Source organism: Lethenteron reissneri, chromosome 65 (assembly GCF_015708825.2).
Source record: "Lethenteron reissneri isolate LAM-NWPU_2019-01 chromosome 65, ASM1570882v1, whole genome shotgun sequence".
Classification (NCBI taxonomy): Eukaryota; Metazoa; Chordata; class Hyperoartia; order Petromyzontiformes; family Petromyzontidae; genus Lethenteron; species Lethenteron reissneri.
In genome coordinates this window covers 5,428,109-5,500,197 of record NC_083843.1, presented here as the reverse complement: position 1 = coordinate 5,500,197, position 72,089 = coordinate 5,428,109, and the positions used below count along the sequence as shown (strand labels likewise).

Below are 72,089 nucleotides of genomic sequence, written 5' to 3'. Positions count from 1 at the left end.
AGATTTCCTGCTGGATCTCCTCTCTGTTTAAAAGAACAAATTTTACCTAAGGTCTTCGCTCATTTACCAGCTTCACATTCCCTATTGCCGTACAAATACTGGAGGAAGGGCCTTTGCTATTGATGCCCGCAGGGTCTGGAATGATATTGCCAATAAATTGTAACTTGAATCACTACCTAAGAGATCTTCACTCAAAACTGCTCTAGAGGAGTTGTACACCCCTAGCTGCCACTGCTATTCAGTGGCCTAAAATAAAATAAATATTTCGCTCCGGATGACCGCTGCAAAGTATGATCTGTTTTGATTTAGACTGCTGATCTTAAAGGTGTATTGGAATTTTTTGATATTCCTACTGATGCTCCTGCGGTTGTGGAGTGACTCATGCAGCCAGCTATGGCTAAAGGGTTTTGATGGTACATGTTGTTTGTCGTTTATTGTGGTGGTTGTTGTTGTTTGACTTGCATCCCACTGGGATTTTTGCACACAGCGTTGGTGTACCGTGCTTTTTCTGGAAGATTTTGCTGTTTTTTCTGGATTTTTCTGTTTGCACATTTTAAGATGTTTTCTTGTACATATTTTTGTTTGTTGCAGTTGTACCCAATTCAAGAGCCGAATGGCTCACAGGGCTATACCAAATAAATGGAACTGAAAAACTGAAACTCGTTTCCATCCTACCTGCCGTTTCCTAGTAGATTTTATTCCCCCCCCCCTCCCCCCCGTGTTCCACACTCAGTTTCTCACTTCTAGCCCCGCCAACTCCCCCCCCCAGCCTCAAGTCCTCTTCCCCTAGCGCTCACGCAGCCCCCCTTCCCCTACCCCCACCCCCGTCTCTCTCTCTCTCCCCCTTACCTCCCCCTTTCTTACCTATATAACCTCTTGCCACGGCAGCTCTCTCGCCTACTTCAACATTTTCTTGCTGTGGTTGTTCCACCTGATGAAGATTGCTTGTGTTGCGATTGAGTCGTCGTGATTTTTTTTATTGCTACCTACGTGACTTTACAGAAAGAACCAAAGAGTACAAAATCTCTTATGTCTGAAACAAACACAGAATCCCTAATGGATCGAGGAAAGTTATTCCGCAATCGTAGAGCTTGGCTGCAGAATATCTGTGGAATGATATAAAGACCAGAATCAGCAGATCTAAGTTTTCACAGTGGTGTATGAAATGTAAGAAGATCGGTGATATATTTAGTAGCCAGCCCATTCAAAGCCTTAAACGTGAGAATAAGAAACTTAAAGTTGATTCTGTAATTTACAGGGAGCCAGGGCAGAGACGAAAGAATAGGAGAAATGTGGCCATTCCATGTATATCTGGTTTAAACCCGGGCAGTTGAGTTTTCAATATATTTTAATCGATTTAAACACTTTTTAAAACCCCAGTAAGGAAGGCAATACATTACTCAAACCTTCATGAAATGAAAGATATGCACCAGCCTCTCAGCATTAGGAAGGGATATCATAGATCTTGATTGAGCTATGTTGTGTAAATGAAAAAAAAAATTCAGTATATTTTGGTAATAGTATGTACGTGTGCTTCTAATGTCAAACTGGGGTCTCGGATAACACCCAAGTTTCTGACCTCGGAGGAGGACCGAATTGCAGTCCTGTCTACAATTCACTTGATGTGAAGAGCTCAACAACATAGTGTACAAGCAGATGCATCTGTCATACATGAAAATGAAAATTTAAGCCGTGACAAAAGATTTGGCCAAGTAATAGGACATGTTTTGGCCGAACAACAAAGGCCCTATAATTAAGCCCTGAGGAACCCTTGAGGTGCTGGTGGAGACGGTCGCATTGCACGGTGATGGCAACGGCGACAGGGTAGCAATGTCCATGATGAGGGTAGTGATGACGATGGCGTTCACGGCGAAGGTGACGCCTGAGGGCCCGACAGAGCAGCGGGGTGCACTACGCGATATGAAGAAGGCACCACGAGTATGGGCGACGAAGCACAGCGGTAGCGGAACCCTGCCCCTGCACCTCGGATTAGCATGGTTAGCCATGTACGGTGTGAAAGAAGTTCAACATGTGAACATATTGAAATTTAATACGCGACTATATACTACACTATACACAACACTCCTATGCACTTCACTATGCACTACGCCACTAGACTAGATTCAAAATCAATTGCTTTAGAACTTTTTTCGTGTGTTTTGCATGTTGTACTCCCCCCGTGCTCACGAGTGGCAAGGGTGGCTATGTACGGTGAGAAAGTAGTCAAACATACATACAGACTCACGTAGTCACTCAGTCAATCACACAGTCACTCACCTACACACTCATTCACCAACCTTCTGAGTAGCATGGTTGGCTACATACGGTGAGGGACAAGTTCAACATATGTACATAGACCAACAGGCCTGGCAGTGCCTTTGGCATTAAGACACCGCATGCCTCAGGTGTGCTCCACAAAGGACGCTGCTGGTCAACCGCATATGGAAGGCTGCGGTCCTTCCACATGCAGCAATGGCATCAACACCTTCTTGGCATCTGATGGTTCGTCTTTGTCAGAAACGTAACTGTCGCATCTGCGTCTGGCCTCCTAGCCATCGAGAGCCTAGTTCGAGAGAGACGGCTGTGGTGTCACTTTGTGGACACTTCGCCCTGTCTTGATGGCTCCAAATTCCAGCAGCAAACTGCGCACTTTGGTTGGCAGTCGACGTTTAAAGCAATGGCGCCGCCCTCCCCATGGTGGTCCGCCCCCCACCTCCTACCGTGATCCATGGCTCAAACAAATCACTTGAGACGCTGGTGCATGGCAGCAAGAGCAGGTTTATGCGAATGCTGTTGCAAAAGGTCACGCGTTTGACGCAACTGTCCTTGGCTGAATATGCGTGACGAATGAATGGCAACCGGAGGCAACCATCCCCCGGTGCAGGGGACAGGTGAGCATCACGAAGGACGCTGCTGGCATCCGGAGGCGACCGGCGCTCAGCAGAGATGCTGGGGTTTATACTCTTAGGTTTTTTTCGGTAAAGTCACGTAGGTAAACATAAAAAATTATAATAAATGAAAATAAATCAATTAAATCACGATGTTTCGGAGGCAACACAAGCGTCCTTCATCATGTGTAAAAGGCACAGCAAAATAACTGTAAAATAACTGCTGGGGTTTGTCGCGTGAGGGAGGCTGTTTTACAGGAGTCTCGCTGCTTTTGCGCAAAATGTGTCGTTTTGACCGGAGGAAGGGGATCGATCCAGGTTTGAGGGGGCTCGTTTCAAGGGGACTTGAGGGCGAAGGGGCGGAACCAGGGCAATTGAGGTTGGAAGAAAGTGCATTAGAGAGGAATGATGGGAGCTTTAAATTAAAGTTTGGCGGGTAGTAGAGGAGAATTGCTTACAGACTAGATAACTTGTTCAAAGGGTAGTGGAGATTAATGAAGAGGTTTGGATGGGCAGGGATAGGAGGGAGGGAATGGGGGGGGAGATGATGATAAAAAGGAAGAATTGATCAGAGGGGGATCGAGGGGCTGTGGTGTAACTAAATTTGAATGACTGTAAGCTGTAAAGTCGGCGTGTGCACTGGAGTTGTATATGTGTAATGGGTTCAATTTAGGCGCACACACTTCTTGGGAGGCAACACTCATTTATTAATGAACACAACGATTACTCAACAGTTACTCTTACTCTACACATAGGGTGGTGACCACCGACCTATCCTAGCTAACACACACTGGTCTCTTAGCTACTCCAGCGTGACCCAGCCAGGTGGCTGCTGGCGGTCCGCTCACTGTAGGCCTTCTCTTCTTGGCATCTTCACGAGGCGTCTTCATTCTCCGCAGGAACAGCCTCGAACCTCCTGAGGAGGCCGCTTATATGGGGCTCGGCGTGCCCGGGCCCCACCCCAGCCACGCCTCCCTTCGAGTACCCTCTCGAAGCCCCCCCTGCTGTCCACGTGCCCCCCGAGGTCCCCCTGGACTCCCGGCCCCCACTGGGATCCGGTCACATGTCCAGCACCGGCCCTGACGTCATTCCCGCCTCCAGTCGGGATGACGTCATGTGTGTGTGTAGACCCACATGGTAGTAACGCTCCCGGCACAGTGACGTCATACGTGTGCACACAGTAATGAAACCACAATCATTATATATGTATCAATGTGCGTTTACCTGACTGTCTGTATAGGTAAGTTTAGCCGTAAATGTGAAGTGTATTTGTGTGTATACAAGTGGAAGTATGTGCCAGTAAGTAACTTTGTGTGTAAATATGTTTTTCAAGTCAGTTTAGCTTCACGTATGCAATATATTTGCGTGTGAGGTGTGAGAATGTGGGGAGTGGTAGCACAGAGGTTAGAGCGCTGTACTACGAACTTGGCGACCCGAGTTCTATTCCCGCTCATGGCCACCAACACGAGTGACGATTATCTGGACCGGTCCAGGGCCTCACCTAGGTCGACTCAACCTCAAATGAGTGCCCGGTGCGGTGTGTAAACATCGCCACAGGGGAGACAAAAGCGGCCGGGCGTGGTTCTGGCCTCCCACCCCCTTTTCTGTGCCGTTCCGCCCTTCATAAGTGCAATCACTAACAGCACTTGCCCCAAAAGTCTAGTAAAGGATATACCGGGGATGTTTTTGTCTTTGGTATGAGCATTTGTAATTCATAGGCTCGTGTAGTGTTTAAGCTGTGTGTATGTAAACGTGTACTGTATACTATGTATAGTGTACAAATGTGTATTTAAGTGCATAAATGCGTAAGCATTGTGTAGCATGTAAACTGAATGCTATACAGCGTATCAAATATATAATTTAAATAAATGGTGTGCATAAAGGAATACTGCAATGTATAGTACAGGACTGTGAAACTATGAAAACTGTGCAAGTGCTCGTGTTTGAGGCTAAATGTGGAGTGCACGTGTACTGTGTTACATGCACGTCAGGAGAAGCCGATATCAGCAGGCTGAAAGACCAGGCAAGGCTGCATCATGAAAGGTAACAGCAAAAAGCAATGAAAATGAAACAGAATCACGATATGAAAAAATAAATATAGGTGTTTACCCTTTCTGCCAATAAAACAGGTGTTAAGATGTTCAAACACCAACAAGACACCTTTTGCTAGGAATCATGTCTGCATTAACACACGTACTTGTGGTGAACATGCTAAACAAACATGATCTGATGATTATAATCTATATATATAAAATCGTGAATCTGTCTGTCTGTCTGTGTGTGTGTCTGTGTGTCGCCGGACCATACGCAGTTTCATTGGACAGCTGTTGCCCCTGGCAACGGGTAGACGCATTCGCCGCTTTCATTGGACGGCGGTTGCCCCTGGCAACGGGTAGCGACGCCTTCGCCGCGGGGTGGACGCCATTTTTAATTCCCGTTAAAAATAGGCGCACGCATTAACACGCGACTCTGAGGTAAATTCATCAAAGTTTCACGTCCTCTTCACTCCCCCCCACCACAATGCATGCAATTACTATTATAGGTTCGGTAGATTATAAAATTATAGCGATTAGACAGTATTATTGTAGCGCGGGGGGGGGGGGGGGCGAACGGCACCCGTACCCAGCGTCAGCCGGGTGGGAAAATCAGGCGAGGCCGGAGGCTCTGCACGGTGCTAGGCCTCGACACCCACCACGCGACTCTGAGGTAAATTCATCAAAGTTTCACGTCCTCTACAGAGTGGTGAGGGAGGGAGAGTGGTGAGGGAGGGAGAGTGGTGAGGGAGGGAGAGTGGTGAGGGAGAGTGGTGAGGGAGGGAGAGTGGTGAGGGAGGGACTCAGCCTCAAAACGAGTAACTGGTGTGGCGTATTAACATCGCCACTGGGGAGACAAAGGCGGCCGGGCGTGGTGGATACAAGTCCCGGGCGAAGCCGGGTAGTACAGCTAGTACATGTGTAAACAGGTCCCTGCAGGGTGGGCTGGTAGGAACGACCCTGCCCCTTACCGCCGTAACCCCGCCCCAACCTCGCGTAGCCCCGCCCTCCACCTCGTGGCCACGCCCCCTACCGCTGTAGCCCCGCCCAATACACCCCTAGCGGGGGAGAGATTCCCAGGCCTGGCTCAGGGCTGGAGACCCGCCGACGACGGGGGGGTTGGGAGTTAATTTTAATGTAAAAGCTTAAAATGTAAATGTTTCTATTTAAAAACATCAGGGAATGAAACATTGTTAAACATTAACTCCCTTTCACACACGCGGGGGTACGATACGAAGGGAGAGTTTCAGGCCTAGTTTTAGGCTTTAGGCCTAGCTGTAGGCTTTAGGCCGCTGTGAGTAAATTTTTAATTGAAATGTTTTAATTATTAATGTTAAAGCTTTAAATTTAAATGTTTCTATATAAAAACATGAGGGAATGTAACATTGTTAAACATTAACTCTCTTTCACACACGCGGGGGTACGATACGAAGGGAGAGTTTCAGGCCTAGTTCTAGGCATTAGGCCTAGCTGTAGGCTTTAGGCCGCTGTGAGTAAATTTTTAATTGAAATGTTTTAATTATTAATGTAAAAGCTTTAAATTTAAATGTTTCTATTTAAAATTAAAAGCTATCTCAGGGAATTATAAGGGAATGTTACACTTGTAAGGGAATGTTACACTTGTTTAGTCAGGAAAGCCTCACTGAGTCTAAAGGTTTTTGCAGTAGGGGGCGATGTTGCTACACGGACAGACGGACGGACAGACAAACGGACGGACGATATAATCTATTGTAGGCTGGTCCACTTCGTTCCTACCAGTCTAAAGGTCGCGGAGGCAACTTCTGGAATCAGTGTTCTTAATTAACTTTCTTCCACAGCTCTCATCGTACTGGCTCCTCTGCTCTATGGCTCCTACACGCTGTTGGCAGACAGCTTGAGAGGGAGGGATAGAGAGTGAGAGAGATGACTGTCGCTGCCACGTGGCAGGCTATGGACCCCACGATCCAGCGTTGCTTCCCCCTTCGTTCGTTCCAGCTCTGACCACGTGTTGCCCGTCTGCCCCCCTTTTAATCCCTGGGTCACGTGGTGCCTCTCCACCAATCCTGGGTAACCTCCCTGGAATTTTCCAGATCCCATCCTACAGTCCCAGGACCACGCCCGTAATTCGTCTCCCCATTGGCTGTGGCTGAAGCCAGCAGAGCCAATCATCTTCTTCCAGGTGTAACCTTCGCATTACGTCAGGGCCACGCCCTTACTCCTCTCCCCATTGGTTATGGGACGGGACCGGTAGAGTCAATCATTATCAATCAGGTGTGACCACTTAATCACTCAGGTGTACCCTCACATTACACATGCATCGTCTTTGAAATAGCCTACTTTTCTCTATGGTGTAGACCAATCACAATGTACCTCCTCCCCTTTAAGCATGACGACCAAACATAAATTGTCTGCGCCATGTAATGAAAATAACAAAGTCAACGAAATCAGACGACAAAAGCATGAAGAGATTTAATAGCATTTAAAAGATGTAAACGATCGTAAGATGTACTGTGAGAGCAACCAGTTCTCCCTTCTCGTGATTACAGATACAATAAGTAGGAAAACATTCAAAGCAATATTCTGATACATTCTATGGTTATGATTATAATAAGTAGTAGAAAACTCGAAGCGATATTCCAGTGCATCCTAATGAATACAGTTACAATCAGTAGTGGACACATTCATTGCAATATTACAGTACAATCTATTGATTACAGTTATTATGAGGAGTGGAAAATTCAAATCCATATCCTAATACATTCTAAGGTTATAATTATGATCAGTATTGGAAAATTCCAAGGCATATTCTTATACATTCTCTGACTATAGTTATAATAAGTAAAAGAAAACTCGAAGCGATATTCTATTCCATGCTATTGAATAGTTACAATCAGTTATGGAAAATTCAAAGCGGTATTCTTGTACATTCTATGGTTAGATTCCAAGAACACAGGATGAGATGTTATCATCCTTTGTGCAAGCACTTCCAAGAGTTCATGAACAGTGAGCCTGGTGAAATTTGGGGAGCGCATCGTCAGTAGTGAACCTTTGGTTCCTAGGGTGTTTCGGCCTTTCACACTATACACCCTCCCCAAAGGCGGCCAGCGACAGGGTGATCAATCCTACGCTTGCATCCCATTCCCAATTAGTCATAGGAGTTGCCTTGTTGTTGATAGCCAACATCCCATGGGACTATGCATGGCAGGGGCGTCCTCCTCCCTGAGTCAAGCATTGTTGACTGCATACCTCCTGGCCCTCTCACTTTGGGGCCCAGTTGGGGTCTTTCCTCTTCATCCAGAGCCACTGACTGCTGCCTTCTGCCGCCTCTGATACAGCTCTGATTGCCGAACGCTGGCTCTGGCCCTTAATTCCCAGGTCTCTAAGCAGTCTGGTTGTAGATGTTGCCACAAAACCTCTGCAGCCCACCTCCACTGGTCGGACTTCTGTGTTCCAGCCATGATGCTGTGCTTCGGCAGCTAGATCGGCATAGCGCAGATGTTTTCGCTCATAAGCCTCATCTACTGAGTCCTCCCATGGTACTGTGAGCTCAATGATGAAGACCTTCTTGAGCGAACGGGACCAGAGCACCATGTCAGGTCTTAGGGTGGTGGTTGCGATCTCCGGAGGAAACACAAGTTGCCGGCCAATGTCAGCTAGCATTTTCCAGTCTCGGGCCAAGCGCAGCTGGTCTCGCTCTAATGGTGTAGCGCCGCTCTTCGGTGGTTTAGCCCCTTCGCGGACAAAGGTCGTCCGTAAGGGGTGTGATGCTGCTGGGGGTGGTAGGGAGTTGGTGGCAGCTCGCTTGTCCTCCAGGGCGGACGCAAGATTTTTAAGGACTTGGTTGTGACGCCAAGTGTAGCGTCCTTGGGTGAGGCTTGTTTTACACCCTGTGAGAATGTGCCTGAGGTTGGCTGGCATGGAACAGAGGGCACAGTCCGGATCTTCACCATACCATTGGTGAAGATTAACTGGTGTTGGAAGGACGTCATATGTTGCTCTGATGGAAAAGCTCAACCGCCTTGCTTCCATGGCCCACAGATCCTTCCAGCTGATCTTCCTCTTCTCCACACTGTCCCATCGAGTCCACTGTCCCTGTTTGGCAAGAGAGACTGCCTTGGCCCACCTTGCAGCCTCCTCCTGATGGCGTACTTCCTGCACTACCATCTTCTGCCGCTCTGGTGCAGTGGTCTTACACCAAGCAGCACGGCTAGTTAGCCCAAGGCCTCCTCTCCCTTGCTGAACATGACCCACAATGTCAGCATGTCTGAGGGCTGCTGTTGCCTCCTGGACTGCTTTTCCTGGCCTCCATTTGCGCCCAGTTGCCAAGGTCGGCGCGTTGTTGCTCACCACTGGGTCTCGAGATTCATTCAGTGTCATCTGGAGCCTGGTTTTTGCACACTTGAATTCCTCGGTTAGACTGGTGAGGGGCAGCTTGAGGACACCATCTCCATAGAGGCCTATGGTGGTAAGGCATCGTGGAACTCCGAGCCACTTCTTTAAGTAGCTCATGACTCCTCTTTCCATCTTCTCCACTTTTGAGATTGGAACCTCATACACTGCTAGGGGCCACAACACCCGGGGTAGGAGACCAAACTGCAGACACCAGGCCTTTAACTTTCCAGGTAGCTGGGTGTTGTCGATGGACTGTAGGCTACTACTGATGTCTTTGCGCAGCTGTTGCACCTGGTCTTTGTCCTTCAGGCTTGCATCATACCACCTTCCAAGGCTTTTTACCGGCTGCTCAGACACTGTTGGGATTTGGTCATCTCCGATGAAGAATTTCAGGTCACAGAGTACTCCCTTCACAATCGAGATGCTGCGTGACTTGGATGGTTTAATTTTCATACGGGCCCAGCTGATGTTCTCCTCGAGTTTTCTGAGCAGTCTCCTGGTGCATGGGACATTGGTGGTCAATGTTGTAATGTCGTCCATGTAGGCTCTGAGTGGAGGGAGGCGAAAACCAGAGTCGACTCGCTGTCCACCAGCAACCCATTTTGAGGATCTGATGATAACCTCCATTGCCATTATGAATGCCAATGGAGAAATAGTACATCCCGCCATTATACCTACATGGAGGTCCCTTTTCTCCACCTTGGCCATTTGGATCTAGTGCCAGATCATGCTGGAATTTTCCAAGCAGCCAGAGAACCCTGATAGTCCTGCCTTCTGTACAGATGTATTGACGTACGCATTCCTTTGCAGGTACTCGGCCATCCTCTGGGCAATGACCCTAAAGAAGATTTTACCCTCGACATTCAGTAAGGAGATTGGGCGGAATTGGCTGATGTTCACTGCATCCTTCTCCTTAGGGATCAGGACCCCGCCTGCCCTACGCCACACTTTGGGTATTATCTTCTTTTGCCAAGCTGTTCTCATAAGCCTCCAGAGGAACCTCATGATGTCTGGTGCGTTCTTATACACTTTGTACGGGACTCCATTTGGCCCCGGGGCTGATGCTGTTCTTGCCCTTCGAACTGTGTTTTCCACCTCTTTACATGTCGGAGGGCTGGTCTCAATATGATGTTCCGGGGGTTCAATGGGTGGGATATCTGATGGGATGGCCAGATGTTCATGTCGCTTTGAGTCAAAGTTTGTTGTTCTCAGGTGCTCTTCTAGGTTTTTCTTTGTTGTAGTTATAATCGTAGAACATTCGAAGCAATATTTTAGTACAATATATTGCTTATAGTTATAATCAGTCGTGGAAAATTCAAAGCCATAGTCTCGGAAATTTTATGGCTATGGTCAAAATCAGTAGGGAAAATTCAGAGCAATAATGAAAGTATGTTTGTTGAATTTTCTTTGCACCGTAATTAGCCAACCATTCAAATCGGAGGTTTTGGTGGAAGGATAACAAACCAAACACAAAAAGAAGTTCTAAAGAAATGAGTTTTCAATCTGGGTGATGATTTCAAAGCGCATGGCTCCAGTGGCTTCTTATCATCGAAACAAAGAGCGTTCCAGACGGCTGCAGAAATGCATATGAAAGCGTGCGATGCGGTGACCGTCTTTGCTCGATGGCCAGCCAATAGACGCTGCGAGGATGACCGGAGTTCACGTGATGGTTTATGTTTCTTGACGAGATCAGCAATGTATTGTGGTGAATTTATGGCAAGCAATCTGTGTGTCATGAGTGCGACCTTAAAATGTATTCATTCGGCAATCACAAGCTAATGCAGCTCTATAGAGAACGAACACTCATACGATAGTGACATTCTAGTACAGGGGTCGGCATCCAATGTAACAAGAATATATATTTTTTTCCAATTCGGTAAAACAAACTCAATACTTCAAGAGCCTCAATTCACGTCCATAATGTCCCGAAGCAGCCACTTAAAGAGCCGCATGCGGCTCTGGAGCTACAGGTTGCCGGCCCCTGTTCTAGTTCAGTCTTAACCCTTCACCCCTTGCCACCTCCACAAGACTTTGGGCTTAAACCGCCTGGTACCCGTGCTGGTCCTCTTCCTGCATCGGGTCACCGCTGGGCAGAAGCGGTGAACTTTCATCCTCCTCTCGGCCACTCGGTTGTGGCGGTTGCTGTCGCCTTGTTCGATATACCCAGGAGTGGAGGAAACTGCTGCTTTCACCACAGTTCACGTGTTTATATTCGTCTGGGAGGGTATTTTCATGCCCTTGCTCCCTGACGCGATTAAGATGGGCAAACATGAGGTTCACGTTCTCCTCCGCCAAACGCTTCGAGAGCTCCTCCGTCTTCTGTTTGATGAACTGGTTCTCAAACTTTGAATAGTTGTTCTCAGGTGAACGTTCAATGAGTTTAGAATACTTTTTTTGAAATCTTTTCTGTGCATACAATGTTAAAATTGCATCTACAGTTATAGAGACAGATAATTCCCATGCATCGTTCTGAAAAGAAAAGAAAAAAGGAAATTAAAAACAGGGTTATAACCATCATCACCATGGCTACAAATCAAAATTATGCAATGTTATTATTGTTATTCCGCTTGTTTTCCTAGGTAAGATTCAATAAGTCTCTTGACTCTTGTTCAGGAAAGCCCTGCCAAGTTTTCACAGTCGGGGCGATTTTCTGCTGTGTGATCTTATCCTGTGTGTGATATTAGTTAGATAACTTGGCCGCTATACATTTCCACGTGATAACCTGCTTCGTTGAGCTATAGTTTGTGGACAGGTCGCTTGTGAAAAATAAGCTTCTAGTGGGACTGACCTTGTAAAATAGAAACAGTCGTAGTTTATTTGTATTTTTTCTTCGTGTGATTTGCTTACATTTCCTATACTTTACACTGCTACCGTGCTCTTGCATTGTTTATTGTTGTCTGACCTGCCGCTTCTGGACATATGTGACAAACAGCTTTATATCTATTACAGAATAATATAATTTGGCCTTAACTTCGCTCAATTTAATTAACGTCTCGCCAGGGATATAATGTCTCGCCACCGTGACGACACTAGATGAAGGCCACCACGGTGATGAGATATTAACTCCCTTGCGTGTATACAGGGGTTAGTAGGTTCGATCCTAACTCTGACACCTGCATATTTGGAGTCTCTCTTCGCGTGGTCGTGTGAATTTTTCTCCGGACCATCCGGTTTTTCCCTCTATGGGCCTCTAAGCGTTTAGAGAATTTGGCTTCTATAAATTCCCACGTGATAATAAGCCACTTCGTTGAAATATCATTTGTGATAGCCACGTCGCCTCTACTCACCTGAGCAGAAGCGCTGAGAAAGTCGACGATTTCGTTTTTCATCTCCTGCTCGGTGCCGTTGGCGACGAGGCCGGGGAAAGGATTCAGATTGTCGCAGGGAACCTTGGCAAGCACGTCCCGCCTCTCCTTCTCGCTCATTCTCGAGAAACTTGAGTTGAGCATCGGAAAATGGCCCCAGTCCAGGGTTTCAGTCCAAAGGCATATGTAAATGTCACCATTGAAGGAAGCCAATATGATCCAAACAAATGATGCGAATATAACAATCGTATTTTTCATAAATATCACATAAATCCACATTGAACAACGATACAAAAATCGACGGTAACGGTTATTGCATCTGAAAGATGCCATTAAATGTGAAATTATGTTTGCACTTGAGGGTTGTTGAAAGGCACAAGCCACTGTTAACATGAGAAAAAACGGTATATTTAAAGCATGCAATGCATATTGTTGATTCTCAGGCGAGGTACAAGGACAGCGAAAGGCAAAGAGATGGAAGAAGACCCCTGCTACACCAGTCAGAATGGGCATGAGCACGCCCGTAATGATGGTGGCAATGCTGGGCAGGTAGTCCTTTAAGGGAGAAAGGAAAGACCCCAATCCTTGCGTGTGCTCCATTATAGACGGCTGTAACCGATGTCTACTCGACACAGAAAGAGCAGCAGCAGTCGATAGCAGCAGCAGTAGCCCCGCACTGAGGTGTTGTTCAAGCGACTATTTATACTTTAGTCGTCGGTAGTGAAACCTGAATTAATGTTTCGCAAGAATAATCAAGTCACGACATTTGGCTAAATGTGCGGTTTTGCTGCCCTCGTGACCATCACGTAGCGCAGCGTTGTGGCGTGAAGGAACTTGTCTCAAAACACGCACAGAAAAACGGATGAAAAAAACATCACATTCTTAGCAGCTGAGTCTTTATTTTATTTAGCACGCAACACGTACATGGCTCTCATTCGTATGCACAATTAAAGCATCAAAATACACCGTCCGATATCAAAACATATTCCAGTTTCTGTGTTTTTGATGTGGCCATGTTTCATCCTCGGTTATATTACATTGCCTTATTTCACTCCCTGCCCTGAATTCCCCTCAACAGCGCGGGATCACCCACAAGAATGCATGCCATTGCAATAACATCTCCACTTCCAGCCCTTTGCCGTATCTCTATTTTCTCCTGTCACCTTGCACTACAACTCGTGGTAAAACTCTACAAGCAACGTGAATTAAGCCTCCTTTCTCACCTACACCAAGCACCAGGACCGTCACTGCCAGGGGTCACCGTGGCAGCCCCCGCCATCTTAAACGACTCTCACCTCACATTCGCAGCAGCATTCAATCTATCTCTACTTTTAATAAAGTCCTAATTTGACTTCTGGGACGTCATGGTCGAGTGAACAGCGTTAAAGAGACCTCTCTAACCCTTACGATAGAAAACAAGCCTGCACGCGTATTATATTACCTTTTTTTCTTTAGACGATTTATTTATTTTTTATTAGCCATCGGATTTATTGAGGGGTTTTCCCTTGTTTTCTGCCTTTTTGGGCAATTTATAAACCCTCTAGCCCGAGGGCCTTTTGTGCGCAGCTTGGCCCTACCCCTGTGGCTTGGTTTGGGGGATTTTACCCGCAACAACCTCGTGCTCCATGGCGAATAGGGCCCCAGGGAACACAAATCTCCGGCTTCATCCTCGCTGGCTTCCCTGGTCAAAGGGAAACAATATACCACCTAGCAGGTCCGTGGGAGCGTCTACAAATCCTCCTGGAAAATGTAAGAGCTGCGAGCTCAGAAGACAGAGGAAAACAGCGCCCTTCTCCAGGTTCCTCAACGAGAAGCTAAGTGGGGTCAGCGAAGAGGGCAGAGAGACAGGAAGCCATCACGATGATGACGGGTTCACTCGTGGAACAGGGGTGATGTGTCGTCTTGGTTCTTTCGGTAAAGTCACGTAGAAGGGAAATAATAAAATAATAAAAATAAAACATAATAAAATAATTTTTCCCGCCAGATCTGTTCTTCACCTGAGGACGGCTGCTTGCGTTGGACGGCTGCTTGCGTTGTGGCCGAAACGTCGTGAGAATTGTATTTTATAATTTATTATTTTTATTATTTTATTATTTTATTATTTCCCTTCTACGTGACTTTACCGAAAGAACCAAGAAGATGAATCCCTGCAATCACGAAAGCTTTAAATCGAAATTTAGGGGTGATGTGGTTAAGATGCACGAAGCTAGACTGCTAGAGCTCAAGGACGCCTATTGCAAGCCAGACGTTAAGGGGCGGGAGTGGCAACTTAAGGCCTACGGCCTCCCGGAGGGAATTGAGGGCAACGCTCCACATGGAGACCTCATTTACATTCAGAAGCATCTCATCGATGCTCTAAGGAACCCGGAATCTCCTGGTATACTACGGAAAAAATCCACCCCCCCCCTCTGGAGACAGTCACGCTTAGTTCCCACGTGGAAGTAAAACGCAAAACATTGGAAGTCACGCATGCTCGACTTTGCTCCATTCATTGTTGAGTCAGCATTTTGAGCGAGTATGTTTTTAGGTTTGTTAACCGATGGTTTAACCAACAGGCATTACGCTGACAAAAACCTGTGTTATAACGCTGTGGGCTCGCATGATATTGTTTTTTCCGAGACCAAGGTATTCTGAAAACCATCAGGCAACTATCAAAGGTTTGTTCATGAAGCCATCCAGATATATAAACATAGACATAACTTCAACCGAGAAGATGGATACAAATTGAACAATCATTGGAAGGATGTTATTAACCTTAACAGGTACTTACAAAAAATTCCGCAGATTAACTGCTGGATCTCCTCTCTGTTTAAAAGACCAAATTTTACCTAAGGTCTTCGCTCATTTACCAGCTTCACATTCCCTATTGCCGTACAAATACTGGAGGAAGGGCCTTTGCTATTGATGCCCCCAGGGTCTGGAATGATATTGCAAATAAATTGCAACTTGAATTACTACCTAAGAGATCTTCACTCAAAACTGCTCTAGAGGAGTTGTACACCCCTAGCTGCTACTGCTATTCAGTGGCCTAAAAGAAAATAAAATGTTTCGCTCCGGATGACCGCTGCAAAGTATGATCTGTTTTGATTTAGTGTGCTGATCTTAAAAGTGCATTGAAATTTTTTTATATGCCTACTGATGCTCCTGCCGTTGTGGAGTGACTCATGCAGCCAGCTATGGCTAAAGGGTTTTGATGGTACATGTTGTTTGTCGTTTATTGTGGTGGTTGTTGTTGTTTGACTTGCATCCCACTGGGATTTTTGCACACAGCGTTGGTGTACCGTAGGCTTTTTCTGGAAGATTTTGCTGTATTTTTCTGGATTTTTTTGTTTGCACATTTTAAGATGTTTTCTTGTACATATTTTTGTTTATTGCGGTTGTACCCGATTCAAGAGCCGAATGGCTCACAGGCCTATACCAAATAAATGCAACTGAAAAACTGAAACTGGTTGTTTCCATCCTACCTGCCGTTTACTGGTAGATTTTATTCCCCCCCCCCCCCCACCGTGTTCCACACTCAGTTTCCCACTTATAGCCCCGCCAACTTCCCCCCCCCCCCAGCCTCATGTCCTCTTCCCCTAGCGCTCACGCAGCCTTCCTTCCCCTACCCCACACCCCCTCCCCCTCTCTCTCTCTCCCCCCTTACCTCCCTTTTTAAATCCTTTATATTAAGTTCGCGTGCTTGCTTGCTTGCTTAGGACCGTGCAAATCTTTCGGTCGTTTTTTAACCCACTTCCTTTGATCCAATCGAGCTGACATTTTCCACACAGACTCGTTGTGCCAGACAATTATTGTTCGTGAAAAAAAATTCTCAAAATTTTACACTTTTTAGGCAAAACATTTTTCTTTTACATATATTCAAATAGAACACATTCATGGCTTTGGCTGAACGTCAGAGTGTAAGAGCCCAGAGCGTAACTCCTCCACAGGCCGTGGCGGAGTAGCGCAGTTGGTAGCGCCCTCGCTTCCCATGCCAAAGGTCGCGGGATCGATCCCAGCGTCCTCCACAGGCGAATATATTTTTAAATCCTTTATATTAAGTTCGCCGCCACGCATATAAAGGATTAATAGTGAAAAACTTTGTTTTTACGGGTTTACTTGTTCTTACCTATATAACCTCTTGCCACGGCAGCTCTCTCGCCTACTTCAGCATTTTATTGCTGTGGTTGTTCCACCTGATGAAGATTGCTTGTGTTGCGATTGAAAGGTCGTGATTTTTTTATTGCTACCTACGTGACTTTACAGAAAGAACCAAAGAGTACAGAATCTCTTATGTACTCTTTGGATCGAGGAAAGTTATTCCACAATCGTGGAGCTTGGCTGCAGAATATCTGTGGAATGATGAAAGGACCAGAATCAGCAGATCTAAGTTTTCACAGTGGTGTATGAAATGTAAGAAGATCGGTGAGATATTTAGTAGCCAGCCGATTCAAAGCCTTAAACGTGAGAATAAGAAACTTAAAGTCGATTCTGTAATTTACAGGGAGCCAGGGCAGAGACGAAAGAATAGGAGTAATATTGCCATACGATGTATATCTGGTTTAAACCCGGGCAGCTGAGTTTTCAATATATTTTAATGGTCCTAACCATCTCACAACAACTCATCTCCGGCGGCCCACCCTGGCTCTTTCCCCCCTTAACCAGTATATATAAGGTCGGGTCTCTTGGGACTTCTCTCTTTACTTGATACAGCAATTGTGCTGTGAGGGTTCCACCTGAAGACGGAAGCTTGTGTTGCCTCCGAAACGTCGTTATTTATTATTTTATTTCTATTATTACTTCTATTCATTTTATTTAAATTTTTTACCTACGTGACTTTACCGAAAAAGCCGAAGAGTACGATTTAAACACTTTTAAAACCCCAGCAAGGAAGGCAATACATTACTCAAACCTTCATGAAATGAAGGCATGCACCAGCCTCTCAGCATTAGGAAGGGATATCATAGATCTTGGTTGAGCTATTTTGCATAAATGAAAAAAATATACTGTATATTTTGGTAATAGTATGTACGTGTGCTTCTAATGTCAAACTGGGGTCTCGGATAACACCCAAGTTTCTGATCTCGGAGGAGGACCGAATTGCAGTCTTGTCTACAATTCACTTGATGTGAAGAGCTCAACAACATAGTGTACAAGCAGATGCGTCTTTCAGCATGAAAATTTAAATTTAAGCCGTGACAAAAGATTTGGCCAAGTAGTAGGACATGTTTTGGCCGAACAACAGAGGCCCTATAATTAAGCCCTGAGGAACCCTTGAGGTGCTGGTGGAGACGCTCGCATTGCACGGTGATGGCAACGGCGACAGGGTAGCAATGTCCATGATGAGGGCAGTGATGACGATGATGTTCACGGCGAAGGTGACGCCTGAGGGCCCGACAGAGCAGCGGGGTGCACGACGCGATATGAAGAAGGCACCACGAGCAGCGCCGACGAAGCACAGTGGTAGCGGAACCCTGCCCCTGCACCTCGGATTAGCATGGTTGGCTATGTACGGTGTAAAGGAAGTTGAACATGCGAACATATTGCAATTTAATACACGACTATATACTACACTGTACACTACTATACACTTCACTATGCATTACGCCACGAGACTAGATTGAAAATTAATTGCTTTAGAACTTTTCTCGTGTTTTTTGCATGTTGTACTCTCCCCGTACTTCCGATTGGAATGGGTGGCTATGTACGGTGAGAAAGTAGTCAAACATACATACAGACTCACGTAGTCACTCAGTCAATCACACAGTCACTCACCCACACACTCATTCACCAACCCTATGAGTAGCACGGTTGGCTACATACGGTGAGGGAGAAGTTAAACATATGTACATAGACCAACAGGCCTGGCAGTGCCTTTGGCATTAAGACACCGCATGCCTCAGGTGTGCTCCACAAAGGACGCTGCTGTTCAACCGCATTTGGAAGGCTGCGGTCCTTCCACATGCAGCAATGGCATCAACACCTTCTTGGCATCCGATAGTTCGACTTGTCAGAAACGTCACTGTCGCATCTGCGTCTGGTCTCCTCGCCATCGAGAGTCTAGTTCGAGAGAGACGGCTGTGGTGTCACTTTGTGGACACTTCGCCCTGTCTTGATGGCTCCAAATTCCAGCAGCAAACTGCGCACTTTGGTTGGCGGTCGACGTTCATAGTGAGGACTGCGACACTCAAAGCAATGGCGCCGCCCTCCCCGTGGTCGCCCACTTCCAACCGTGATCCATGGCTCAAACAAAGCACTCGATACGCTGGTGCATGGCATCAAGAGCAGGTTTATGCGAATGCTGTTGCCAAAGGTCACGCGTTTGACCCAACTCTCCTTTGCTGACTATGCATGATGAATGAATGGCAACCGGAGGCAACCGCACCCTGGTGCAGGTGACAGGTGAGCGTCACGAAGGACGCTGCTGGCATCTGGAGGCGACCGGCGCTCAGCAGAGATGCTGGGGGTTGTCGCATGAGTGAGGCTGTTTCACAGGAGCCTCGCTGCTTTGCGCAAAATGCGTCATTTTGACAGGAGGAAGGGGATCGATCCAGAGTTGAGGGGGCTCGCTAGGAGACTTGAGGGCGAAGGGGCGGAACCAGGGCAATTGAGGTTGGAAGAAAGTGCATTAGAGAGGAATGATGGGAGCTTTAAATTGAAGTTTGGCGTGTAGGAGAGGAGAATTGCTTACAGACTAGATAACTTGTTCAAAGGGTAGTGGAGATTAACGATGGAGGTGTAATAAAGGTCGCCGAGGCAACTTCTGGAATCAGGTTTGTTTACTAGCTTTCTACCACAGCTCTCATTGTACGGACTCCTCTGCTATCTGACTCCTTCACGCTGTTAACAGACAGCGTGAGAGGGAGGGATAGAGAGAAAGAGATGACTGTCGCTGCCACGTCGCAGGCTCTGGACCCCACGCTCCAGCGTGGCTTCTCCCTTTGTTCGTTCCAGTTCTGACCACGTGTTGCCCGTCTCCACCCCTTTTAATCCCTGGGTCACGTGGTGCCTCTCAGCCAATCCTGGGCAACCTCCCTTGAATCTTCCAGATCCCATCCTACGGTCCCAGGACCACGCCCCTAACTCGTCTCCCCATTGGCTGTGGCTAAAGCCAGCAGGGCCAATCATCTCCTTCTAGATGTCACCTTCACATTACGTCAGGGCCACGCCCCTACTCCTCTCCCCATTGGTTATGGGCCTGGACCAGTAGAGTCAATCATTATCAATGAGGTGTGACCACTCAATCACCCAGGTATACCCTCACATTACAGAGGTTTGGATGGGCAGGGATATGAGGGAGGGAATGGGGGGGGGAGATGATGAGAGAAAGGAAGAAGTGATCAGAGGGGGGTCAAGGGGCTGTGGTGTAACTAAATGTGAATGACTGTAAGCTGGAAAGTCGGCGTGTCCACTGGAGTTGTATATGTATCAATGTGCGTTTACCTGACTATGTCTGTATAGGTAAGTTTAGCCGTAAATGTAAAGTGTATTTGTGCGTATACAAGTGGAAGTATGTGTCAGTAAGTAACTTTGTGTGTAAATATTTTTTTCACGTCTGTTTAGCTTCACGTATGCATTATATTTCTGTGTGAGGTATGAGAATGTGGGGAGTGGTAGCACAGAGGTTATCACGCTGTACTACGAACTTGGCGACCCGAGTTCTATTCCCGCTCATGGCCACCAACACGAGTGACGATTATCTGGACCGGTCCGGGGCCTCACCTAGGTCGACTCAACCTCAAATGAGTGCCCGGTGCGGTGTGTAAACATCGCCACAGGGGAGACAAAAGCGGCCGGGCGTGGTTCTGGCCTCCCACCCCCTTTTCTGTGCCGTTCCGCCCTTCATAAGTGCAATCACTAACAGCACTTGCCCCAAAAGTCTAGTAAAGAATATACCGGGGATGTTTTTGTCTTTGGTATGAGCATTTGTAATTCATAGGCTCGTGTAGTGTTTAAGCTGTGTGTATGTAAACGTGTACTGTATACTATGTATAGTGTACAAATGTGTATTTAAGTGCATAAATGCGTAAGCATTGTGTAGCATGTAAACTGAATGCTATACAGCGTATCAAATATATAATTTAAATAAATGGTGTGCATAAAGGAATACTGCAATGTATAGTACAGGACTGTGAAACTATGAAAACAGTGTAAGTGCGCGTGTTTGAGGCTAAATGTGGAGTGCACGTGTATTGTGTTACATGCACGTCAGGAGTAGCCGATATCAGCAGGCTGCAAGACCAGGCAAGGATGTATCATGAAAGGTAACAGCAAAAAGCAATGAAAATGAAACAGAATCACGATATGAAAAAATAAGTATAGGTGTTTACCCTTTCTGCCAATAAAACAGGTGTTAAGATGTTCAAACACCAACAAAAAACCTTTTGCTAGGAATCATGTCTGCATTAACACACGTACTTGTGGTGAACATGCTAAACAAACATGATCTGATGATTATAATAGAGGCATTGTCTTTGAGACATCCTACTTTAAAACGGCTCTCTATGGTGTAGACCAGGGGTCCTCAAACTTTTTAAACAGGGGGCCAGTTCACTGTCCCTCAGACCGTTGGAGGGCCGGACTATAGTAAAAAAAAAACTATGAACAAATTCCTATGCACACTGCATATATCTTATTTTGAAGTGAAGAAACAAAATGGGAACAAATACAATATTTAAAATGAAGAACAAGTAAAGTTAAATCAACAAACTTGCCAGTATTTCAATGGGAACTATGGGCCTGCTTTTGGCTAATGAGATGGTCAATGTCCGGTTCCATATTTGTCACTGCTAGTCGTAACAAGTGATGCAAGTGTGCATCCATTAGTCTAGATCTGGTTGGAGATTTCAAATGTTTCATTCTGGAAAAAGTCTGTTCACAGACATAAGTGCTGCCAAAGATGGTTGCCATTTTGAGTGCATGGTTCCTGAGATGAGGATATGTCTCAGAGGGGAGAGATGCATAGAAATTTTGAAGGCTGCTTGACTTGAATGCGTCTTTCAGAGAGTCACAATTCTGCAGTTCAGCCAGTTCCATTTGGTAAATTGTATCCACATTTTCAATGTCAATAGAAAATGGGTTACGGAAAAGCTGTATGTCCTGTTCATGGCGATGAAGCTCTTTAAATCTAAATTGGAACTCCTTTTGCAATTTTTCCAGTGAATCCACACATGTTTTATTTGGGAATTGCAACCAATGGTTTTTCCGCTAACAGATTTTGAGTTGTGGGGAGATGGCAGAAGTTTTCCTCCTTAACTTGTTTGATGAGGAAGCCTAATTCTACTTCAAATGCTTTGACATGTGATTGCATATCACAGAGGAGCTTCCCCTTTCCTTGAAGTTGCACATTGAAACTGTTGAGTAGCTCTGTTACATCTGTCAGAAAGGCAAGGTGCCATTTCCATTCTGCATCATTGAGCTCTGGTACTTCTTTGTTTTTTGAAAGCAGAAAAGCTGTAATCTGTGGAAGTAAGTCATAGAAACGTTTCAAAACTCTCCCTCGACTCAGCCAACGGACTTCTGTGTGGTACAGAACATCTTCATAGTCAACATTTAGTTCAGACAGAAATTCCTGAAATTGTCTGTGGTTTAGTGCATGAGCTCTAATGAAGTTAACACAAGATACCACAATTTTCATAACAGAGTCCCACTTCAGTGATTTACTACACAGCGCTTGTTGGTGGATGAGGCAGTGTATGGCTATTGGATGAGAATGGTTATGTTTGTCCATCTCTTGGTTAATGCGAGCAATTACTCCTTTCTTAGACCCCACCATGCTAGGAGCACCATCAGTTGTCACACTGGCTAGTTTAGCCCAATTCAGCTCCAAACCATTCGCAGTTTGGCAAACCTTTTCATAGATATCCTCTCCTGTAGTTGTTCCTTTGATGCTTTGCAGTGCAGCAAGCTCTTCTGTGACTTCGAAATAGTCATTCGTCCCACGAATAAAAATTAGAAGTTGTGCAGAATCACGAACATCATTGCTTGCGTCGAGTGCCAAGGAAAAATAGGAAAGTTTTTTTGTGGAGTTTTGCAAATGCTGATGCAAATTGTCTCCCATTTCTTCAATCCTCCGTGTAATTGTAGGTCCTGAAAGACTCACTGTACTAAATAAATCGGCCTTCTCTGGACACATCTCTTTGGCAACAGAAAGAAGGCATTATTTAACAAATTCTCCCTCCATGAATGGTCTGCCAGTGCACGCTATTAGCTTGGCAACTTGAAAACTTGCTCGCAGTGATTAAATATTTAGCTGCTTCTGCCTCACAAAAGTATTTTGCTGAGTTGTTAATGTATTTTTTAGTTTAATATTTTATCTTTTCTCCGACCAAACAATCATATTTATCTTTATGTTGAGTTTCATAGTGTTGACGTAAATTGTATTCTTTGAACACAGACACTATATTCTGGCATATCAGACACACAGCTCTTTCCTTGTACTGCATGAAAAAGTAATCATAAGTCCACTGTTCTTTGAATATCCTACACTCCGAGTCAATTTTTCTCTTTCTTGACATCATTGTTTCCTAGGGAGTCAAAATTGCTATTAGTAAAATACCAATATATATACAGCGCTACAAAAAATATACCAGCAATAACTTTGCCCACACAGAGACATACAGACTGCACTGCCCATCAATGCAGTCTGATTGGGGGAACTCCGCTTTTACCCCAGGCTCACACTGGTGCGGGTGCCATTAAAAAGTTAATTACACCTGCAGTTTTGTTCACAGATCGCAGTACATCCCCAGCACACAGGAATATCACTGAGAGTGGAGCCGAGGGGCAAGTGAGGGAGCTGAGCGAGGCAGAGCCAGTCAAGCGCAGCCAGGGGAGGGCTGGCAGCCTTAGGCCTGGGGGGCTAGTCCAGTCAATTGGCCCATTGAACCATTCACCAGCGCAGCCCAATGAGTGCCCACCGCCGCAGCTCAATCAGTACTCACCAGCGCAGCCCAATTAGTGCTCACCAGCGCAGCCCAATTAGTGCTCACCAGCGCAGCCCAATTAGTGACCATGGGATCTGGGTGTCATTTGTCTCACCTCTTCGGTTCGGGGGGTAATGATGCTGCCAACTTCCTCCAAGCTGCCTCTGCTCTAAAAGACTGTGCCTGCGCTGTGATGCTCAGTCTGTCACGTCTCCCGCGCTCTCTCTCCCACGAACCAGCTTCCGGCTTTCACTGCCCACAAGTCACCGCGCAGCTGGCCCCTCCCACATGCCCTGGTTTCCTCTGAGTCCTGGGAGGTAGGGGGGCCGGATAAATGTCCTTGGCGGGCCGCATGTGGCCCGCGGGCCGTAGTTTGAGGACCCCTGGTGTAGACCAATCACAATGTACCTACGCCCCTTTAAGCATGAAAATAACAAAGTCAACTTAATCAAACGATAAAAGCATGAAGAGATTTAATAGCATTCAAAGATGTACACGATCGTAAGGTAATGCTCTGAGACCAACCAGTTCTCCATTCTCGTGATTACAGTTCCAATAAGTAAAACATTCAAAGCAATATTCTTCAATATTCTATGGTTTTGGTTATAATAAGTAGTAGAAAACTCCAAGCGATATTCTAGTACATCCTATTGAATACAATTAAAATCAGTAGTGGGCACATTCATCGCAATATTTCGTACAATCTATTGATTACAGTTATTATGAGGAGTGGAAAATTCAAATCCATATCCTAATACATTCTAAGGCTAGAATTACGATCAGTAGTGGAAAATTCCAAAGCATATTCTTATACATTCTCTGACTATAGTTATAATAAGTAAAAGAAAACTTGAAGCGATATTCTATTGCATGCTATTGAATAGTTACAATCAGTCATGGAAAATTCAAAGCGGTATTCTCGTACATTCTATGGTTATAGTTATAATCGTAAAACATTCGAAGCAATATTTTAGTACAATATATTGCTTACAGTTATAATCAGTCATAGAAAATTCATAGCCATAGTCTCGGAAATGTTATGGCTATGGTCAAAATCAGTAGGGAAAATTGAGAGCAATAATGAAAGTATGTTTGTTGAATTTCCTACGCACCGTAATTAGCCAACCATTCAAATCGGAGGTTTGGGGGAAGGATAACAAACCAAACACAAAAAGAAGTTATAAAGAAATTAGTTTTCAATATGGATGATGATTTCAAAGCGCATGGCTCCAGTGGCTTCTTATCATCGGAACGAAGAGCGTTCCAGACGGCTGCATAAGTGCATCTGAAAGCGTGCGATGCGGTGACCGTCTTTGTTCGATGGCCAGCCAATAGACGCTGCGAGGATGACCGGAGTTCACGTGATGGTTTATGCTTCTTGACGAGATCAGCAATGTATTGTGGTGTATTTGTGGCAAGCAATCTGTGTGTCATGAGTGCGAGCTTAAAATGTATTCCTTCGGCAATCACAAGTTAATGCAGCTCTAAAGAGAACGAACACTCATACGATAGTGACATTCTAGTACAGGGGTCGGCATCCAAAGTAACAAGAAGAGACATTTTTTTTCCAATTCGGTAAAACAAACTCAATACTTCAAGAGCCTCAATTCACGTCAATAATGTCACGAAGCAGCCACTTAAAGAGCCGCATGTGGCACCGGAGCTGCAGGTTGCCGGCCCCTGTTCTAGTTCAGTCTTAACCCTTCACCCCTGCCACCTCCACAAGACTTTGGGCTTAAACCGCCTGGTACCCGTGCTGGTCCTCTTCCTGCATCGGGTCACCGCTGGGCAGAAGCGGTGAACTTTCATCCTCCTCTCGGCCACTCGGTTGTGGCGGTTGCTTTCGCCTTGTTTGATTTGCCCAGGTGTGGAGGGAACTGCTGCTTTCACCACAGTTTACGTGTTTATAATCGACTGGGAGGGTATTTCCATGCCCTTGCTCCCTGACGCGATTCAGATGGGCAAACATGAGGTTCACGTTCTCCTCCGCCAAACGCTTCGAGAGCTCCTCCGTCTTCTGTTTGATAAACTGGTTCTCAAACTTTGAATAGTTGTTCTCAGGTGAACGTTCGATGAGTTTAGAATACTTTTTTTGAAATCTTTTCAGTGCATGAAATGTTACAATTACATCTACAGTGATAATTAAAGATAATTCCCATGCATGGTTCTGAAAATAAAATAGAGGAAATAAAACAGGGTTATAACCAGGATCATCATTGTTACAAATCAATATTGTGCAATGTTATTATTGTTATTTCTCTTGTTTTCCCAGGTAAGCCTCAATGAGTCTCTTGACTCTTGCTCTCGAATGCCCTGCCAAGCTTCCACAGTCGGGAGCTATTTTCTGCTGTGTGATCTTGTCCTGTGTGTGATATTATTTGGATTACTTGGCCGCTATACATTTCCATGTGATAGGCCGCTTCGTTGAGCTATCGTTTGTGGACAGGTCGCTTGTGAAAATGAAGCTTCTAGCGCAGTGGGACTTACCTCGTAAAATAGAAACAGTTGTAGTTTATTTGTAACATTTCTTTGTGTCATTTGCTTACCTTTCCTATACTGTGCACTGCTACTGTGCTCTTGCATTGATGTCTGACCTGCCGCTACTGGACATATGTGACAAATAGTTGTATAGCTCTTACAGAACAATATTATTTGGCCTTAACTTCTCGCCACCGTGACGACACTGGATGAAGCCCACCACGGTGGTGAGATATTAACTCCCTTGCGTAGTATACAGGAGTTCGTGGGTTAGATCCCAACCCTGACACCTGCATATTTGGAGTCTCTCTCCCCGTGGTCGTGTGGATTTGCCTCTGGATCTTCAGGGTTTTCCCTCTATGGGTCTCTATGCGTTTAGAGAATTTGGCTGCTATGATTTCCCACGTGATGATTAGCCACTTCGTTGAAATATCATTCGTGATAGCCAGGTCGCCTCTCCTCACCTGAGCAGAAGCACGGAGAAAGTCGACGATTTCGTTTTTAATCTCTTGCTCGGTGCCGTTGGAGACGAGGCCGGTGAAAGGATTCTTCAGATTGTCGCATGGAACCTTGGCCAGCACGTCCCGCCTCTCCTTCTCGCTCATTCTTGAGAAACTCGAATTAAGCACCGGGAAACGGCCCCAATCCAGGGTTTCAGATCGGTAACAAATGTAAATGTCACTATTGAAGAAAGCCAATATGATCCAAACAAATGATGCGAATATAACAGTCGCATTTTTTATAATTACGACATAAATCCACATAAAACAACAATAAAAACATCGACTGCAACGATTATTCCATCTATAAGATGCCATTATATGTGCAATTATTTTTGCACTTGAGGGTTGCTGAACGGCAAAAGCCACTGCTACTATGATAAAAAATGGTATAAATAAAGCATGCAATGCATATTGTTGATTCTCTGGCGAGGTGCAAGGGCAGCGAAAGGCAGGGAGAGGGGAAAAGACTCCTACTACACCAGCCAGAATGGGCATGAGCACGCCCGTAATGATGGTGGCAATGCTGGGCAGGTAGTCCTTTAAGGGAGAAAGGAAAGACCCCAATCCTTGCGTGTGCTCCATTATAGACGGCTGTAACCGATATCTACTCGACACAGAAAGAGCAGCAGCAGTCGATAGCAGCAGCAGTAGCCCCGCGCTGAGGTGTTGTTCAAGCGACTATTTATACTTTAGTCGTCGGTAGTGAAACCTGAAGTAATGTTTTGCGAGAATAATCAAGTCACGACATTTGGCTAAACGTGCGGTTATGCCGCCCTCGTGAACATCACGTAGCGCAGCGTTGTGGCGTGAAGGAACTTGTCTCAAAACACGCACAGAAAAACGGATGAACAAAACATCACGTTCTTAGCAGCTGAGTCATTACTTTGTTTAGCACGCAACACGTACATGGCTCTCATTCGTATGCACAATTAAAGCATAAAAATACATCGTACGATATCAAGACATATTCCAGCGTCTGTGTTTTTTGGTGTGGCCATGTGTCATCCTCGGTTAGATTCCATTGCCTTCTTTCACTCCCTGCCCTGACTTCCCCTCACCAGCGTGATCACCCACAAGAATGCATGCCATTGCAATAACATCTCCACTTCCAGCCGTTTGCCGTATCTCTATTTGCTCCTGTCACCCTGCACTACAACTCGTGGTAAAACTCTACAAGCAACGTGAATTAAACCTCCTCTCTCACCTACACCAAGCACCAGGACCGCCACTGCCATACGTCACCGTGGCAGCCCCCGCCATCTGAAACGACTCTCATCTCACATTCGCAGCAGCATTCAATCTACCTCTACTTTTAATAAAGTCCTAATTTGACTTCTGGGACGTCATGGCCGAGTGAACAGCGTTAAAGAGACCTCTCTAACCCTTACGATAGAAAACAAGCCTGCACGTGTATTATATTACCTTTTTTTCTTTAGACGATTTATTTATTTTTTATTAGCCATCGGATTTATTGAGGGGTTTTCCCTTGTTTTCTGCCTGTTTGGGCAATTTATAAACCCTCTAGCCCAATGGCCTTTTGTGCGCAGCTTGGCCCTACCCCTGTGGCTTGGTTTGGGGGATTTTACCCGCAACAACCTCGTGCTCCATGGCGAATAGGGCCCCAGGGAACACAAATCTCCGGCTTCATCCTCGCTGGCTTCCCCAGTCAAAGGGAAACAATATACCACCTAGCAGGTCCGTGGGAGCGTCTACAAATCCTCCTGGAAAATGTAAGAGCTGCGAGCTCAGAAGACAGAGGAAAACAGCGCCCTTCTCCCAGGTTCCTCAACGAGAAGCTAAGTGGGGTCAGCGAAGAGGGCGGAGAGACAGGAAGCCATCACGATGATGACGGGTTCACTCGTGGAACAGGGGTGATGTGTCTTCTTGGTTCTTTCGGTAAAGTCACGTAGAAGGGAAATAATAAAATAATAAAACATAATAAAATCATTTTTACCGACAGATCTGTTCTTCACCTGAGGACGGCTGCTTGCGTTGGACGGCTGCTTGCGTTGGACGGCTGCTTGCGTTGTGGCCGAAACGTCGTGAGAATTGTATTTTATTATGTTTTATTATTTTATTATTTCCCTTCTACGTGACTTTACCGAAAGAACCAAGAAGATGAATCCCTGCAGTCACGAAAACTTTAAATCGAAATTTAGGGGTGATGTGGTTAAGATGCACGAAGCTAGACTGCTGGGCGGGAGTGGTAACTTAAGGCCTACGACCTCCTGGAAGGAGTTGAGGGCAACGCTCCACATGGAGACCTCATTTACATTCAGAAGCATCTCATCGATGCTCTAAGGAACCCGGAATCTCCTGGTATACTACGGAAAAAATCCACCCCCCTCTGAAGACAGTCACGCTTAGTTCCCACGTGGAAGTAAATCGCAAAACATTGGAAGTCACGCATGCTCGACTTTGCTCCATTCATTGTTGAGTTTGCATTTTGATCGAGTATGTTTTTGTTTTGTTAACCGATGGTTTAACCAAAAGGAATTACGTTGACAAAACCTGTAGGAAGTGGAGCTCTAGTAATGCTCGCACGCTCTCTTCCTCTTCATCATAATCCTCCTCATCCTTTATCATCGTCAAACCACTCTTATTGTCGTTTCTACTAACGTCGTTACTACCCAGGTAACGCTTTTTTTCTACCACTTGTGTTGTACAACAAATAAAATATTCACGTTTATATGAGAACCGAAAAAATACATGAGGTAAAAAAAGAATCCCCTCACCACCACCACCACAAGTGTCAGCCATCGCCAGTCACTTCGTCTATTAGATTAAGAGCGCGAGTAGAACCCGCGACCACAGAAAGCAGAAGCAACATGTGAAGCAACAACAGGTTAGTCATTTTGTGGAGCGGTCAGCATTTTCAACACGGCACGCTAACCAATACAACCGGAGCTCGCCATCAAGACTGCCATCTTGTTTTTGCAAAGTCGAAAAACACTGGGGAGACGAAAGTGGTCGAGCGTGGTCCTGACCACCCACCACCCTCGTGGTGTCCCGTACCGTCCTCCATAGGTGCTCGCGATTGCTTCCTCCCGATTGTTCTATTACCCAATTTAACAAACGTAACCAATGAGGGTTAATGTACGGATCAATGAGTAGGACATCTCGGAGAGTACTGTGTTGACAATTCCGAGCATAAGAGTTTGCATAATAGAGTGTTATGTTTTTTATATTAAAGTGGCTTAATACAGAACAGTCTGAGTGGTGCCTTCCTAAGTTCATGCTTAATCATCTTAATTATATGAACTGCATCCTGCGGAGAGATCTGAATTTTGAGGCATACTGTAAACACTAAAACATAATCAGTAAAAGTTAAAGCGAGAATCATTGTATTATCCTGATTGATAATACACCCCTAGACAATAAAGCCGAGCTTAATCAGCATAATTACATCACACTTGCATAACTTCATACAATTCATACAATTACACCTTCTTCATTGTATTATCCTCGTAGATAATACAACCCTAGACAACGAAGCCGAGCCTAATTAGCATAATTACATCACACTTTCATAACTTCATACAATTCATACAATTACACCTTCTTCATTGTATTATCCCGATTGAGAATACAACCCGAGACAACGAAGCCAAGCCTAATTGCATACATTAGCATAATTACATACACTTGTATAACTTCATACAATTACACCTTCTAATTAGCAAAATGCATAATTCGCATAATCACATACATTTGCATAATTTCGGAAAATTACATCTTTGGTTCTTTGTATGGAACCCTGCAGTCACGAAAACTTCAGATCTAGATTAAATTACATCTTGTTCAAATTTCATTTCATTAAAAACATTTTAAAGACCGAATATATACAACACCAAGGACGGTGTCTGCGACACCGCATTCGAGGGAGTCAACAAGACTCCCTCCTTGATTTGAAGCTTTCGTGACTGCACGAATCCATACTCTCTGGCTCTTTCGGTAAAGTCACGTAGATAGAAAAAATTATAAAAGAAACACGACGTTTCGGTCGCAACACAAGCGTCCGTCATCAGTGAGAAAATGATCTGCTGTTGTGACTTTATATAGGTACGGGAGGGGGAAGGGGGAGGGAAGAGTTTTGTAGAGTCGTGGAAGAGAGTCTTGTCGAAATTATCACGTTAAAATCGGAGCAGCATCATTTTTTCTTAATTTAGGGCTAGGCTGGCCTTAAACAAGATCCGTTTAGCGTTAGGGGAAGCGACCACAGCAGGTATGAGTGTGAAGGTGATCGGTATTACCTTGTTGTTGCAGCATATATTCAGAAAGGTGAGCAACTCGATCAGGTGTGCCTTCTTGCTCGCAGTCTGTTAAAAGATCTCATAGTTGTGTGGAAGCCCTCTCCGTAGAGGTGGTTAAGTTTTGATTTGAAGCTTTCCATACTCTCTGGTTCTTTCGGTAAAGTCACGGACCAAGCTACATGCATGAAAAGACTCAGGATGCCATTATGTACAACCGCCCAGATGGCAGGCCCCATCTCTTTATCACCTTCACTTGCAATCCGAAATGGAAGGAGATCCAGATTGAGCTGTATCCATACCAAAAGCCAACAGACACACATGCCATCTTAGCAACGGTCTTTAAACTCAAAGTTGATGACCTCATGATGCATATTACGACTAACAAAGGCAGCGTCTTTGGAAAGACAAGCAGTAACTTGCACACCATTGAGTGCCAAAAACGTCGTTTTCCTCATGCTCACATTTTGCTATGGATAAGGGAAAAAATTAATGCAAGTTAAATTTCAATTTAAAGCTTTCGTGACTGCAGGGATTCATATTCTTGGTTCTTTCGGTAAAGTCACGTAGAAGGGAAACAATAAAATAATAAAAATCTAAAACAATAAAATTGTCACGACGTTTCGACTGCAATAAAGCAATCGTCATCAGGTGTGAAAAACACAGCAAGAAAATTATAAAAAAGTGGCGTTTTTATAACGTTAACACCACTGACTGTTAATAAGCACACTCTAAACTCACCCCAGAGGTAGGTGTACTCTACACTTGGGGCGCATCCAACACCGTCCGGCTGAGGAGAGAAGAACCATACTCACTATCTGCTGGTTCTTACAGCCTTCTTCGAGCTCTACTCTTGGCTATCTCTTCGAGACCTCTTCCAGCAGATCCACACTCCCGGGCTCCCACAACGACCCCGCTCATGTCACGGGGTCCCCCTTAAGTACCCCCTGACAATACCAGTGATATGACGGCAAGACCACAGGTGTACCAAGAAGTATCCACGAAACTTATTGAAAGACACTCAGTCGGTCCGTGATGGCTATCCTCTATATCGTCGCAGAAATACTGAGCATGGTGGATTTGAAACAACGCTCAGACCTGGCACTAAATCTCAAATTAAGGTTGACAACCGGTGGATGGTTCGCTGCTGCCCTCTTCTGTGCAAGATCTTCGTTGCACACCTTAAGGTATAATTCTGCAATTCTGTGAAAACCATCAAATATGTTTGCCAATACATCAACAAAGGCTTTGACATGGCTGTCTTTGCCTTACAAAAGAGGGACAAAGTGTGGATGAGGTTAAACATGTTGTCCAAGGAAGATACATCAGCAGCAATGAGGCCATTTGGAGATTATTGGCTTCCCCATCCATGAGCATTCCCCCACAGTCATCCATTTGGCAGTTCACATCGAAAATGGTCAACGCATCTACATCACTGAAGGAAATGCCCAACAGGCCCTGGCTCCAAAAGATACCACCCTGATGGCGTTCTTTGTTTTGTGCCAAAGTTACCCATTTGCTGCAAACCTGCTCTACCATGAAGTTCCCTCCTACTATACATGGAGTGCTAAAAAATGGAAGCGACGTGCTGCTCACGGTGATTTCCATGCTTTACGAAGAGTTAATCCCAGAATCAGGAGTGTTACTTTCTCCAAATGCTTCTCCATGTTGTCAAAGGACCAACATATTTCAAGACCTCAAAACAGTGAGTAGAGTTGTCTAGAAAACATACAGGGAAGGTTGCAATCTTTGTGGAATTCTTGAGAATGATCGGCATCTTGACAGAGCTATGACAGAAGCTTCTGTTAGTCACTACCAGAGGTGGGACAAAGTCATTGTTATGCAAGTCCAAGTCGAGTCTGAAGTCATCAAATTCATGACTCGAGTCTGACTCGAGTCCAAGTCACATGACTCGAGTCCACACCTCAGAGGTGGGACAAAGTCATTGTTATGCAAGTCCAAGTCGAGTCTGAAGTCATCAAATTCATGACTCGAGTCTGACTCGAGTCCAAGTCACATGACTCGAGTCCACACCTCTGGTCACTACCCCTCTCAACTGAGATTGTTCTTCTGCATAAATCTTCAAGTTTGTAGCCCATCTAACCCCATGGGACTCTGGCAAAAATACCAAGAGGGCATGAGTGAGGACATCCTCCACCGAGCTCAACGAGAAAATCCAAACCTCGACGTCAACTTTTCTGATATCATCTTCAAACAGGCCCTCATCCGCCTTGAGGACAAACTGCACTCCATTGGTATAAAATACCTCACGTCTATGGGACTACCAACGCCCTACAGGGACAACCTGCATGTCCTTGCTCAATAGATCCTACGTGAAATATCCTATGATGGTTTAGAGCTTCTTAAATGTATTGAGAAAAATTAACCAAAGCTATTGGATGCACAAAGAGAAGCCTACACGAAAATCTTGGAAGACATTGAGACTAAAAACGGAGTCCGTTTATTCCTTGATGCACCTGGCGGTACTGGGAAGACCTTTGCTCTCAACCTGCTCCTTGCTAAGGTTCGCCAGAGGGAGAAAATTGCTCTAGCTGTCGCATCATTGGGGATTGCTGTATAAGTCGATGTGTGTGTGTGAGTCGATTTATGTGTTTGAGTCTATATCTGTGTGCGTGTAGGTCGATGTGTGTGGTGGTCGATGTCTGTGTGTGTGTAAGTCGATATGTGTGTGTCTTTTTTGCCCGGGCAACGCTGGGTACTTCCCGCTAGTATTGTTGTATAGAGACTTCTTCCCTAAGACGCACCAAAAGCCCAAAACTCCTCCCCCTATCACGCCCCTTGCATTGATCTGGTCAGCCTAGTTGCCCCTTTGTTCTGGCTGGCTGGACATTTTGACACCTGATGTCATAACCCCGATAAAACTCCCCACCCTCCAGAGGTTATCCCAAGATTGTGTGAGCACAGATGTTGTTAATTTCCCCTGGTGTGGCTTTTTGACTCGTAGAAGTAGACCCCCGGATGTAGTGTATGGCTGTGGTCACGTTTTTTGTGGAATTTCCTCTTATCCACGTGGCATGGGAATGGCCTACCTCTCTCTCTGGGTTTCAACTTTGTGTCCTCTCTGCAGAGCCTAGTTTATCCAGTTAGATTCTCCCTCAATCAATACAGTGGTGGTTATGACTCTCTCCTTAGGTCGATTCAGCCTAAACATGAATAACTGGTCTGGCATGTAAAAGATTGCCACTGGGAAGACAAAGGCGGTTGGGTGTGGCTTGGGTCGTACCTCTTGCATTATCATTAGGTTTTATCTGCTAATCCCAGACAGTATGGCAGAATAGTAATTGTTATAAAGAAGTATGCAAAAATATCACGATAAACCGTTTGACCTGAGCTGCATCATCATCACATTACAGTATATTATATCATCAAATTAACGTTTAATACCATGATATTTGAAAATATAATAGCCCAGAAATGTGTAACGCGCGTGACGTCACACCACATGCCGCAACCCCCGTCATTAATAATAAATAATCATGCGCAGGTGGATTTTTACACTCACGCGGAAAATCGAGTGGAAAGATATTTTTTTGCAAAGTCGCTTCAAATATGATGACGTTTCTTTACAGAAAGTGACGGTAAAAAAAAAATCTACGCAGCACAGTGCTATATCCGTACGTGATGTTACTGCAAAAGAGGCTCCCCCCTCATGAATAATCATGAGCGGGTGGATTTTTGCCCTCCCCCAGATCGAGCAGAGAAACATTTTTATTATACGCAGCAACAGAGTGTATTTGGTGTCTTTATTTATTTATTCAGCACTTGAAATAAAAGGGAAGTCAAAGTTTTGCTTCTACATTATTATAAAATAGCAAAATTTCTCCGTGATTTTCCACACATTGTATCGAATTCAAATTGATTACAACCCCAGCGAGCGAAAGCAGAAGAGAATAAAGTATCAGAGCAGTGATTTGGAACTAACTGAAAGTGAGTTAAATACAGTGCTACAGTGACATGAAGTGAGGTGTTTTATGACAGTTTTGTGCCAGATTCACTGCCATTAAATTTACACAAGATACAATTATACTCTGATCAATTTTTTCGTAATTATTACAGCTTCAGTCCGAGGACGGGCAAAAGGCTAGTTTGAAATTATTCGTATGAGGTGGTGGTCAATCAAAATTTTACAACTTTTTCAAGCCAAGACTTGTAGATAATTAACCTCCAGATACTGTCTCCTTTGTGTGAGGAACACTGCCGAAGCAGCAGGGGGTGCTCCTCTGGTCTTTGTTTTCTAAAGAGAGGAGTTCACAGGCCTAACGTGCCAAATCCAGATATATGAAAAAGAGAACTATTCATTAAATATGCAAAATCACTCTTAATACATTTTTAAATATTTTTTTTTGGAAATGGCATATAACAAACACCACTCACATACCCAATAACATACTCACTCACTCGCTCAAATATCCACATACCCACACACATGCCCAAGCACGCACGACTGCAAATTAGTTTCCTCTATCCTGTTCCCCAAGTAAGAGTGATCTCTACCACACATCACAACACCCCGTCCCCCACTCACTTGCCCGACCACCTCCACCCAACCCCACCCCACCCACCTCCACCCACCTGCCCGTCCACCCAACCCAACCCAACCCCACCCCACCCACCCTATTCATGCGAATTGGATCGCCTACCTCTGTGCTCGTGGTCCGGTCTCACGGGAAAGTCCAATGACCAGAATAGCTGCGCAAGATCGGGGGAGATTTTTGGAAATCCCCTGAACGTTTCTCAGCATGTGTGCATCTTTTTACTGAGGCGCCAGATGAGAAGTGGTGGGTAAGTGAGTGAGAGGGCTGAGATTGAGTGAGATTTAGGTTTTTTATTCTCGTGTGGCTGATGGAATGTGTCAAATTAAAAGCACTTTTTATTGAGATTCCTAGCCTACATGTGGTAGTTTACTCAGTCTCAGAGTGTCTATGGGTCTCCATGCGAGTCTATTAATTTCTGTATGCGTCTATGGATCTCAATGCCAGTCTATACATCTGAACGTGAGTTTGTGAGTCTATGGCTTTCCATGTGAGTCTCTATGTCTGTGTGCGTCAGGTTGTCTCCGTGCGAGTCGGTGTGTCTCCATGTCAGTTTGCCTGTCTCTGTGTGAGTCTCTGCGAGTCTGAGGGTCCCCGTGCGAGATACCCCGTGGGTATCTCTGTTCGTCTATGGGTCCTTATGTGAGTCAATAGGTCTCGTTTTAAGTCTGTGTCCCTATGCGAGTCTCGGAGTTCCGATGTAACTCTACAGGTCTCTGTGTGAGTCTGGATCTCAACGTGAGTCTATGAGTGTCATGCTAGTCTTAGGGAATCGATGTAAGTCGCTTTGTATCTATGTGAGTCTTGGGGTATGTTTGTGAGTGTATGGGCCTCGATTTACATCTATCAGTCACTATTTACGTATATTGGTCTCCGTTGTCAGTCAATGCATCTCTATGTGAATATTTGCGTCTCTGCGTGAGTCTATGGATTTCAATGTGAGTTTGTGGGCCTCAATTTAAATCTATGGGTCTGTGTGAGTCTGTGGATATCTGTACGAGCCCGTGGGTCTCTGTACGAGTCAAGAGGTATCTCTGTGGGACTATGGGGGTATGTGTGGGTCTGTGGGTCTCTTTGTGAGTCTATGTTTATGGTCATGATGGTGGTGATGGTGATGGCGATCGTGGTGTTGATGGTGATGATGTTGCATCGCTATGTATCTCTTCACAGTAAACCCATGATATTTACAAGGGGGTTAGATTGCGTTATTATAAGAGTCGCAACCCTCCACCACCCTACACGGCCAATCAGTAAAAATGTGTCACGTTAACAAAACGCCAATTAGTTACTTCTTTAGCCCACTGGAGTGTTTGAAGAGTGAATCCACAACATTTAGAATTTGAGTACGCCATTTCGCTGGTAATTACATTCAGCATCTTCGGGCGACTTGCCAGAATAATGAAGCCACCCACCTGCTTCCGGTCTTAAATAGTGCAAGATGACGTCATAAACGCTGAACCTCATCAAGTTTCGAGATCAGAGGCGGAGGTGGGGGGGGTATTGCCATTATGTAATAGATCAGTAATCAGCCACTTAGCATGTGACTCCTCTATAAGGAATTGGAATACGTATTGTGTATTACTTAATAATACGCGTCCAGGCTTCGCTGAGTCTGTAGCTATCACAGCGGTTTAAATTCTTTGTATTCTTCTGAATTTCTATTCATTCTCTAATTAGTCTTGGCCAGTAATAATTAGTTTTGCAGAACACTTCAACGTTATCAAAATCAATTGAATATCCTTGTTGGCAAGCATGCTCTGCCACTGCTGACAGCTGTGTTTGAGATAATTTAATATTCATTTAGTATTATTTTAGTCTTATGCTAATGTTACCTCCCGTCTGTCCTTAATAGTATTTACTGCAAAAGCAACTGATCCGAAATACACCTTCTAATTTGTCAGCAACTCCCGAGATATATGGTATTTTAATTGTTTTGATAATCTGATCACTTTCATCAATATTGTTGTTCGGTCTTGATTTGCCATTCAATGCTTTTTTAATTTGAGCATTATTGTAGACATTCAATCGCAGTGCTATGTTTTACATGTTTAATCTCGCTCCTAAGACTTTCACCATCTGACACTGTTTTTGCCTGATGTATGAGCGTCTTGATGAGAGAGGATTTCTGTGCTGGGTGATGATACAAATCTGCATTTAGATAGGCATCAGTGTGCGTTCCCTTTCGGTAGATAATGTGTGTTATTTTAACATTTTGACCACGTCCAAGCTAAATATCCAGGAAGGGGAGTGTGTTGTTCACCTCCATTTCCATGGTGAACTGGATGGCCGGATTTTGAGCACTGAGATGATTTAAAAATACCTAAAAGCTGACTCCCAAAACCATACATCCCAGAAGAATTCCCTCATTAAACTCTACACCATAGAGCTCGATGTATCTCCGACCATCACCTAGCCAGTGAACTGGAACATGTACACCAAGCTCTCAAGTCGAATGGATATTCAGACTATACAATCCATAAAGCAATCAGCCCAACTGTTGGGGAATAACCATCTGAGGACCCAATCAAAGCCATCACCTTGCCATACATAGCAGTAGTCACCAAAAAGATTTCCAAAATGATGAGCAAACACAACATCCAGGTCGATTTAACGCAATACGTAAAAATTGTGATCTGATACCATCTGTGAAGGATGAGATCCTTGACATGCAATACCCCGGCGCCTACAAACTAAGCTGTGTCTGCAGCAGTAGTTACATTGGGGAAACTAAGCGACATGTCTCGGACCGTGTTCGTGAGCATAATGCAGATCTGAAACACGGTAGGACAAATACTTTGGTTTTGGCTGATCATTGTTTTAATGCGGTTGGCTCTTACGAAATCGATTTCTCTAAGACGAAGGTACTTTACAAGCCCACTAGCTATCAACAATAATTCATTCATGAAGCCATCCATATATACAGACATAGACACAATTTCAACTGAGAGGATGGGTACAAACTCAGCAATCACTGGAAAGACGTTATCAACCAGTTTAAGTCATAACTGGCCGTGATGTTTCCATTTTATCACTCTCCAAGGCTCACCAGTTTTTTATCCCTCACATTAACATTAGCTTCTTCGCTCATGCTGCACTCTCCAAGGTTCACCGTATTTTAATCTCTCACATGAACATAACCTTATCCGCCCATGCTGCCCCAGGGCTCCTGTGCCCCGCCCACTCCGTTCTGACACTTTGGCTACGCCCATTTTAAACCTTTACACAAAGTTTGAATTTAGAGGCTTACCCCCATTTTTTTCTCCACCTGATGATGATTTCTTGTGTTGCGATAAAAACGTCATAGTGTTTTATAACAAAATTTAACCTATCTATGTGATTTTAACGAAAGACCCAAATAATTTTAATATCTTTAATCACATTCACAAGATGTTCTGAATTTCTTATACATTTAGATGTCCTACCGAAGTAGGGCTGTATTTGGTTACATATTTTGCTAATTTACACGTGCCAGAGTCTATTGTGGGTAGTAATGGGATACCGATTTTATGAATCTTTGGTAGCCCATACAATCTTGGTGATTTAACCAGCGACATGATTTTTGTCCTTTCTAAAGGCCTTTACTTTGTCATTGCCCCACGCACAATTCCAGTAGATGAGATAATTGCCGAGGTGGAATCAGCGGTAAGACATCTTCCACATAACAAGGCAGATAAGACTGGACACGAGGTTGCCAAAATAATTGAGAAGAGCTAAATACCAAAAATAAATATTAGCTTTGGCGAAGCAATAGCCTTAAGAGAGATTCGATTAAATAAAGAAATTCAAATTCTGGCAGCTGATAAAGGCCGCAGTACTGTAGTGATGTCTCAAACTGATTATGATAATAAAATTAAAGATTTACTGGAGGAAGATATATATTAAAATTAAACGAGATCCTAAAAATACTTTATAACGAAGACTTCTGCAATAATTGCAAATGCATTAATCCCCAAGACTGATTAATATCAAATTAAGCCACGGGCCTCAAAACCACCAAGATTATATGGGCTACCAAAGATTCATAAAATCGGTATCCCATTACGACCCAAAGTAAGTACAATAGGCTCTGCCACATATAAATAACCAAAATATGTAACTAAACAAATACAGCCCTACATCGGTAGGGCATCTTCACTAATAAGAAATTCAGAACATCTTGTGAATGTGATTAAAGATATTAATCTTAACCCTAATGATATTCTGGTGAGTTTTGATGTAATTTCTCTATTCACTAACGTTAAAGTTAATGAGTCACTTAAATTACTTGATACACTAGTAAATAAGACACGTTTACCAGAAGATATTCCAAAACTAGCTGACCATTGTCTAAATAACACTTATTTCTTATGGAGTGGTGACTTCTTTAAATAAAAGGAAGGAGCAGCAATGGGCTCTCCTTTGTCTCCTGCTTTAGCAAATCTGTACATGGAAAACTTTTAAACAAAAGCACTTGCCTCAAGTACATTAAAACCATCTTTTTGGTTTAGATATGTCGATGACACTTTGATCGTCTGGCCAAATGCTCAAGATACACTAAATGCATTTTTAAATCATCTCAATGCACAAAACCCGCCTATCCAGTTCACCATGGAAATGGAGGTGAACAACACACTCCCCTTCCTGTATATTTTGCTTGGAGGCGGTCAAAATGATAAAATAACACACAGCGTCAACCGAAAGAGAACGCACACTGATGCCTATCTGAATGCAGATTCGCATCATCACCCAGCACACAAATCATCTCTCATCAAGACGCTCATACATCGGACAAAAACAGGGTCAGATGGTGAAAGTCACATTGGGGATTGTGGTGTTGTTGAAAACTTTTGTGAACTCCTTGCTGCACTTTCCGTCATTCATACAGAGTGCGCGTGGGTTTGCAGTGCCGCACGGACCGTGCATAATGCATCTCGTGACAATCTCACACAGTCGTGGATGGTCCCGCGTTGGAATTTCGGCGCACACAAACTGGTTGATCTGTTCGCCAGTTGTGAACTTGTCCTGAGTTCGCAGAGTCACCAATATGTGGGCGTGCGGAAGACCCCGCTTCTGGAACTCGATGGTGTAGACGTGCGCTTTTCATTCTCCAAGCACGCCGTGTTTGGTCAGATCATCGATCAGAGCATCCAACTTGATTTTGAATACACGTGCTACCAAGTCGGGTCGAGTTGATGGCTGCTTGCCTCGTCGAAGGTTGTCGGTGATATCTGGTAAGCTTGGATTTGCGGTAAATGTTATGAAGAGGTGTGCACCCCATCTCGCAAAGATCGACATTGCATCGCAGAATTGCTCGCGCATGTTTCTCGGCGATCCTTCGAAGCTCAAATGGAGGATGACTGCAACGCCAGCTGCAATGTTTGCGTTTTGGGCTAAGTTTGCGACGTGGTCTGCGAGACCTTGGTACTGCTGTGCTCACAATCGCTGTTGATTTTGGCGGTTGTAGTTGAGATTGTTTGCCTCGACTTGCAGGTACGAATCCACCAACCATTGTTGAGTCAGCTTTCCGGCACTCATGACTGGATTGAAGTTGTCTTGAATTGCCGTTAGAGCTGCTTTCCACTGAAGCATGCTGACATTGTTCCGAACTCTATTCAGTTGTGCTCCCTCGTAAGTTTCGCACTGCCAGTTCGGTTTCCATCCGGCCTCGCCGTACGGATACAGAATCGTGTACGTCATGGGATCCATGTTGGGACTCAAAATATTGAGGTTGATGAACTGCTGATTGAGATTCTGTGGATTCCTCGGGTAGATGCGAATGTCACGCTAGAATGGCGGCTCACCATCCTTGTTGACGAAGACCGTCGCGACTTCGTTTGATGTTGGTGCGTTGTATCGTCGTTGATTTGACTGATGATCACGTCTCAGCACCATGCTGACCAACGGAATGAGATGTGCGGTGATATGTCTGGCCGTGGACCTTGAAGACATATGGGCCTTGTCCTGGCAAATCGACGATCTTCGCTCCCATCGACGCGAAGGAAACTGCGCTGTTGTAGGATTATATGTGATCGTGGAAGTGAGCGTGATTCGGATGAGTTTGGTCAGTCAGCAATGCGTGGAGAAACTCAGGATATTCCAGCTCAACTCCGTTGATGTCCTTTTGATTTGCCAACTTTAATTTGCCCTTACGGCAGCACGAAGTGAATTTCCGATCAACAGGGCGTTCTAAGATGAAATTCCTCGAGCCGCAGAACTGGCAGATGATGTTCATTGGACTGCAATTGTGCGCCTCTACTCGAGTGTTGTCGAAATTTATGGCTTCATTGCAGAACGCTTGTCTCTGACGCTCTGTAACTAAGCGCTTACTCTGAACGAAAGCTGCACGCCGCGACTGCGATTGTTCATGAGTTTCAGCCGCGATTCGAAGTCAATGGGCTGCGGTATCTGCTTCACGCCGCGACTGGGATTGCTCAGCAATTTGTCGATTGATGTAACATTGTTGAGATTGACAATGTGCTGCACGAATTCTCTCGAGCAACTCCAGCCTTTCGACGCTTTTTTGCGAAGGGATCTTCGTCCTCGTCCATAATTTGTTACTGAAAGTGAAAACATCTTTAAGGAACATTATGAAGGCAAATAGAGAGAGAAGAGTGGGCCGCATCTCATTGGCATCTCCTCGCTCTTCTCTCTCTCTCGCAAGTGTTTATCATATGCTTCACACAAAGATAGATACAGTAGTGCGCTTTGCAACGTAATCGAACGTCTTTCCCTGCGACTTGTTGATTAAGATAGCGTATGCGGGGAGAATGGTCATTGTCGTGGTCGCAAAACAAATGGCAAAGTCGTGTCGGTTGGGGCCAAGTAGATTCTGGGAATCAACACCGAATCGCCTCTTCTACAGATCGATTCCAACGTAATCGAACGTCTGTCCGTGCGCCTCTGTCGTTCACACCTATGCGCCCTCTGCATGAAAACGATGGGAAGTGCAGCGTTCATCACATAAAGATAGGCATTTATATGTATAGATACCCAATGCATATTGCAATTCCTTATAGAGGAATCACATTCTAAGTGGCTGATTACTGATCTACTGTATTACATAATTGCAATACCCCCCCACCTCCTTATAGAGGAATCACATTCTAAGTGGCTGATTACTGATCTACTGTATTACATAATTGCAATACCCCCCCACCTCCACCTCTGATCTCGAAACCTGATGGGGTTCAACAATGATGACGTTATCCTGCACTATTTAAGACCGGAAGCAGGTGGATGGCTTCACTATTCTGGTAAATCGCTCGAAGATGCTGGATGTAATTACCAGCGAAACGTCGTATTCAAATTAAAAATGTTGTCAATTCACTCTTCAAACAAACCGGTGGGCTGAAGAAGTAACTAATTGCGAAACGTCGTACTCAAATTAAAAATGTTGTCAATTCACTCTTCAAACAAACCGGTGGGCTGAAGAAGTAACTAATTGGCAATTTGTTAACGTGACACATTTTTTACTGATTGGCCGTGTCGGGTGGTGGAGGGTTGCAACACATTTATAATAACGCGATCTAACCCTAAATCCTTTATTATGAATAATACTGGTCGCGAAAGCCAACGTGTTAAATTTACAAAGGGGTTTACTTTCCAACATACAACCAGTGTGCTGAAGTAGTAATTAATTGGCACATTTTTTTACGTGGAAAGCCCTTTCTAGGTGGCTCTGTCGAGTGGTAGTGATGCTGGTTAGCCACACATTTATATTTACACGATCTAACCTAATATATATTTATCATTATGGATAATATTGGTTGTGAAAGCCCACTACGTGTTAACTTCGATGCCTCTCTGTGACTCTGTTGGTGTCTGTGTGAGTTTATGTTGATGGTCATGGCAGTGGTGGTGATGATGGTCATGATGGTGATGGTGGTCATGGTGATGGTGAAGATGGTGGTGATGGTGGTGTCAATGGTGGTGGTGTTGATGGGTGGTGGTGATCGTGGTGTAGATGGTACTAGCAATGATAGTGGTGGTGGGTGATGATGGTCATGATGGTAGTGATGATGGTGGTGACTGTGATGATGTTGCCCCTCTACTTCTCTCTGTTTACCCATTCAATCTCCACCTCCTCCTACCGACCTCAGAATCGCCGACACAAGCAACTGGACCTCAGGACTCCATGGCGTCTCCTCTTCCAAACCAACTCCTTGCCTACCTCCTCCTCACCCTCTTCGTCCTCACCATCCGACTCGCACATGCTGAAACGTTTAAGAAGACAGGTGAGCAGGAGGTAGGGAGGAGGAAGTAGGCAGGAGGTGGGGGACGATGCCAACCCTATTTGCAAGTGATAACGAGATTCTCACTTGTAACTTTCATCAGCAGTTGGCTAAGACCAGGCCACTGCGGGTATAAATGGGGGTCCTAGGTGGACACCCACCATTGCAGTGGGAAAATGACAAGCGCATGTGACAAGCGCAGATCAGCTCCATGGTAGGTCCTGATGTCAAGGACATTGGCCCACATTTGCTGTTCCATAACAATGTAGTCCAGCAAATGTTCTTGCTTGGAAGCAGCGTGCATCCACAATGTTGTGTTGATGCGCCAATGCTGGAGCAGTGTGTGTGGTAATTACAAGCCCATGGGCTGCACAGATGTCTAGCAGCCTCCATTAATATTGAGCTGATCTGGCCAATACCTTTCAATCACTCCAGTCCAGTTGCTTGTGGTCCAGGTAGTTGTGATGATGTCACCCAATGCATCCACACACTCACTCAGGCATTCACTCACTCAGACACTCATCTACTCACTCACCCACTGACTCATTCACCCACTTACTCACTCTCCAACTCTCTCACACACTCACCCAGTCACTCATTTACTCACTCACTCACACATTCATTCACCCATTCACTCGCTCACCCACTCACTATTTCGCTCACTCACCTACCTACTAATCCACTCACTTACCCACTCACTCCTTCAGCCACCAAACCACTCGCCAACGCATCTACCAACTCATCCACACCCTCACTCACCCACCAACTCACAGGAGTTGGCTACTTCTTCCTACGCCAGACTGAACCCAGTAAATTCCTGTCGTGCTTTTGCAGGTGGCCCCAATGATGTGGAGGTGGAAAGGAAGTGTGGATTCTCACTCAAGACCATTCACGGTCAGATAACAGCCTGTGTGCGTCTTTGTTTGTGTGCGAGTGTGTTTGTGTGTGCGAGTGGGGAGCGGTAGTGCAGCGTTAGCGTGCTGCTCTACGAAGCTGGCGACCCGAGTTCAATTCCCGCTCACAGCACAAGACAAATGACGATTATCTGAAGCAGCCGTGGGCCTCCCCTAGGTCAACCCAACCTCAAATGAGTACCTGATGCGATGTGTAAACATAGCCACTGCGGAGATAAAAAGTTGGCCGGGCGTGGTGCTGGTCAAACACCTCCTCGGTTCTATGCTGTCCTTCACAGATGTTTCCTCATAGTACTTGCTTTGACAGTCTGTTAAGGCTATATGTGGGATATTTGTAATTGTCTATGATTGTCTGTGTGTGTCCAGCTCCGGTTTGACATCAGGCAGCATTTTTTTCATCTGGCTGTGTAATGCTGTGTGGAAGCTACCTAATCTGTCACTCCACACGAAGCTTTGGGTCTTCTCGGACAAAGTTATGCCCCCCCCCTTCTCTATGCTTGTGAAACGTGGACCCGTCGAATGGAACATCTGCGCCAGTTAGAAACAACCAGGCTAGCCTGTCTACGATCTATTCTGGGTTTGACCAGGCTGGATTGTGTGAGGAGCTCACAAGTCCTTGAAAGATCAGGACACATTCCCATCGGTGAGCTCCTCCGGCAGGCAAGGCTGCCTTGGCTGGGTCATGTAGCCAGCATTCCGAACCACCACATATCTAAGCAGTCTCTGTTTGGCTGGACAGAGGGGGGTAAACGGGCATGACACAGGCTGGAGAAGAAATCGACTCATGTGGTATGGGAGGAAGTGGAGCTGAGTGGACTTGCCGAAGACTGACACCAGCAGTGTCAAGATTGGCCTCTATGGGGAGGCTCATGAAGGACACTACTGGTCAGTTGGAAGCAGTCGCCCTCCAACAACAATGGAGGGCAGAGGAGCAACGCTCACAATAACGTGTGGAGTGGCTAAAATGCTGAAAGTTGGCACAGTCGGGGGCACAGCTGGTACATCTACCAGTCATCTCAGTCGGTCAACCCATTGCACCTGGGTTTGTCCCGTGACCTCCTGTCAGTGAGCCTTTGATACTTCACGTGGCCTCAAAGTGCACCTGGCCTAGCACAGGCGTCATAGTGACATCATCATTACCTAGTGTCGAATGGCAGGTATTGATGTCTGTGTGTAGCTACTCACTGTGAGTGGCTGGCTTATGTGCCCATCTATTGAGATCTCTCAAGCAAACTGCTGAGGGAAGGTGGTGTTTGTCTAAAGGCTGCCCTATAGGACATCATTATAATGGTGTGGATCGCAGGACGGCTTCCACAGGATTTGAAGGATGCATTTGTGGTCCCCCTCTTTGAGACGGAAGACCGCACTCGATCTAACAACTACCAGGGCATCTCCCTCAGTGTGAGACCAGGAAAGGTCCTGACAAGAATTATTCAACATCGGCCCCTTGCCAGGCAGGCTGAGGAGAGACTTATGGAGCCCCAATGTGGTTTCAGACTGAGGAAGTCAAACATGCATGCCATATTCTCTGTCTGTCTGCTACAGCAGAGGTGTAAGGAATTATAATAGAACCTACATCTCTGCTGTATTAACCTGGTCAAGGCCTATGATACCATCAATAGGCCAGGGCTCTGTGTTGTTCTTTGCATTTTCGGGGTCCTATAACTCTCATCAAAATCATTAAGGACCTTCATAATGAGAATAGGTTTTCCCCTTTTTTCTGCCAACAAAACAGGTGTTAAGATGTTAAAACACCTAATTGAAACCGTTTACAAGGAATCATGTCTGCATTAAACACAATACTTGTGGTCAGAATGCAAACAAAACATACTCTGATAATATATACATTGTCTTTGAAACTGATTGGTCCACACCAGAGACAGCTTTCTTTGGAGCCTAGTCTCAAAAGGTGTTAGACCAGAGGACGCGTCTTAACACCTGTAATCAGTCCCATAAAAACTAAGCAAATATGATCAATGGTGGCCCCTGCAATGTATAGAACCGCATTGATCCATCCGGTATTTGGTTGTTGAGTCTAATCTGATCTGCACTCCACTCTGTCAACCTCTCTGTCAACTTCTCTATGATTTTCTTTATGATCTACTCTGTAATGCACTTTTCGGTCTGTAATCCACTCACTGATCTGCTCTGATCTATTTTGTGAGCCACTCACTGATCTACTCTGTGATCTGCTCTCTGATCCATTTTGTGGTCCCCTCTGTGATTTGCTCTCTGGTTTGGTTGAATGCAGACTGCAAATACCAGAAGTGCCAGGAGGCTTCGACCATCTGTGCAGCAATGACTCCTGGGGATCAGCCCGTCGATTCCACAGGCGAGTGACCATGGGGACCGTGGTCAAGATGTATTCACTGATAGATGAAGCTCTACCCCCTGATGATGTTAACACTGTGTAACAAAAAAAATAGTTCCTGGGTAGTAAGTGTTATTTGCTAATTGCTTATGCCTCAAAAGTATAGAAAATGGCTATTATTCCCCACAAACTTTGCTTTTGTGACCGGGACAGTGATATTTTGAAATGTACCTATTTTCGATGAGAAAACATGTGCATTTGTGTCTTTCGTTCACATAAAGTCCTGGTCACAAAAGTAAGGTTTGTGGGGAATAATAGCCATTTTCTATACTTATTAGGCAAAAGCAATTAAGAAATAACATTTAGTACCCAGGAAAAAAAATTGTGTTACATAGTGTAATGATAGATGTTTACAATAGTAATGTATGTATGTTGAATGGTGATATTAAGAAGCGATGATGGAGTGATTAGCACCGCACCACGCTACGAACCTGGGAGAGACCCAAGTTTTATTCCCACTCAGAGCCACCACCAATGTCGGTGATGGTCATCTGAACCCTTCTTGGGCATCCCCAAGGTCGCTTCAGCCTCAAATGAGTACCTTGCCTGGTGTGTATTAAACATCAGTACTGGGGAGATAAAAGCGGCTGGGCGTAGTGCTGGCCACCCACACCCTCGTGTATTGTGCTGGCCTCATAGGTGCTATTCGTTCACAGAACTTGTCCCAACAGCCTGTGTGGATTATAAGGGGGGGGGAGCTTTGTCTTGTGATATTGAAACTACTGGCGTATTATCAGCGGTGGCCAACTCATAAGCGTGGAGGGTACGCATGCTTAATGCGCCATTGGTGGCGGATGCTTGAACACGGCTTAGTTACGCAGAACCGTATACCGTCATTGGCAAAACGGTTATAAGTAATATTATAATCGGAACCGTGATTGGCAAGGGATTGCTGTATATATGAATGTGTACAGTTGATCATCGATTATTCAGCATGCGATTATACGGCTTCCAACATTATTCGGTGGTCCTGGACTGATCCTGAGAAAGCGGGAAAACCGCTCTAAAGGCTGTTAATGAGTCCAGCGATCGGCACCATATACGTGACAAAAAAAAATATATGCTGGATTTCAGGATCAAATATTATTTGCAGTACATTATACACTTCATACAAAAACATAGAAAATGAAAATACTACACGTACGTACATTTTTCATGACTAATAACGCCAATAATAAAAACAGAAAATAAACAGTGCGATACGGCTGAAGTGCATGTAATTCACTGGTCTAAAGGCTGCTTAGGCCCGGCGATCGTCAAACACATGTTGTTGAAACAATAGTGTATGCACATCACCCATGCAGAGTCTTAGAGATTGGAGTGTTATGGTACAGTAAACACGGTAACTTTTTCCAGGATGATATTTGTTCGTGTCTATTTATGTTGTTTATTTTAGCCAATTTCACGTAGTAAACAAATAAAAACATACACAACACCTAAAACATGATATTATCCAAGAATGTCCAAAAATAAGCTGTTTAAAATAACGATTAGTGATTATCTAGCGTTTTTATTTATCCAGCGCCCCCTTACCACCGAAGTCACCAGATAATCGTTGATCTATTCCGTATATATTGACAGTTTTTGGCACAACACGGGACACATTCATTATTCTTCGCTACTAATGTGATAGCGTATTCGACGTTATGCCCCTTTGATAGAGCTACATGTGGTGGATTAAAGAGCTGTAAGATTAAAGGGCTTTCGAGACGCCAGTTTCCCTTCACTGTTCCATATGATGATGTTGATCATAATGTATGTGATGTGGGTGATCCTGGATCACAGTGCTGATGCTGACGATGCTGTTGTGACTGTGCAGACTGTCAGATCGAGCGCTGCATGAAAGAGAAGAAGAAATGTGAAGAGAAACTGAATAAATACCTCTCTGAGGAGGAGAGTGAGTGCAGCAATCGATCAGTAACTGCTAACCCTTAACCCTAGCCATTAACCCACTAACCCTAACCACTATCCCGAATAGATAATAACTAACCATTACCACAAACCCATAATCGTTAACCTAAGAACATTAAATCCAACCGTTAACCCCTAACCATTATCCAGCAAACCGAACAGTTAACCCATAACTTTTAACCACTAACCTTAACCCCAACTGTTAACCATTAACCATAGCCCCAATCGTTAACCACTATCCCATAACTGTTAACTATGAACCCATAACCATTAACGACTAACTATAACTGTTTAACCACTAACTGTTAACCACGAACCTTAACCATCAACCACTAACTCTTAAGAGCTAACCCGAACCATTAACCACGACCTCCACCCTTAGCCACAAACTCTAGCCCCTACACTCATCTTTAACTCCTACCCCTGACTGCTAACACTCATCTATCACCCCAACTCTAATATCTCTCCCTGAACACTTATCTCTTAATAGGTGGGAGTACCCACATTTTTCCCCACTCATCAAACTCACTGTGATTTTAGCTGTGATCGGGCTGAGTGTGGCCGGCATGGATACAGTGAGGTTCCTATAATTAAGGACTCGGATTTAGTAGGGTTCATATCGTTAGGACGTGGGTTCAGTGAAGTTCTTAACATTAGGATGATACATTATCTTCTTCTAGCGACAAGGCAAGTATGTGCAAATCACCCTTCAAGTTTAAGTCTGTGAGCCATGCAATAGCTTCAGGAGTAGCCACAACTAATACTGCATTAGTCCGCCGGAGAGAGCTGGCGTAGGATGAAGATCTTCACAATACAAGGTTTCATTGTTTGGTTATGATGCCCGCAGTCACACTGTGTGGGTTGTCTCTCATTCTCCACTTGTGGAGGGAGGTGTGGCGCAGCGACCAGCTGCTGTTCTGAAGCGGTTGATGGAGCACCATAGTTTTCTTGGTGGGAGATGGTAGCCTTCGTGACTCACCTGTTAAGTGCCTCATTGCACGACGGATACCATAATTTTGGCCTTTTATCAATTTCAACTGTGTAAATCACGTCCAAAGAACGGTCTTTTAATGGGCAAATTATCATTATTTGGCTGCGTTTCTGTCATTAAGCACGTGGATTTTGTGGGGTGTATTTTATTAACAACATGGATTTTGTGCGGTAGCCCCCCACGTTGTATGCAGGAAGCACATGTTCACCTTGCGGGGTTGATGCACGGCCCCTGCCGGGCCTCGTGTCTCTGTTCCCTCCCACAGAATGTGAGGGCGATGCATTCAACGATGTGGATATGAATTGCTTGCTGAAGTTTCGCACATCATTGGACCAACTCACAGGTGCAGAGATACAAGGAGCAGGCGCTAGCAATGTTGTATAGTAGCACAGTATCTGTCTTGTGTAGTAGGACAGTGTCCATCTTGTGTAGTAGGGCTGTGTTCATTTTGTGTAGGAGGGCAGTGTCCGTCTTGTTAAACATAAGGCCATGTTAATTCAGCCATGAACAGTGTGTTGTATGGTTTCCACCTGCGCCGTGTATCTGTGATGTTGTGCTTGCGTGTGTGTGCGTGCATGCATGCGTACGTTGTTCTCGTGAGTGAGAAATCGCTTGCATCTGAATGTAAACATCAATACTGGGGAAAACAAGGTAGCTGGGCAGGCATAATTCCAGCCACACCACCCCCTTCATGTGCCTTCCTGGCCCCCATTAAGTGCTGATGCTAGTGGACAGCAATTGCCTCACACAAACTGTTAGAGGCTACATGGGGGAGTTTTGTCTCTGTCTCTGTGTGGATCTAGACAGAGACAAGCTGGTCCCAACCGCCCCTACGATATTATGGAAACTTACACACAGTAACCCTGCGTAATTTCTGTAGGGATTAAAAAACGGGACATATCTAATAATTATTATAATTTACTGATTCATCCAGGAAAACCAAAATGAGTAGGATTATTTTTCAGGAGGGTCCTGCGGTTCTGCTTTGGGTTTTAATTCTAATATTTTTCCAATCAATCGATTATCAGTTGTGTTTACTATTCATATGGGGGGTGAAAGGGAGTTGCACACGGATAAAACCCATGGTGATAAGGGTGATGATGTTGTTGTCGGGGTTTGCAGAGTGCAAGAGGGACGGGTATCTGCTGAACAGGACAGTCTGCTTCAAGGAGGAGTGGTCGCGTAGAATTACCGCTTATGGTCAGAACCCCTAAAATTAACCCCTTAACTCAACCCCTAATCTCTGACCGTTACCCCTAATCTCTAACCCCTACCCATAATCTCTAACCCCTACCGCTAATCTCTAACCCCTACCTCTAATCTCTAACCCCTAACCTCTAACCCCTAATCTCTAACCCCTACCCCTAACCTCTAACCCCTACCCCTAATCTCTAACCCCTACCCCTGATCTATAACCCCTAATCTCTAACACGTATCCCTAATCTCTAACCCCTACCCCTGATCTCTAACCCCTAAACTCTAACCCCTACCCTAACCTCTAACCCCTACCCCTAATCTCTAACACCTACCACTAACCTCTCACTCTGTCCCTAATCTCTAACCCCTACCACTAATCTATAGCCCCTACCACTAATCTCGGAACCCCTAATCTCTAATTCCTACCACTAATCTCTAACCCCTACCACTAATCTCAACCCCTACCACTGATCTCTAACCCCTACCCCTAATATCTAACCACTAACACGGTGTTGGTCTCCTTGATTCTGCCAGCCACAAGCAAGCTCAAGGCATTCAAGATCTCCTCTGAGGCTCAAAGTGAGTGGTGGTGATGGTGGTGCACGACAATGACCATCGCTAGCTCTCACCCACACACATACATTCCACCATCACCATATTGCAAGCATCTATGAAGGCTGGTATGGCACACGAGGGGGTGGGTGGCCTGCACTACGCCCAGCCTTCCAGGTGGCGATGTTTACACACCACACCAGGTAGTTATTTGAGGCTAAGTTGACATAGGGGAGGCCGAGGACCAGTTCAGATAATCGTAAACGGCGTTGACCATGAGCAGGAATTGAACTCGGGTGGCCGAGTTCGTGGTGCAGTGCGCTAACTGCGATAATTTATCATCTCTAACTCTCACCTGCAAAAACACATTGCACAATCACCACGCCAGTCCAACGTTGACCCAACTGTTCTAAACCACATATAAACTAAACTAATTAAGGCCCACTGAGCTATATATATATTTTTCTGAAGTGCCATGGCCACGAATGATAGCTCAACAAAGTGGTTTGTTACGTAAAAATGGATAGCAGCTAAATACTCTCCATGCATATTTATAAATCGTGAGGGAACAACCAGCGGACCGAGAGAAAAATCCACGCAACTATGGGGAGAACAGGCATACTCCAATACCAATGTTCGGCCAATGTTCGGCCAATGTTGGGCCAACGTTGGGACAACGGGTCCAACAATTTGCTCACTGTTCGCACGGCTTGAAACTGACCAATCTGTCTCTTCTCCCCACGCCTCCATCCCCGGGGAGCTCAGAATGTGCATACAACAAGTGCTTCGACAACGTGAAGACCTGCCTGCACGAGCATCACACCGAGCTAGCTGTCAACCCAGGTAGAGGGGAACCCTCTCTCTATATCTCTCCCTCCACCACCACCACTGCCACAATCACCGCCACCACTATCACAATAGCCAACATCACAACCCCAAGCACCTATCAAAGGCCGCCACTGAGTGGGAGGGTGACCAGCACCACGCCCGACCGCCTTTGTCTCCCCAATGGCGATGTTTACTACACACCATACCAAGTACTTATGTGAGACTGAATCGCTCTAAGGAAGGTCCAGGACCGATTCAGGTAATCTCACTGGCGATGGCCGTGAGTGGGATTTGAACTCGGGTCATTGGGTTCATAGCTCAGCGTGCTAACTCCCCACACTCATAACCAATACCACCACCTGTCATTCGCCACTAAGTGATGGTGACGTGACCATTGTGCCTGTGCGAGGCCAACTGCACTTGGAGGCCACGTGAAGTTTTTAAGGCTTGCTGACATGTCATGGAACAGATCCAGGTTCCATGGGTTGACTGACTTGAGATGACTGGCAGATGCGCCCCCTACTGTGCCGTCTGATCACTGGAAATTAAAGTAACCCAACAGGTTGACTATCAAGAGGAGACACTTTAGCTAGCACTTGGGAAAGGAGGTTATGAAAGACTATCGGTCTTGTTTGCATCCCTTCACTAATATTAATCTTCGGCGGGGGGCGTAAGCAACCACCACAACCATTCCTCCCCCATACACGGACACGACTACACGTACGCAGATACACAAACACATAGGCGCGAAGACACAAAAAATACATGGATACAAATATCACAGATACTGTAACACTACTGCCACCGCTGCCACCAATATCGCAGCCACCGCCACCACTATCATCACCAACCAGTCAACCCGCAACAACATGCAAACAACGGTTGTGACGTCGTACGCAGCAACGGCAATGCGGCACAGAGTGGGGAAGATGGAGTAGCAGGGGGTGCGTGGTTTGTGGAGGGTGGCGGGATAGTGAGGTGTGAGGTATGAGAGGGAGGAGTGGCGTCGGTATCAGATGTCATAACCCGACTACCCGGAGACTCTGTGTTCGAGCGGGTGACCATGGACTGTGTCTCTCTCCTCCACAGCCTCGAAGCGTCGGTTCGAGATGGACCACTGCGCCTACGTGGCCGTCGACTTCCCCCACGGTGAGACTCTCTGTCTTTGTGGCTTGCTCCTCCCTTGCCTTGCGCTAATAAAGACTTCGCTGCAGTCATCAATGATTCTCGCTTTAACATGTACTAATTTTTCGCTTTAACATTTGAACCTCATGGCGGGACCCCGGGGTCCCATAAGCCCCCGGCTCTCACGCAAACAATTATAATGTAAACTAAAACTTTGCTCTTTTTCAGCAATGGGTTTGAAGGATGGTGGCAAGTGTTGTTTTGTTGAACTATGCCTTTAAAACTGAAAACTACTTCCTGCAGTACCTCTATTTAAATACACTTTTAAATACACTATCGAAAAAATAATTTACACCCCTCTGTCAATCATCTTGTTTCTCAGTGTGGATTTGTGAACGCACTTTGTAAACGGTACGGAAAATAGTACGCGTTTTCAAAGTGCTGTTCATATTTTAACAAGCGTTTATACCAATGTTACTCTACAGAGTAGTGGGTCACCACTCCTCTTATCCACATTGATACGAGCAGTATGTGGGGACTAAGGCTTAACCGCAAAAAAAAACTATCTGCACAGATGCATACGGATAAGAGAAGTATTATCAAACAGGAATAATTTACGGTGCAACGCATCTCATATGTTAAATATCTGCAGATAATAGGATTGTCATCGATTGATCCTGGCTGCAGACATTGGTAGGTCACAATAATGAAGATAAGAGAGCAGTTTCACTGTATTATGCATATCGTTATGACAAATAAATGACTTAAGTCGTGTAGGTAGTTTGAGCAGCTTTAGATAAGACTTATGATCCTGCCCAAACCCGAGCATGGAGTGCATTCGCTTGTTCAGCTCTTCTGTGCATTCGTCCTCGCTGCGCTAGGACGACATAACAACAGAATGATCCGCGCCAGGTGGTTTGCGGCGTTTATGTGCGCTGGTGGGACAGAGTCGTCAAAAATAAATAAGTTAATTACAATTTGGACTTCCGTTTATTCTAGACCCCGGGGTCCCCGCCATGAGGTTCATTTACTGATTATCGATTTATCAATGATGTGTAATAAAGTCAGCTATCACTATTCAGATCTCACCGCAATTAAGAAAATTATGCATGAGTTAGGAAAGAAGCACTCTGAATCCTGCTTAATCTAAACTCCTATAATATAAAAAAATAGCAATCACAGTACCCATGCAAATATACTTACTCGTCAATCCATACTAAATGCTCATAAAAGCAGCTGCTATGCTGCGCACATGTGGGTTGTCTGCACGTCAGTCTCGAACTGCAGCTGGAGCATGCTGCGGTCACGGTAGCCCAGCACGCTGCCTGGCAGCAGCCTTGGAAGTGATTTGGTGTGCGACCACCGTAGTTGTACACTCTCTAGAGGTCCCACGCTGTGCAGTAGCCTGCACGTGACTCCGCTCACACTCCGAGCCTCTTCACCTCATACAATGTCAGTCACATGACAACAAACTATTTTTCCAGCCTATAGCTTGGACAATATTTCATGCACACTCGATATTTGTGTATAACTCAAGTCTTAACTTGGAAAAGTTGCTTTATACTACCATGGACGTTCTTCCAACAATTCCCTGATACCTCTTAGCTTATCACAGTATTATATAGAAAATTCCTTCGCACAACAATAGCATGAGGAATTCTGTATAAGGTTCCTTGCTAACAAATATTCTTCTCAACATTTTTCCTCAACCACGTAACTTATCACACCTCTTAGCTTAGTAGAGCACTGGAAATCCTTGACTCTGCAAGTGACTCAAAATTAAGAAAAATGTAAAATTAAACATTCAGCGATCCTTAGAGTCTGACTTAGCAGGAACTCAACTCTATTGCCAGTCACGAGGGCAAATCTCGGAGTCTGCCTTTACAAAGAATATGATTTTTGTATACTGTTATGTAGGAATGTTTTGCTTATTTCATTAATTCATTGTGACACATCAAAAGTCCATAGCTCCTCCCACCTATGAATATGTGGTGCATCCATCGGGTCAGCCTTAATTCATCCCTGGTTCTGACTCTGCAGGCATCCTGGCACCCGATGTTATAAGCTCTATTATACTCCCTCCCTCCAGAGGTCATCCCAAGATTTGTGTGGACACAGACCCACTTAATTGCTCCTAGATGTGGTCTGTGTATGTGTGTATCTGTAGCCATGTGTTTGTTGTGAAACGGGCGTTCCTCTCTAGGTGTTCGTGTATTGGTTCATCCCTTCTCCGAGTGAGCCCGGTTTGCCGAGTTTTTCGGACTTTCGGTATGTAGGGATTGCGCATATGTCTACAAGAAGCATTGGCATTAAAAATAGGCAATATGACTTTTAATATAAATGTTTGGTTAAAGGCATATATACAACAGTAACCAGTGGGTAAACAGAGATAAAAATATATGCCAGGGGCCATTTTGTTTGATGCAGTGGCCATTTTGTGTAGGGTATTGGAGTTCAAAACTATTTTTTTATTTGACCAGGTAAAGCTCACTGAGCTATGTAGCTCTTTTTCAGAAGCGACCTAGCCACAAATGATAGCTCATTGAAGTGCCTTATGTGAAAATGTTTAGCAGCCAATTACTTTAGGTGCATGTTGATTCTAAATGTGGAGAGAAAAACTGGAGGAACCGGAGAAAAATCCACACGACCACGAGGAGAGAGACGAAAAATTCCAAATATACAGGTTTCAGGGTCGTGATTGGACCCACGACCTCCTTTATACCAGGCAAGGGAGTCAACATCTCGCCACCGTGGCGCCCATCTTGTTTGATGCAGTGCAGTGGCCATTTTGTGTAGGACATTGGCCATCTTTTGCAAAGTCGGTTTGTTGTCTGTTGTTTCAGAGTGCGAGAACATAATCAGCATCGCAGGATGTGCGGACAGCATTGCAACATGCATCGAAAACCATCCTGACTACACCTATTTAGGTGAGTGGAGAGAGGGAGAGTCGCTCGTCACTTGCAAATTAGTTTTGACAGGTTACTGAGCTAGTTCTGACTTTAAATGTCATGTTAGTGCTGTGGAGGCAGGAGTTAGTGTTGGTGGATCACACACAGATGGGTTTGAAACTCCCTTCCCGTGGGTGGGTGTCAACGAGGGACCATACACTGGCTCTGCTAGAAGAAGTTTGCAGAACAAAGTGCATGGATTAATCTTCTGTTACAGCTCACTCCCTTCTACCCATGGGTGGGCATCGAGGGGGAGCTGGACCCCTGAGTGTGCCAGGAGAAGGCACACTCAGTCGCAAAGTGTGTGGATTCATCTCCATCTGTTCCATCTGTGTGCGATAGAGTGTTACCCCCCCCTCACATGCGTGGGTTATCGCCGGGCTTTCATATATAAGGTGTTATCAACCAGTTATGAAAAGGGGGATGGGGTTGGCTGGGTTGGGTTGGCTGCTGCCTTCTGCTACTCCTCTGTGGTTTCTCCCCACTTATATCCCTCTCTCTCTCTTTGAGAGCAATGAGCGAATACTACACGGTTAAAGCAAGTTACACATTCAAAAATTTTCATCAATAACTTCAATAATTCGTTAAATTATGAATGTCGTGGAATCACTAATCCATCACAAACACCTCTTTTTTGTCCCTCTCCTCCTCCACTGCCTGTGCAACAGTGATCATTGGAGGAGTGGTGGGCGCGGTGGCGGTGGTGGCAGTGGTGGTGGCTGTCTCGTTCAAATTCAGAGAAGAAATCTGTATGGCCACTCCACGTGCTCTACCACTCAGATTCTGATGCAAAACATTGCAATTACGATATTGGCGCATGTGCATGCGTATATATGCGTCTTTGCTGATGTAGGGGTGTTAAAGAGAGGGCCCGTTATGCATGGCAGCCTATGGAAAACAAACACAGTGGGCGGGGCTACGTAAGTGCACGAGCAAGTGCTCTCTACGACGTCCGAGCCAGACACCCTGGGGGGGGCTGGTTCGAACGTTATGATCCCCCGGGGCCCCACCCCTCAGGGAGGGGTTGGGTATAAAAGGGGATGTTTCAAAGGGCTCGGCAGTTATGTTTAAGCTAAGGGAAGAAGATTGAAGACGTCTTAGATAGAGCCCTGGACTCCCCTGGTTCGATGTCCTTTTCAGGGCCGGACAGGATTGAGCCAGCGGCGTGGTCCCGAAAGCCAGAGCCGGTGCTCTTGTAAGAGCTGGTCTGGAACTCCGGGTACCGGGCCCGACTTACCAGTGTCGGGCCAGTTAGCCTCCCCTAGCCCATTAGTGGAGGATTCGGGGCTAGGACAGAGTTAGCTAGGGGTGTATCCCGAGTTATACGGGTGAGGGGGCCGATACCCCCTCGAGAGTGTATATGCCCACTGTCATACTGTGAAATAAATATACGTGTGCCTCAACCTCGGCGTCAAGCATCTTCACCGGTACTTCAACTGGTGTCAGAAGTAATTCGAACATGGACACGCGGAAAACAGCGCGGGCCAAAGTACCGCAGGAGGAAGACACTGCCGAGATCGTCGAGCCCGAGACGGCTCCACAAGACAAGGTGCAGCCGGGGCCTGACGCCTCCTTACCGGGGCATCGAAATGAAGAGGGGCCGCAGCCAGACGCGTTACGGCTGGCTCACGGGAGGCTGGCGGAGCTGCTGTATGCCGCTGCCGCCACGCTGGAGACCATCACGCGACTAGGGGCCGGTGATCCAACACGGGGCGAGGCGAGCCAACGACCAGGGCGCCTTCCCGCCATTTCGGAGCAGTCCGAATTTGAAATTCCCGCCATCGACGCTACAGCTGTTCGGGGCGTGGCCAGCCTAGACATCCGCTCCGACATCGCCGTCGCTGAAGCTGCAACGTCATCACAAGCGCGACAGGCGATCCCATCGGCCGTTCGCACCGACGCACAGCCGAGTGGTGGTGACATCAGCCTGCGGGAGTCCACAACGACCGCTGCGCTTCATCAGAGACTGCCCCCGCTGAAGGAGTTCATCGGCGCGGAGGGGGACTGGGCCGGTTTTCGCCGACGTTTCCTCGCCCATCAGGAGATGGCGAAATGGTCCGATGAGGAGGCTCTCTGCGCGCTGCCGGCGCTCCTCGATGGCGACGCGCTCGCCGCCCTCACATCGGCGCCGAGAGAGAAGCGGTCTACGTTACCGATGGCACTACAGCTGCTGGGCGGGGTCTATGGACCATCGGCTGAATGCCGACAGCAATTTTACGACCGCAAGCGGGGTGAGAAGGAGTCGCCCCTAGCATATCGGACGAGCCTCCTGGCGATGGCTAAGTCGGCCTTCCCTCGTATGGACGACGACGGCGTGGACGCGATGGTCACGGAGAAGATCCTCCTCCTGGCAGACGACCTTGACATCGCGGTCGTCGCCCGGGAGGACGAGGAGATGACATCGCTCCAGGCGGCGCGGCTCCTCCACGCCAACCTCCTGTCACTGCGGCGGAAAGCCAGCAGGGCATCGGCGGGGCGTGCGGTGGCTGCAGCCACCATTCCGACGGAGGAGCTCTACGCCGTCGACCACCGACCGCAACAGGCGACAGGAGCACGGTCGGGCCGGGACGGGCCGGGCCGTTTCAACCGTCCGTCTCCTCCAACGGCGCTCCCGCGGTGTTTCAACTGCGGCGTCCGGGGCCACGTCGCCTCGGGGTGCCGCGCTCCTCGACAGCGCGGGACGACACCTCAACGGGACGACGGGCCTCATCACAAGCTCCACCATCATAACCCGGCGAGTCGCGGCACCCCACATGTTTGGCCCACACACACACCCGTCACGCACTCAAACACCGCAACGAGAGGGGGGCCGATATCGCGCACCATCGCACCATCACGCACCACCCCGGGTACTCATATCGAACCCGGCCAGTGGTCCGTGCTGGCCGATCGTATGGTAGCCGCATCGTCGGGGTCGTCGGCCGTTGTGGGGCACATCGACGGGGTTGAAGTGCGCATCCTGGTCGATACGGGAGCATCGGCGACCATTATTTCGGAGTTGATTTACAATATTCTCCCTGTCCGGAGTCGTCCTTTGATGCCTGTTAACGTACCATTCTATGCGGCTAACGGGGGCTCACTTGGCATCATCGGACAAATTCGTGCCCAAATTTGTATTGGGGAAATTAAATTGTCTGGGCCGATTTTTGTTTCCTCCTCGCTGGCGGTTCCGTGCCTGCTGGGGACGGACTTCCTGGCCAAAATGCCGATTAGGATATTGATCGACCAGGGATGTATTGAGCTCCCGTCGGGCAAACGCATGGCGTTTCTGCCATCGCCTGTTACGACTCGGACGGTGTTCGCGACGGTGCCGGCATTCGTAGAGAGAACGGTGCGCGTCCCTCCGGGGGCGCAAATGTTGATTCCCTTGAAACTTCGGCGGCCCTTCGCTAAGGGTGTTGGGGCCCAAGGGGTTCTGCTGGGGCCGTCTAGGGCCGGGGTTAGTGGACCTCATTTACTTCCGGCCCAGACCATAGTAAGAGGGGACGGTGAACCCTTCATCGCGGTCCTCAATGTGGGCTCGCAGACGGTGGTGGTCCCACAGGGGACCGTGCTTGCTCACGCAACGCCGGTGCCATATGAGGAACCCGTCGCAAATCACGTCAGCGTTGTCCCTGCGCCGCGACCGCATTCGGACAGCGATGAAGGGTGGCTCGAGGCGCTTTGTGCGGGATCGACGGACCTGTCAGATTCAGAGCGTCAACAACTTAAAACACTACTGCGGGAATTTTCCGACGTTTTTAGTCGGAATAAATACGATTTGGGTTGTACTCACCTGCTGCGTCACCATATTGACACGGGTGACAGCGCGCCAATTCGCCAAAATCCGTTTCGGTTGAGTCCCGCCGAAAAGGACCATGTCAAATCGGCTGTTGATGACATGTTGGCCGCCGACATCATTTCTCCTTCCACCAGCCCTTGGGGAGCGCCGATCGTCCTGGTTAAAAAGCAGGACGGTTCGTTGCGGTTTTGCGTTGATTTCCGGCGTCTTAACAAAATTTCGGTTGCCGACGCATACCCGCTCCCTCAGATGGATGAATCGCTGGACGCCTTGGCGGGAGCGCAATTCTTTTCCACACTGGATTTACTTTCGGGATTCTGGCAGCTTCCTCTGGACGATGATTCAAAGCCTAAAACTGCTTTCCGTACACCGCATGGCCTGTTCCAATTCAACCGGTTGCCGATGGGCTTACACTCAGCGCCGGCAACTTTCCAGCGTTTGATGGAATTGGTTTTGGCTGGATTGCAATGGGAGTCGTGCCTCATTTATTTGGATGACGTTATCGTCTTTAGTAAAACTTTTGACGAACATCTCCAGAGGTTGCGGGCAGTTTTCCTAAAGATGCGGGCTGCTAATTTGAAATTCAAGCCCCAAAAATGCCATTTGTTGCGCGATTCGGTGCGTTATTTGGGGCACATCGTGGGACGCTCAGGTATTGCTACCGATCCCGCCAAAACGCAGTGTGTCAGCTCCTGGCCGACTCCCACCTCGGTGGGAGAGGTCAGGAGTTTCATTGGGTTCGCGTCGTATTACCGACGGTTCGTCGTTGATTTTGCGACAATTGCAAAACCCCTGCACGCTTTAACATCTAAAGGGGTTCGGTTCCACTGGGGTCAAGAGGAGGAGGCTGCTTTCTGCTCCCTTCGGGACGCCCTGGTAAAAGCCCCTCCCTTGATTTACCCAGATTTTTCTAAGCCCTTTTTGCTCGACACCGATGCGAGCAACACGGGTATTGGGGGTGTGCTTTCCCAGGTGGTTGATGGCGTGGAACGGGTGGTCGCGTACGGTAGTCGGGTGTTGTCTCCTGCGGAGCAAAGATATTGTGTCACCCGTAGGGAACTGTTGGCAATTGTCTATTTCATCCAACAGTATCGCCCATATCTGTACGGTCGGCATTTCACCGTCCGCACAGATCATGCGGCACTACAGTATGCCCTGCGAGTTCAACAACCATCGGGACAGTTGTCTCGATGGTTGGAGGTTCTCCAGGACTTTGATTTTGAAACCACCTACCGTAAGGGCGTTCGCCATACGAATGCGGACGCTCTGTCGCGCATGCCAACCACCTCCGAATGTGCATGCCTCCTGGGGTCGGGACGTTGCAGGCCTTCAGGGGACGCATCGGTTCCGATCTTAGCAGCCACCGACGACGACGAACCATTGGTTACTAATTCGATCGAACAACAGGGAAGAGATTCCCTGTTGGGGTTGCCCGTCACTGAATGGGGGCGCCTCCAAATGGAGGATACCTCCCTCCTCGGGTGGCGTCGTCGCGTCGGGGGTGCTGGGCGGGTGAAGGGTGATTCGGATGCATGGGAAATGGTGCAAGGTCTGCTGATGCATTGGGACGGCAAATCCCAGCGACATCGGCTGGTGGTCCCTTCTGAGTTGCGAGGCAAGGTGGTGTGGGCCGCGCATGAGCGCCTATTACACCTGGGGACCCAAAAGACTCTTGCACTGCTACAACTTGATTCTTTTTGGCCTGGTATGACGAGGGATGTTGGGGATCTATTGGGATCATGCCCTCGGTGTGCGCAACGGAAACCGCCGGCGCGGGAGTCTAACCCGCCCTTGCAATCGATCAAAGTATCCAGAATAAATGAGCTTGTCGCGCTGGACATTTTGGGCCCATTTCCCGCCACCCCCAGGGGCAATAGGTATTTGTTGACAGGTGTCGAGTATTTTACGCGCTGGCCTATGGCCTGGCCCCTTGCCAACCAGTCGGCAGCAGCCATCGTGGAGGCCTTTGTTCAGGGATACGTCCTGGACAAAGGTGCTCCGGAGCGGCTGCTGACCGACCAGGGCAGAAATTTTTCCGGTAAATTACTCAAACAAGTCTGTGACCTCTTAGGCACGAAGAAAATTCGTACCTCCCCGTATCACCCGCAAACTGACGGAATGGTCGAGCGCCTGCATCGCACCATTACGTCAATGATGTCACAGCAGGTCTCGGACTCGCAGACTGACTGGGACCTGCATATTCAAGGGGTCTTGGCGGCATACCGGATGGCACCCCATGCAGCTACGGGATTTTCCCCCTTTTACCTCATGTACGGTCGCGAACCCGACCCGCCTGTTCGCGCCCAGCTGCAGATCCCCGACCCGCAAGGGAAAACTAAATTGGCTGACCACGTCAAATTTAATCTGGCCAAATTAACAGAGGCGCGGGATGCTGCTATGCTAAACTCGGACCTCCGTCAAAAAGCGAATGAGCGCCTCAGGCTGGGTCGGGCGCACGTGATACAGTGGAAGCCGGGGGACAAGGCATGGTTGCACTGTCCCCAAGTGCCCCTGGCTACCTCCCCTAAGCTGGCGCGGCCGTGGCGGGGCCCTGTGGAGGTGGTCGAAGTTTTGCGACCACAGTGCGTGCGCATTAAATGGGGGAAGCGGCGATGGTTCGTGCACCCCTCTAGGTTAAAACCCCTCGTTGCGGTACACAAACCCACTTCACACATGCGTGGCCAAACGTGTGGGGGGTCGACCGACTCACTGGGTCCGTCTCCGTCGTTCTTACCTAATGCCTTGCCGGCCGTGCCACCTCCAGGTGCATCAGGACTGACGGGCTCACGCCCGACCACCCCTCCTGGGGATACCGACGGTCGCGCGGCATCGGATGAGGTCTCACTCCGGGACGGACAATTGCCACCTTACGGTCCGCCACCCGGGGTTACCCCGTGTGAGGGGCCCGCTGCAAGGACGCGCGCAAAAATGCGCAGACTGTTATGAGGCCGGAAGATGTGTACATAGGTTGTGTTCATCGTGTGTTGTGTGGGTGGTGTGTTCCCTGCCCATTGAAATGTACATACGTTGGGTTCACCTGGTGTTGTGTGTATGGTGGGTTCCCTGCAAATTGTATATAGGTTGTTTTTTTTACGGAATTCGTATTTATTCAAGGGGGGGTGCGTCGGGTTGTTTTCTCTTCTTGCTGTTGCATTTTGTTGTGTTCTTGTTGCTGTTCTTGTTATTGTTGAAAAATAGTGAGGCACACGCGCGGTCAAGGGGTAAATGCACTTTTATTGTCATTTTTGTATGTTGGCAGCCGGGACGGCTGCAAGCTATGCGGGGGGGGTGATGTAGGGGTGTTAAAGAGAGGGCCCGTTATGCATGGCAGCCTATGGAAAACAAACACAGTGGGCGGGGCTACGTAAGTGCACGAGCAAGTGCTCTCTACGACGTCCGAGCCAGACACCCTGGGGGGGGCTGGTTCGAACGTTATGATCCCCCGGGGCCCCACCCCTCAGGGAGGGGTTGGGTATAAAAGGGGATGTTTCAAAGGGCTCGGCAGTTATGTTTAAGCTAAGGGAAGAAGATTGAAGACGTCTTAGATAGAGCCCTGGACTCCCCTGGTTCGATGTCCTTTTCAGGGCCGGACAGGATTGAGCCAGCGGCGTGGTCCCGAAAGCCAGAGCCGGTGCTCTTGTAAGAGCTGGTCTGGAACTCCGGGTACCGGGCCCGACTTACCAGTGTCGGGCCAGTTAGCCTCCCCTAGCCCATTAGTGGAGGATTCGGGGCTAGGACAGAGTTAGCTAGGGGTGTATCCCGAGTTATACGGGTGAGGGGGCCGATACCCCCTCGAGAGTGTATATGCCCACTGTCATACTGTGAAATAAATATACGTGTGCCTCAACCTCGGCGTCAAGCGTCTTCACCGGTACTTCACTTATGTACATGTGTATGCATGATTGTGTGTGCGTGTCAGTGTGTACATGTGTGCGTGCATGTACACATGTGCGTGTGTGTGCGCTTAGCCCACATTCCTAGCTACTGCATATCCAAACAGCTTCCATAGCTGAATAGTGGGGGCTAAAAAAGCGTAGCACGAGAAGGATATGGAGCTGAGTTAATTTGCTAATGACTGGTACCAGCAGTGTCAAGATCGGCTTCTGTGGACGAGGTTCGTGAAAAATTATTTTGGGAGTTTTTGCTGAAGGGCGACTGCCTCCAACGGAGGGCAGAGGAACGATGCTCACAACAATAAGTGGAGCACGGCTAACACGCAGAAAGTTGGCACAGTAAGGGGCACAGATGGTGCATCTGCCACTCATCTCAGTCAGTCAACCCATGACACCTGGTTTTGTCCTGTGACCTGCTACCAGCTGGGCTTCGACATTTCCCGTGGCCTCAAAATGCACCTGGCCTGGCAAAAATGCCGTGATGACATCACCGCCACTTCGTGGCGATTGGCCGGTATTGTTGTTGTGGGGAGTGGTAGTACAAACCCAGCGAACCAAGTTCTATTCCCGCTCATGGCCACAACACCAGTGGCGATTTTCTGAATCGGGCCTGAGCCTTCCTTTAACCTCAAATTAGTAACAGAACCAAGGCAACCGAACAAAACTAAAGAGAGAAGGCCATTTTAAAGAGATTGGTTTTCAAAGCAGACTTAAATATATCTACCAACTCAGATTCTGTGATTTCAAGTGGTGTGGAGTTCCATGGTTTGGGTGACATACTAACACAAGCCCATTCACCTAAAAAGTGCAACCTAGACCTGCAAGTGCTGAGCAGTATTTTCTTATTGGAATATATACATTTATTAGTTCCTGCAAATAATGTAGGGTGAGCCCATTTAAAGCCTCATAAGATAATAGGATACTCTTAAAATCCAATAGGAATTTGACTGGTAGCCCGTGAAGAGATAAAAGGTCTGGTGTAATGTGCTCACAGAATGGCGTACATGTTGTTGTGACATCGCGGATGTCACTGTGTGGTGTCCGTAGAGAGGCACAGCATGCAATGCACTTACATCGTGGACATCGCGTATGTAGTGAAATGGTGGATGTCACTGGGTAATGCCGGCGCTAGCGAGGCACGGCGTGCGATGTATTGCCATCGCGGCAACCCCGTATATGTGGGTGTAGTACCAGCCCTTTTTTAAATTGGATGACAGCCGCCATCTTAAAATGTCTGAAACTGTGCTGGTATTGAGGGACCTGTTGAGAAGACTGGGGATAAACGGCCTCAGCATAGCAGAATGGTCCCGTAACAGCCTTGAAGGACAGTTGGTGGGTCGAGAGATAGCAAACAAAGAGATGAGTTCCGCTGTTGAAATTGCGGGAAACTTGGTCAAAATGTGTCCTGGAACTGAGCCGGAGGTAAGTACTGTAAGTAAGGGAACAGTGGGAAAAGACTCTAATTTGGTTAATTTAAATATATAATATTTAAATTATCTGGTACAGAAATCAGCGGAAGAGTGGGAGACTACATTTGGTTACTTATTAAAAAGTTGACTGAGACAGGAAAATTATTTCTGAGGATTGTTATCACTATTTGGAATGCGACCAATAATGCAGAACGATTTAGCCAAGGCAATGTTGTTATGATGAGTACAAAGTTGTTCTTTGATGAAGCGTGAGGCTGGACTTTTTCCAAGCACGTTCTGCTTCATGGACATATTTTTGCACCCTCAATTCCGAAGTGTACCATGTCGAAGGTCAATGGGAAGATATCCAACGGGTTCGGAGGGATTCCTGTTACCCCCTTCAATACATCGTGCTTTGTGTTTTGTACTGGGCTCTCATTGAAAAATAATTAAATAAACGTGTTTTTACGTCGCTGATCTTCTTCTTTCGTAGGGTATGTAAGCGACAGTTGGAATAGATTGTGTCATAGTTGAATGTTAAGGTCCTTCAACCAAACCAAGGCAGCAATAGATGCTGTATTGATTGCAGCGATAACGCCAGGGTGTACGCGTATGGCGCAGCTCATTAGTGATTTTTTTTGATGTTTTGGGATTTACCACAGTTGCAGTTTAGTGATTCTTTGCTTTTCCATTTGTGGAACAACGTGTTACGACGCGCATCTCCCGTGCTGTGTCCGAGCGCGGTTCAGTGTCGGGGTTCACAGCCATCATGAGAGAGAGAGCGAATCCCGGCACTTCCATGGTCAGGTCTTCAATGTTTTTTTTGTTTGCCACGTTCATAGCCGCATATGCGGACACAGGACAAACGAATAACCCACGTGATACGTTTCATGTAGTTCGTTATGTGTGTTATGTTACACGTGTCATTTTAGATGTATTATGTTATTGATATCAGTTGTTGTTGTCGTTATCTTTCAGCCGCATTCATTGATCAATTGAGAGATCGCCTCCGTGAGTACCCACAACAACCACAACAGCTTCCAACCACAACCACGGTGTTAGTCTTACAGCGGTGTCATGCGGGGAGGCAGGGCGGTGGTAAGGTGGTGAAACTCGCGCGACCTCGCAGCAAGAAGCGAGGGGTCTGGGTTCGAGTCCCCTCTTGGGAGCCACTTTCTGTGTGGGGTTTCGTGTGATCTCAGGGTGGGTCTACAGAGCGACGGAGTGAGTGTGTTAATGGGTTGAGTGTGGATGTTCTCTCCCCTGTTCTGCATACGTTTTCGCCAGGGTTCCCTGCTTTTCTCCTCCCATAGCATAGTGTATAGTAGTGTAGTGTATAGTCTTGTAGTGTATAGTAGTGTAGTATGTACAGTGATGGAAAAAAGTATTTGATCCCCTGCTGATTTTGTACGTTTGCCCACTGACAAAGAAATGATCAGTCTATAATTTTAATGGTAGGTTTATTTGAACAGTGAGAGACAGAATAACAACAACAAAATCCAGAAAAACGCATGTCAAAAATGTTATAAATTGATTTGCATTTTAATGAGGGAAATAAGTATTTGACCCCTCTGCAAAACATGACTTAGTACTTGGTGGCAAAACCCTTGTTCGCAATCACAGAGGTCAGACGTTTCTTGTAGTTGGCCACCAGGTTTGCACACATCTGAGGAGGGATTTTGTCCCACTCCTCTTTGCAGATCTTCTCCAAGTCATTAAGGTTTCGAGGCTGACGTTTGGCAACTCGAACCTTCAGCTCCCTCCACAGATTTTCTATGGGATTAAGGTCTGGAGACTAGCAAGGCCACTCCAAGACCTTAATGTGCTTCTTCTTGAGCCACTCCTTTGTTGCCTTGGCTGTGTGTTTTGAGTCATTGTTATGCTGGAATATCCATCCACGACCCATTTACAATGCCCTGGCTGAGGGAAGGAGGTTTTCACCCAAGATTTGACGGTACATAGCCCCGTCTATCGTCCCTTTGATGCGGTGAAGTTGTCCTGTCCGTTTATCAGAAAAACACCCCTAAAGCATAATGTTTCCACCTCCATGTTTGACGGTGGGGATAGTGTTCTTGGGGTCATAGGCAGCATTCCTCCTCCTCCAAATACGGCGAGTTGAGTTGATGCCAAAGAGCTACATTTTGGTCTCATCTGACCACAACACTTTCACCCAGTTATCCTCTGAATCATTCAGATGTTCATTGGCAAACTTCAGACGGGCATGTACTGTAGGTGGGTAAGTTGGGTGAGTGGGTGTTGAGTGAGTTAGTCCACCACCACCCGACACAGCCAATTTCAAAGGTTTGTCACGTGGACTAAACGTGCCAATCAGCTATTACTTCAGGACACCATTGTGATGAAGCGCGTATACCCACATCATTTACAATTCCAGTACTCTAATGTGTTGCCGTTGTTTACAACCAGCTTCACCAGGCGATTTTCCAGAATTGTCAAGAAGTATTCTTGCTTCCGGTCTTAAATGGAGCAACATGATCAAACCCAAAAACGTTAGATGATTATGTTATTGAAATCAAGTTGTTGTCGTTATCTTTCAGCCGCATGCATTCATCAATCGAGAGATCACCACGGTGAGTACCCACAATAGCTTCCAACCACAACCATAGTGTTAGTCTTACAGCGGTGTCACGCGGGGAGGCAAGGCGGTGGTAAAGTGGTGACACTCGCGCGACCTCGCAGCAAGAAGCGAGAGGTCTGGGTTCGAGTTCCCTCTTGGGAGCCACTTTCTGCGTGGGGTGTCGTGTGATCTCAGGGTGGGTCTGCAGAGCGACCGAGTGCGTGTGTTAATGGGTGGAGTGTGGATGTTCTCTCCCCTGTTCTGCATACGTTTTCGCCAGGGTTCCCTGCTTTCCTCCTACCATAGCATAGTGTATAGTAGTGTCGTGTATAGTCTTGTAGTGTATAGTAGTGTAGTATGTATACATGCTGAACATTCGCACCGTATGTAGCCAAACGTGCTAATCGAAGGTTCAGGGGAAGGACAACAAACTAAACGCAAAAAGTGGTTCTAAAGAAATGTTGGTTGGTGAGTGGATGGGTTAGTGGGTGGGTGAGTAGTGTGGCAAATGAGTGGGTAGTTGGGTAAGTTGGGTGAGTGGGTGGTGAGTGAGTTAGTCCACCACCACCCGACACAGCCAATTACTAAGGTTTGTCACGTGGACTAAACGTGCCAATCAGCTATTACGTCAGGACACCATTGTGATGAAGCGCGTATACCCACATCATTTACAATTCCAGTACTCTAATGTGTTGCCGTTGTTTACAACCAGCTTCACCAGGCGATTTTCAAGAATTGTCAAGAAGTATTCTTGCTTATGGTCTTAAATGGAGCAACATGATCGAACCCAAAAACATTTATTGTGAATATTATTAATCGTGAAAGACCACGTGTTGAATGGAGCTTTCGTGTAACGTTGCGGTGCTATGAGAGACTAGGCATGGAGAACACCAAACACATAGATCAGACTGTTGAGATTAAAAAAAAGAGTGCTAAATGTTTTTTTTTTAATTATACAAAACCCGTTAGCGCTATTTTTGTATCTGTATGTGTGTGCAAGTGTGTGCATCGTGAATCTTGACCCTAATCTACTCCATCTCCTCTCCGCAGCTGTCGACAGCCAGCCGGTTGATCTAGTTATATAGAGGAAGCAAAATGAAAGCAGCACTCTCCAACACTCTCATCCCCACAGTCCCCATTTTCAACACTCCTCCCACTCTTCTCCCCCTCTCCCCCCCCCTCATACTAGGTGATTAGGGGTGGGTGGTCCTTGTACTGGCCAATAGCTGATTAGGTTCTCGCTGTCACTAAGTTGGTTAACCACTGTAGTTTGTGCTCCTTTAACAGAAGAGCAGGAGCAAAAAAACCCTCAGCTGATGCTCTCTCGTTGTGGCCAGTAGCAGCAGAACTCCGTATTGGGTATGCAGCTCCTGCACCACATCGCTGCTGTTGCTGCCATCATCAAGCCCAAGAGAGTCGAATATAATCACACAGAGAGATGCATCAATATTCAGAGACGTACATAGAGACTTAGTGATACTTAAAAACCCAGAGAGGTATATAGAGACTCCTATAGATACACTGAGACTCGTAGAGGCTGTATAGTAAAACGACTGCGGTCTGTGCTCCTTCAACGCCCTCTGGTTGTGGCAGCAGAAGCAGCAGGACCTCCACAATGGGCATCGAGCTCCGGAACTACGTCGTTGCTGCTTCCACCAAAAGTAGAACAGAATCACACTCGCGTGTGTGTATGTGAGAGTGTGCACCACAAAGGGGAGTGTTAGTGTAGCGGTTAGCATGCTGTGCTACGAACAGGGTGACCCGAGTTTGATTCCTGCTCACAGTTAAACCAGTAACGATTATCTGATCGGGTCCTGGGCCCTCCCCTAGGTCGACTCAGTTACAAATGAGTACCTGGTGCGGTGTGTAAACATCGCAACTGGGGAGAAAAAGGCGGCTGGGCTTTGTGCTGGCCACCCACCCCCCTCGTTTGCCATGCCGGCCTTCACAGGTTCTCGCTGACAGCACTTGCCCAACAGTTTGTTAAGGCTATACGGGGAATCTTTGTCTTTATCTTTTTTATACCAGAGAGACATTTGTACGGGTGAGCGACGTAGACGGGTGAGTGACATAGACGCGAATTGAGTTGGTAGTTCGTGTTCCTCCACTAAAGGAGCGACCGCGCGATTTGTTATTGCAATTTTATAATCACAATCGTCCTTATTTACCTTCATATCACTGTGTTTTAAATTTCCAGTGTCCTTGCTATCGCCTCCACACTCCCTCTGAGCATTATGATCGATTTACTGGCCCCACTCAGATTCGGCCATCGCCTTTCTGTTTCTTTCAGACTGTTAACGGTGGTTAGGGAGATTGTATCTTCTTGTCCTGGTATACAAGAGGTCGTGGGTTCGATCCTGACCCTGAAGACGCCTGCTTTTGTATATTTGGAGTATGCATCTCTCTCTTTCCCCCGTGGATTTTCTCCAGGTCCTCCAGTTTTCTCCTCCACATTTAAAATCAACGACATGCGTTGCGAGTATTTGGCTGCTATACATTTCCACGTGATGATGAACCACTTTATTTAGCTATCGTTTGTAACCAGGTCCCTTCTGAAAAAGAGCTACGCAGCTCAGGGGGCCTTACCTGGTTAAATGAAAGTAAAACGATAGCTCAACAAAGTGGTGTATCATCACGTCGAAAAGCTTTAAGTCAAGATTTAATGAAAGTCAGTTTAATAGTGAACGAGTATTCATATTCTTGGGTTTTTTCGGTAAAGTCACGTAGGTATACAAACACAGACATAATTTCGACCGTGATGATGGTTACAAACTGAGTAATCGTTGGAAAGATATTCTTAGGTTTTTTCGGTAAAGTCACGTAAGTCACATTCATAAGACTATGAATCCTTGCAGTCACGAAAGCTTCAAACCTAGAACATTGGAAAGATGTGATTAACCATGCAAAAAAGATTTAACTACACTTATTTGGACCATCTTATTTGACAGACAACTATTACAGGTTATTGATAGACAGCCGTTCTTGTTTTACCAGGTTTAGGTTTTTTCTTTTTTCACACTTTTGTTATGTAGGCTAGGCGTAGTCACAAACTGTACCTCTCCATAACAAAGGCTCAGTCTTTTGTTATGCAGTCTATTCTTAGTCTTAAGCCTCACCTTACCATATTAATAAAAAGTGTGCCGTACTTGGCCCTTCCCACTCTTCAACCATTATATATACGGAGTGGTAGCTCTTGTAATCTCTCATTAACTTGATACAGCTGTCGTGGCTGTGACGGTTCCACCTGAGGACGGAAGCTTGTGTTGCCTCCGAAACGTCGTGATTTTTATTTTATTTTACTTTTATTAATTTTAATTTTTTACCTACGTGACTTTACCGAAAAAACCTAAGAATATGAATCCTTGCAGTCACGAAAGCTTCAAATCTAGAAGTGAACGAGTAGTCTGCTGGGGTTCAAATAGAAACCGGAGCACCCCGTATGATCAATCCTTAGCTTTTAGGTCTCTCCACTTATACGAATGAACTATTTTGTTTGGAATGTAATCTTTCTCTCACTCTCGCTCTCTCTCTTATACAAGAGGCAAGGGAACTCTCACATCTTCATTTTGTCTGTCCAATGTGGCAGCTATTTTGTGACATGGCCACTATTTTGTCCATGTGACATGGCCGTCATTTTGTCCGTGTGACATGGCCACGATGTTGTTCGTCTCAAATTGCTGTTACCTTATACATGCCGCTGTACAAAAGCTGGGGAGTCTAAATCGATTAAAGCTTGGTTTTACAAAACTGACATTGCTTCTCAACGAGTCTCTCTGAACGTACATTATTATAACACAGCGACCGAGCAGAGGAGTTGGAGGGTGGCTCAGAGGGCACCGCTGAGATTCTGGGTTTGCACCCTGAGTCTGGGTTTTTCTCAACGGAGTCATAATGGCTATGTCAGGGACACATATCTTGGGTTCGAGCCTTTGGTCTGGTGTTCTTGCAGGTTTGCAATGGCTTTGCCAGGGGACCCTGGGTTCATAGTTTTCCTGCCCTCAATGAATGTAGCTATCATGAGTTGCGAGGAGTTCGCACTATTGACGAGACCTAGAAAGGTGAAGCGGTTTCAGGGTTTGTATGTATATTGAACTTCTTT

At 46.3% G+C, this 72,089-nt stretch overlaps 2 protein-coding genes across 4 annotated transcripts; one reads left to right on the top strand and one right to left on the bottom strand.

Moving 5' to 3' along the window:
- Positions 1 to 24,711: 24,711 nt before the first annotated feature.
- LOC133359508 (uncharacterized) lies at positions 24,712 to 27,137 on the bottom strand. Its single transcript, XM_061577925.1, has 2 exons — positions 26,444 to 27,137; positions 24,712 to 25,668 (listed from the first exon to the last, which is right to left on the bottom strand). The coding sequence occupies exons 1-2, from the start codon at positions 27,062 to 27,064 to the stop codon at positions 25,237 to 25,239; spliced, it is 1,053 nt and encodes a 350-aa protein (XP_061433909.1). The 5' UTR covers positions 27,065 to 27,137; the 3' UTR covers positions 24,712 to 25,236.
- Positions 27,138 to 35,397: 8,260 nt separating this feature from the next.
- On the top strand, positions 35,398 to 71,741 carry LOC133359610 (uncharacterized). 3 transcript variants are annotated; one of them, XM_061578075.1, is made up of 15 exons: positions 35,398 to 35,535; positions 43,364 to 43,498; positions 44,330 to 44,389; positions 46,661 to 46,741; positions 48,600 to 48,677; positions 49,948 to 50,025; positions 50,805 to 50,882; positions 51,414 to 51,458; positions 52,197 to 52,274; positions 53,349 to 53,408; positions 56,228 to 56,311; positions 57,001 to 57,081; positions 66,394 to 66,426; positions 67,971 to 68,003; positions 69,041 to 71,741. In XM_061578075.1, the coding sequence occupies exons 2-15, from the start codon at positions 43,399 to 43,401 to the stop codon at positions 69,073 to 69,075; spliced, it is 924 nt and encodes a 307-aa protein (XP_061434059.1). In that variant the 5' UTR covers positions 35,398 to 35,535; positions 43,364 to 43,398; the 3' UTR covers positions 69,076 to 71,741. The 3 variants fall into 3 exon arrangements, with proteins under 3 accessions (XP_061434059.1, XP_061434058.1, XP_061434060.1); XM_061578074.1 differs by having other exon boundaries at positions 35,404 to 35,531; XM_061578076.1 differs by lacking the exon at positions 57,001 to 57,081 and having other exon boundaries at positions 35,405 to 35,531.
- Positions 71,742 to 72,089: the final 348 nt, after the last annotated feature.

Bases quoted from the DNA above. Each gene is read 5' to 3' on its own strand.
- LOC133359508 (XM_061577925.1), bottom strand. From the start codon at position 27,064: ATGGAGCACACGCAAGGATTGGGGTCTTTCCTTTCTCCCTTAAAGGAC. The intron at 25,669-26,443 runs GTGAGGAGAGGC...TTTTATTTTCAG, and splicing joins TTCTCCGTGCTTCTGCTCAG to AACCATGCATGGGAATTATC.
- LOC133359610 (XM_061578074.1), top strand. The intron at 44,390-46,660 runs GTCAGATAACAG...GGTTGAATGCAG, and splicing joins CTCACTCAAGACCATTCACG to ACTGCAAATACCAGAAGTGC. The intron at 48,678-49,947 runs GTGAGTGCAGCA...TCCCTCCCACAG, and splicing joins ATACCTCTCTGAGGAGGAGA to AATGTGAGGGCGATGCATTC.